The sequence below is a fragment of the Delphinapterus leucas genome, chromosome 19 (genome assembly GCF_059928025.1).
Source record: "Delphinapterus leucas isolate spDelLeu-1000000601 "Yukka" chromosome 19, BTC_Dleu_Yukka2, whole genome shotgun sequence".
Classification (NCBI taxonomy): Eukaryota; Metazoa; Chordata; class Mammalia; order Artiodactyla; family Monodontidae; genus Delphinapterus; species Delphinapterus leucas.
The window spans coordinates 64589488-64661122 of NC_143147.1; positions in this window are offsets into that span (position 1 = coordinate 64589488).

Sequence of the window (71635 nt, forward strand, 5' to 3'; positions counted from 1 at the left end):
CCCGCATACCAAAAAAAAAAAAAAGTATAAAATAAAACATTCCCCATGTAGAAATAAATTCAAATTATATTGTAAAGGAAAGCTGTACCCTGCTATAACTATTGTTAGTCATTTGATATATAGTCTCTAGAACTTTATATATAATATGTATTTACCTATGCATATACATGTGCATACCTATATACATGTATGTATAGATATTACACATATGATAACGTATATAGGTATGTGTATATATATGAATTTTAACACTAAAGAGAAAGTAATGAGATTAAAATATATGTATACATGTTATTATTCAGAGTATTTTATGAGCACATCATCTGGCTGCTTTTCATAGTAAACATTGTTTAATTTTTTTTCTGAAAACAAGCAATTTATGTTCAGTGCAGACCACTGAACCGCCCTTTTCCCCTCGGCTCTCACCTCTACATGCCAGGTTCATGGGAATGCCTGTGACCATCCACTCAAGAGCTTCCTTCTGATTGAGGAAGTAAGGTAGGCACAGGCCAGAGGGGCCTGACAGTAAATGACCCTGGTAGCCCTCAATCCGTATCACCCTAGGCGGGGGCTGCAGCCCGTATTCTATCCCAGGGGCTTCTCCGACTTCTACGAGCAGCAGAATAGCCTTTGTGTTTTGGGGGGTTTTCCTGGCCGTGCCACAGCACGCAGGATCTTAGTTCCCTGACCAGGGATTGAACCCGTGCCCCCTGCAGTGGAAGCACAGAGTCCTAACCACTGGACCGCCAGGGAACTCCCAGGGCCTTTGTGTTTTTACCTGGTTCCCCAGGTGAGTTCCTGCTATGGACTGAATTGTGTCCCCCCCAACCCCCAAATACAAACGTTGAAGCGCTAATCCCCAGTGTGACTATATTTGGAGATAGGACCTTTAAAGTGGTAATTAAGGTTAAATGAGATCATATTTTCTAGCAAATAAATGACTTGCACTGGAATCCTTAAGTGGTAGGCAGAATGCTGGCCCCCCAAAGAACCCACTTCCTAATCCCTAAAACCTGTGAATATTTTATCCTCATGGTAACAGGGACTCTGCAGATGTGAATGAGGTAAGGATCTGGAGGTGGAGAGTTTAGCCTGGGTTACCCAGGTGGGTCCAAAGTAATCACAGGGTCTTCACAGGAAGGAGGCAGGAGGCTCAGAGAAGATGTGATGAAGAGGGGACAGAGACAGGATTGCTGGCTGGAAGGGAACCACAGCCCAGGAAGGCAGGGAGCCTCTGGAACCTGGAAAAGGTAAGGAGCAGATTCTTCCCTAGACCCTCCTGAAAGGCAAGCTCTGTGGATTCCTTGATTTTAGCTGCACGAGACTCATTTGGAGCTTCTGATCTCTAAAACCCTAAAAGACTTGTGTTGTTTTACGCCCCCAAATTTGTGGCAACTTGTTCAGCAACCATAGGAAACTCACACGCCTTCTTATCTCAGGGCCAGCTTTTGGAGGACCCCATCCCAAGATGCAGAATTTCAGTTAATTCCCTTCTGTTCAGTATGGCATCTCCAACTGTGCCTGGCCTCCCGCCATGGGAGCTTTTCTACATACCTTACTTATATGGTCAGAAAGACATTCTTTTTCTTTTAAAAAGTAAGTAAAATGATTATAATAGGGGGCACAAGGGACTGTATTCGTTCACTCCACAAATACTTTGCTGAAGGCTGTGTGTTTAGGGGCACATCAGTGAACAAAACAAAGATTTCTTCCTTCTTAGAGCTTCTGTCCTAGACATTCTGTTTCGGGGAGACAGATAGTAGTAAACGTAAGAAGCAAATCAGGTAGGAAGTTAGCGGGCATCCACGGCAATGGAAAAACAGTAAAAGTACAGCAGAGGAGGGCGATTGGGGGTGGGGAGGTGGGGGAGAGGACCTGACTGCACGTGTAAATAGTGTGCTCGGTGTCAGCCTCATTTGATTCGTTCCTGTAGTAATCATTTATTTCACACTTGCTTGGTGTCAGTTTCTAAGAACTTTACGAATATTACATCATTTCATCTTCCGAATAGCCCTATGAAGGAATGCCATTATTATCTCCATTTTACAGATGAGAAAACTGAGGCACAGAGAGGTGAAATAACGTTGGCAGCATGGGCAAGTGGCAGAAAAGGGATGTGAGCCAAGGTGGCGTGGTTCCAGTCTATCCTCTTATCCTCTATACCAGGGGTCCCCAACCCCCCGTACTGGTCCACAGCCTGTTAGGAACCAGGTCGCACAGCAGGAGGTGAGCAGTGGGCAAGCGAGCGAAGCTTCATCTGCTTCTCCCCATCGCTCCTCATAGCTCGCATTACTGCCTGAACCATCCCCCCATAGAAAAATTGTCTTCCATGAAACCGGTCCCTGGTACCAAAAAGTTTGGGGACCGCTGCTCTATACAACAGTGCCTGATATTTGAGTAAAACCAGCCGTGCAGGTCTCAGTGAGAAAAGCATTCCCGGGAAAAGGAGCAGCCAGTGCAAAGGTCCTGAGGCAGGAGCATGCCTGGGTTATTTGGCCATCCTGGCAAGGCAGCCAGTGTGGCTGGCAGGGATGAGCAGGGGGATGGTGGTCAGAGCTGTCACTCAGGCCACAGTGAGGACTTGAAGTTTGCTCTGGGGAGAGGGGAGATGTGTGGGATGTAAAGCAGTGGGTGGCTTGCTCCAGCTGCTGGGTTGAGTTGTAGGCTGCCAGGGGCAGGGATGGATCAGGAAAACCAGCTAGAGATGCCAGTGGCTCTGCCAGGATGGCGGCAGTAGGGATGGAGAGGACCAGTGGTGGGATCGTGGACAATCTGAAGTAGAACCGACAGGATTTTCCAATGCGTGGGAAGTGGAACGTGGGAGAAAGAGAAGCAACCCTGATAGCTCAGAGCCGCGGCCTGAGGAACTGGCTAGAAGACAGCGTTGCTTCTCCGCGGAGACACAGGGAATGTCTGTTTTCTAACAAGTGTGGCAACTCCCTCTGAAGACAAAATCTCAGCATAACATGTTAGAATGATAATAACTGTCTTACTAGGGAGGTGTTATGTCCAAGCGAGAGGGCTTTCAAAGGAGTCTGGGATAGAAATAATAATAATGATTGCTTGATGCTTTCCATATCCAACAGGGCGGAAGGCCTCTGAGCGTGTCAAGAGGAACATCAAAGAACGCAAAGGGCTCAAGGCCAAGACCCAGTTAGCCTCCTAACAGTCAGCCTCGGGAGCTAGAAGGAAACCTCTCCTAATTGTCCCCTGGTTGGGAGCTGGGCAAATGGTACCATAGGACCCCAAGCTCAAACCCAGCTTCCACTGTTAGCCACATCTTGCTTCTGCCCACAACCCATCCACGTGACTGCATGGGAATTGTTCCAGCAGTCAAGCCTCTGAGCTGCCACTGTCAGGGAAAGGGGTGGGAATTGTCAATGATTTTTAAATTGGTTACACACAGCATTACTTCTTTCTTTGCAAAGGGGGTGGGAAGGAGGAGACATCTTCAAGTTGAACTCTGAGCAGAAGAGACTTTTTATGCCTAAGACACTTAAAACTCCCCTCCCATCACCACCAAGCTCCAAGAATTCTGACTGTGGCAGAAAAAACACAGCCAGTGAAGACAGTCCAAAATAGGACAAAAATACAACACTCAGAGTAGAGAGACAGCTGTAAGATCTCACTGTCACTGCCAACGTTTACAGAACATGCGGCAGGGGAGGCAGAGCCTGTCGAGGAAATTAACCCCCTAAGGAAATGAGTACTCACGCATCAGACACTTTGAGTCCATAAACGGGGACGAAGACTTACTAACAAAGGCTTCAATGCAGGGACAGAAGGTCCAGTTCAGACCTTGTACAATAGAATAATATGGGGGTCTCAAGGGAGGACCTCACGTTGCCAGCCCAGCACAGCTCAGTTGGCTGTGGTTATTTCCCCCGTTGGCTGTGGTTATCTATATGAGTACATAGAATAAACTTTCCTTGCAGGGTATAGCAATCCATGATCATTATGATCTGAATGTGTCCTCCCTAAATTCATTTGTTGCAATCCTAACCCCCAAGGTGATGGTATTAGGAGGTGGGGCTTGTGGGAGGTGATTAGCTCATGAGGGTGGAGCCCTCGTGTACGGGATTAGTGCCTTTTATATAAAAGAGACTCCACAGAGCTCCCTTGCCACCTTCTGCTGTGTGAGGTCGGAGAGAGAAGCCTGGGACCCAAAAGAGGGCCCTCACCGGACCATGTGGCCGCCCTAAGCTCAGACTTTCAGCCTCCAGAACCGTGAGCAATAAATGTCTGTTGTTGATAAGCCACCCAGTCTGTGGCATTGGATTAGAGCAGCTTGAATGGACCAAGACTGTGGACTTCAACCATCACTTTCACCAACTCCAAGAATCTCCAGGTCAAAGAACCCCGCTAGGTACCAATATCCATTCCTTCAGGCAGTCACGTGATGAACATTTACTGAACTTTTCCTATGTCCCGAGCACAGCAAAGTTCACAGCGATGAGACGTCAAGCCAGGTATTTCCTCTGACGGTGCCTACAAGTCTAGCTGATGGAAGGGACCATTTTTGACAAATTGAGTCAAGGTGCTGGTGTCCAGAATGTGATACCTGAATAAGTGACCATCTCTGACACAGATGTCTCAACGGGGCATGATGCGTGTTACCCAGGACCGTCCCTCCCGGCTTCCCCCATTTGGGGTAACTCTATTCTTTCTCTAGAGGAGGGGCTTGGGTGAAGGGTGGGGAAGCAGTTTCCCCACTTCTTGGCTGGATCCTGCTATAATCTCTTGCTTCCCCCTTACTGCTCCCCGTTTGTGCTCGTGAGGACAGTGTGAGTTTTGGGGAGGGGTGGGAATCTTGAAAGCTTTCTGTTTATCAATCTGTGAACAAGTATCTATCTATGGCTTACTTTGTGCCAGGCCTGTGCTAAGCACTGTCATATAATAAGCTCTCAGTAAATATTTGTAAACCTTGTAAAGGGATGTAAACCTTGTGAGCCTACCTGGGCAGAAAGCCAGCTTCCATCTCCAAGTGTTTCCAGACATCTTCCCTTGAAGCGGTGTCTTGGGAGAGAGGGCAGTGGGGCACCCAGGACAGGAAGGGATGAGACCCCAGGTTCTCTGCACTATGTCCTCACACTGGGCGTTTGCCAGGCTTGCTGTGGCAGTGATGTCTCGCCCTCCCTGTCAGTTTCCCATCCCTCCAGGAAAAGCACACTCCAGCCAAGGGTCTTTGTAAGTATCATCTCTCAGCTCCAGGCTTCACCCCTAAGCCTGACTCCTTGCCAGCACTCGGGCCTCAAGTGTCTGCTCGAGGGAATTTGATCTGCATGTGTGACCGGCCTGTCACATGGGTCCCAAGTCTCATGCTTTAGAGCTGATGGATCACATCTTGCTGGATAGGTGCCCCCACCTGGGCAGACGCATATCCGTGCAGTCACACTCAGTTATAAATATCTATAGAGTACAATACCAAATAATTGTGGGGCATATTTCACCCTGCCTGTTGAACACATTGCAAGAAAGGAATTGATCCCTGCTGTTTCATTTATTAGATGGTGTAATACCACAAAAATCGTTTCCACAATATCCCAAACTAAATCATTTATTCTTGACAAAAATCCAATAAAGAGCTCAATCCTGCTCCATAGGCAGATAAAGCAGAGATTAATGGGTCTGCCTAGATCAAAAAATGCCGGGAAAATGAAAGCAAGATAGAGAGAGAAGGCCCCATCTTCCTCACTTCCCCAAGGCTGCCCGGGCTCAGAGTTTTATTACAAAAAGCCGCCTAAGTATTACAGGCTAATCCGTAAATCCCAGCCTAGTAAAGTATGTGACAGATTTGTAAATTGTGCCCTTTACAAATCTGATTGAACTTTTTCTTTTTGCTGGGAGTTTTGCCTTTCTCCTGTTTCTCTTCTCACCTTTCCCACCACTCTGGGTCCCCAGCAGCCCGGGCTCTCATCCCTGGCGAGCTCAGCCCCCTCTGTGACCCCTCTCTGACTTGACTCCCGGAAGGTGGAGGTTTTGGGGGGCACAAGAGGCTGAAAACTCTATCAGTCTCTTCTCATTCTCTGTCTACGGGGATATCAGATTCAGGTGTGGTCAGGGTGAGGGCCAGACGTGGCGGGTACCAGGGGCTTGGGGCATACTTGCAGCCAAGTGTTGGCCCAGTAAAAGACTGCAGGGGCGGGGCTTATACATCATTTCTAGCGGAGAAAGGAGGGGATCAAGCTGGTGGTCCTCAGAGCCACAGATGAGCTGTCTGGTAGACACTTTGCCAGCAGCTCTCATCCTGCCCGTGGACTTGAGCCTTACACAACCTTAAACCCCCATGGCAGGTGGGTGGGTCTCCAAGGCCCATCAAAGTACCCATCCCACACTCTGTGTGCACCCCATCTAGGACGACCAGCCATCTCCGTTCTCCCGGGACCGGGGGGCTTTCTCAGATGCAGGGCTTTCAGTGTTAAAACAGAAAAAAGCCCCAGGCCCACTGGGATCAGTCACCTCCTTTGCACCCTCTGCCAGAAAGTTCTGGTCTGTCTGCCCCGACAAGAGCTAATTGCTCAGGCCAGCTTTCCTGTTTCTTTGCCTTAAACCACTCCCTCACAGGGTCTGGGCCCAGCATTCGTCACTTACTGCCTGTGCACACTGGCAAGTTCCATAGCTTTCCTCTGCTTCAGTTTCCCCATATGAAACACGGGGATAGAACTACCTACTTCGTAGCACGGTTGTGCGAATTAGAGCGATAATGCAAGTGAAGTGCTGAACGGTCGCCGGAAGAGTTAGCCCATGGCAACGTCATCACTGTCATCGTCAGGACCGTCATTTGAACACATCTCTTTAAGCAAAAGGCCATGAAAAAAGGAAGAGACTGGTGAAGGGCCCCTCCTGGAAGAAGTGACATCCTTCCCTCACCCGCTCACAGCAAATGCAGCCCCTCCACCCTCCATCTGAGCACTGGCTGAAGCCCAGATGTTAAGTCTTTAAAGAAGCCACTAATGCAAGCAGCTGCGATGCAGATGGTGGGCTGGGACCAGGGCCTTCTGCTTGGCGCTGTAGGCCTCGCATAGTTTTGATGCCGTGGGGCCGCATCCCAGCAACCCAGGAAAATGACTGCTTCCTCTCCTTGAAGGTTTCCAAAGGCAGAGGAAAGAGGGAGTTGGGATGGTCGCCCTGGCAACTTTACTCACGCCCCTCCCCACACTTCGCCCGGAAACTGGGCTGGAGAGGGGGCGGCTCCCGGGTGGGGGCGTGGGGGCAGCAGTCTGGAAGGGCATTTTGCAGGACAAAACAGTAAACTCCTGAGAACAAGAGTGCCCCTCCCTGAGTCCCAGCTCATCCCCATAGAAGTCCCTGGATGCAATTGTCCCGAAAATTCCAGAGTGACGGCTGCTGGGAAGTTCTTTCTTCTGTTCCACCCGCATCCTTTCAAAGGAGAAAAGGATGCCTTTGGAGCAAGAAGTGAAAGGCTCAGCCCAGCTGCTGACCCCTGCCGACCGGGTGCTTTTACCAGGTCACAGGACCCTAGTGACATTGCATCTTGCTCGGGTCCTAAGATGGACCTCCTGCAGTCCCCGGGATGCGTGAGAAAACAGAGATGCAGGGGAAGGACTGGGTTAGGTTCAGAAGAGATGAGAGCCTCTTGGCGGGTCCCACGAGAACCACAGATAATCCAAGCTCTTGTGGGGAACAGAAAATAAGAGCAGAAGCTGTAATGAGGCAGGTGATCCAGGCGGTCTAAGAACAACTTGTGGATTGGGCTTTTGCTTTCCAGGCACATTCTAGAAGAAGCGGGGCTCCCGTCTGCTGGGTTTGTAAAACCAGGAGAGCGGACCACGTGACCTCAGGCTGCTCCCACGGAGCTGAGATGCTGCCCTTTTGTCCCTGGGAACGGCCAGTCTGCGTGTACTCCCCTCCTCCCTCATTAACCTTTACGCCCCCCCCACCCCGTTTCCTGCCGAGGCTTAATCCTATTACCTGCATTCCAGGTATTCAGTCTGGCAACCCAGAGACCCACTCAGCCGTGCCTTTCCCATGCCCCCCGTCTCCGCAGGGAGAGCTCAGAGAATGGCCTCCTGCAGTGGCCGCCCTGGATGGTGTCTCCCCAGTGGTGTCTCCTGCCCTTCTGGCTCCTGACCTCAAGATGCAATGATGCAAGTTATATCGTTGAGGTGGTGGTGGTGCCAGTGGTGAGGAAAGCAAATGATGAGCAGTGGGGTGCAGGGGCGGCACCCTGAGTTGTGTGCGTGTGCGTCTGTGCACGTGTGTGTGTGGTTGGGAAGGGGGAGCCCACTACCCTTGTGGAACCGGAGGTTAACCAATCAATGCAGACATCCTCTTTTGTGGGCTCAAGTTTTAGGAGTATTTGAAAATTACCGCGTGGAGATACATCTCCTTTTCTGGCATTCAGGAGGGGTGGCATGAAAGGGGGGGTACAGAAGTATTGGAGGATGGGTTCCCCATTCCCTTGATGTGACGTGATGTCTACCCCTCCACCCACCACTCAAAAGGCCCAAGTTGTCAAGACATGGGATTGGGTCGGTGCAGGGGGGGCGGGGGGGGAGGTCTCAGTAGGTGGCACAGCCTGGGGTCTGGGTGCAGGAGTCCCCTTTGTCACAACCTGGTCCCCATTTGCAGCCCCTGCTGCTGCCCATTGGGGCCCATAGAATGACCACCCAAGCTCCATTGAGATCACATGGATCTGGTTCCCTCGTGGAGGATTTTAAAGGAAAGGAAGGCAGTTTGCAAGCCCCAGGGGCACAAGAAGCAAGGCTGCCATCACACCAAAGCTCTTCTGCGTGGGGCTCGGCAGCTTGGTCTCCATGAACCCCTGTCATCCTCCCGCAAGTCCTATTGTCAGAACCCCAGAGATGCAGGCAGCTGGGCCGCAGGCAGCGCCCGTAGGACCACGGGACGTGAGGGCGGAGGCACCGGCTGCACCAAACCCAGCCGAGTCAGGGGGAGCGTGGCAGTAACGCCTCACTTACTGGACTCCAGCCCCACAGTTGCTGTTTCTGCTCAATATTTCATTTTTGTTGCACCTGCCCAGGCAGCAGAGCTGCAGGCATTTTTGATAAATGGATTGAAAGGTTTGTCTAGTTTTGTTGAAGCTTCTGTAAGTGCCTCTGTATCTTCCACTGAAATTATATTTCTCAACTTTCTACGGTGATTTCTCTCCCCCAACGACTCCTCTCTCCCTGTCTGCTGGCTCTCATGTACTCTCTCCCTTCTCCCTCTCTCAGGCACACACACACACACACACACACACACACACACACACACATGCACAATATGCAAAGATGCATATACACACACACTCACAAACTTACTTGCACACATGATGACTGCAGGCACCGACATACGAGGAACCAGAGAATGAATCTTCCCATTGATAAGGAAGCACACAAAACAGCCATGCACACGGGCACACACCCTCATGTGCACAAATGCAGATCCCGTGAAATCCCCAGGCTGCCTTTTCTGAGCCCATCTGGTCTCTGTGTTGTGAATGGGCGACCCCGAGGGAGGGCTGCAGAGATCAGAGGCTCACTCAGAGCAAGCGTGGAGAGGAGTGGGTAGACACTAAGAGGAAGGAGCCCAGTGATCCCTGCCCCCGCCCCCAGGGAGGCTTCGAGAAGCCCCCCCACCCCACCAGCTGTCTGTCTCTTCCAGCCTTCCTACTTCCATACCCGCCTGCCCAGCCCTGGCAGCACCCCCCAGACCAGCTGGAGGCTTCCTCCCAACCACGTCTGAAAGAGCTCAGGAGCTGCTGCACCTAGCCGCCAGCCTTTTCCATAAATAACTTGCCAGGCCTGGCTCCTTGCCCTCCTGGTGATGTCATTGGCCGTTGGCCCAGCCGGTGAGGTCACAGGCTTCCCTTCCCGCTGCGCTCCCTCCGTCCCTCCCTCCCAGGTGGAGCGCGAGACCCTCATCACAGAGCCTGTCTGTGCGCTCATCTTGCTCCAACCCAGCCAGGCAGCTGATGTAGGTTCTCCGCCATCTGGGACCGGCTGCGTGGTGGTGCCAGACGCAGCCTTCCCCCTCCTTGTCGCCAATGACAGCCTCCCCACTTTCCATCTCCTCTCGTCACGATGTAGATTCCAGGTGACAGCAGACTCACCAGCTACCAGGGCCGTGGTGAATGGCTGGCACCTCGGTGGATCCTGATTCAGCTCCAAATCCCGGGCACCCCACCGACGAGCTGTGTGACATCAGGCAAGCGGCTTAACCTCTCTGTGCCCCCTTTTTCTCATCTTTAAAGTGGAGATAATAATAAATAATAGGACCTATATCTCAAGGGTGCTTGCGAGCCTTACCTGGGCTCATGCGTGTAAAACACAGTGCCTCGCACTTTAGAAAGCAGTGAATAAACTGATTCTGTGATCACATCTCTATGTCCGGAGACGGTAGGAAGTGCCCGTGTGTTGGGGAGAAGGGGGACTCTAGCTTTGGGTCTTTTCAAATATGTGATGGGCAGAAGCATGGGTGATCTCTCCACCACCGTGGAAGCTGCCGCTTTCCCGGCTGGACGTCTCCCAGGCTCCTTACTCTAGGCTAATGGCTTCCTCGGCTCCATCCTAGAATCATGGCCTTGGTCCTGGCATTGGGAAGAGCTCGGCTATTAGAGGCACTTCAGGAGTAGGTTCTGTAGGGGGCGCTCTGAGACCCCACCCCTCCTGCTGTCCAACTCCCACCCCACCCCGCAATCACCTCCAGCTGCTTCCCTCCCTGGTCAGCACGAAAGGAATCAACACAAACCAGCACCATAAGACAACTTGACCAGCAAGCAGCCCTTGGCCATTGTTTCCAGATGTGTGTGTTTGGAGAGCCACAGGGAAATGGACCGTCTCTGGATCCAACAGAGGAGAAGTTTCGCTCAGTGATTTTTCTATTCCAGCACCGTCTGATAGGGTAGCCATAGGCCACACGTGGCTAGTGAGCCTTTGACATTGGGCTAGGGATGTGCTGCAAGTGTCAATTACACACCAGATTTCCATCACTTAGTATAAAATAGAGAATGCAAACTAGCTCATGAATAATTCCTTTATTGTTATTACATGCTGACATGATACTATGACAGTATTTTACCTATGTTGGGTTAAATAAAACATGCTATTAAAATTAATCTCACCTGGTTGTTTGTTGTTTACTTTTTCCGTGTGGCTAGTGGAAAATTTTAAACTGCATTGTTCTCCCCATCCTGAGGATTCTGACTTGGTTAGCGTTGTGCCTTCAGAAGTGGGGGACTGCTGGATTCAGCTAAAATATTCCCCCATATTTAGTGTTCCCGTGGACAGGGCAGCTGAGCTGATAGACTTGTCTGCCCACCACCCAGGACCCTGAGCTCAGCCTTACACATTTAAGAGGGTCTCCCCAAAGTTGGCCAAGACACCCCAGGACACCAAGCCTCCAGTGCCAGGCAGCCCCCTCTAGTCTTGCTGTCGCACCTCCATGGTTTTGCTCATCCTGGAGCCCCTGCCGAGAAGTTTTGCCCCTTATCTCCACCCATGTGGGTCTTATTTCATCCTTTAAAATCTAGGTCAGAAGTCACCTCCTCCACGAAGCCCTCCCAGACTGCTTCAATGAATCACTCTGGGCACTCATAGAACCTTAGATAGAAAACCCTACGTGCCACGTCCATTCATATAAATCCTCAGAACAATCTTAGGCGATAGCTACTCTGGTTACGCCTATTTTCTATGTCAGGAAACTGAGGCACAGAGAGATTAGCGTCTTGTCCCAGACGGCAGAGTTTATAGTACAGGAAGTAGAATTAAAACCCCCAGGGTCTGGTTCCCTGGCTACACTCTATCTAACATGCCTGATGGCCCCCATCACTGCAAGCATAATTCCTGGTACCCCAAAAGACAGAGGGTCTTGAGAGCAAGAACCCCAGTTTATCCATCACTATAATCCCCATGGCAACAAGCCAGGTCCTGACGCGCACTAGGTGCTCGATAAATGTGGGCTGAATGAGATCAGCCCTAAGTTTACCCACCTTTAAAGCCCTTGCCTAACTTGCTTTGAAACAGGGCTCCAGCGCCCACACCTTCCAGGACCAGCCCACAGCCTCCCACCCCTCACCCTACCCTCCTCTGCTCCTCCTTGGCCCGGCTGCCTCTTCCCTGCTCCCCCAGGGTCTTCTCTGCCTGTTTAAAACTCAGTGACTGTTGCGTGACCTCTGTCAGCCAGGAATTAATTCCCCAGGTTACCACTGCATAAAAACTAAACTCTCTTTTCATGGTCTCTACACAGCTTTGCCCTTTCCTTTTATGCAGGTCCCTCTGTACTTCTTGGGAATAAATAAATACAGTGTAACTTTTCTCAGCCTTGATCGGCTGGAGCCTTCGGGGCTGGGTGGAGTCTGGAGCTGCCTGGAACCCCAGCCTCAGGTGGAAGGAAGTTGGGGAGGGGGCGCATCAGGATCACCCTGTGCCCTTGAGCCTCATGCATTTCGTCCTGGCCCCCTGGGTCTTCACCCACCAGGCATGGCTCCCTTTTTGGTCCTCAGCTGCCCCCTCCTGCCACACGCTCCCTTGAGAAGCAGCCTGGGCCCCTCTCTGTACCCCTCCTCGCATCTTACCAACCGACCCCTCGACTGTGAAGTGATTTGGAGCAGCTAAGAAGGAATGCCTGCTACATTTCAGTTGTGGGTAAAGACCCAGTGCTGATAGAGGCCAGGCCAATGATGCAGGGTCTGTGGCCACCCTGGGGAATGAGGGTCCCTCCCCATGTTCAAGCCGGGAGTCAACAGTCCCAGCACAAGCTCCCTCTTGCTGGTGCTGGCCCACCTGGGCTCCCCAGGCAGACACTGACTTGGCTCATATGCCTGCTAGCTTGGAGCCAAAGGCCTGTAGTCCCTGATGATGTTTTCCACTGGACAAACAGACACCATCTCTGTTTTCCTGGTTCCCATGGAAAGATCTATGTGAGGGTCCAATGCTCTGTTGGAAGAGGGAATGGGAACGATCCTGTCAACCCCATTTTGCAAAGCAACATCCCTGTCGACCACTGTCTTTTTAAAAAAAAATTTTCCTCTACAGGAAATGATTACCACCAAAAAGTAAGGGCCTCTTTCCCCTTCCTTTCTAGCTTTCTTCTATCTGAATCCAAAGGCAAAAAGCCACCTTGATGGTTTGCCTAATACACACACCCACCTCGAACTGATTAACGAGGAACTCTCTGGTTTTCCATACATCCTTCCGAACTAAAAATTTCTAGATCTCCAGCCTAGATCCCTTGGGCTGTCTGGGTTGGATCCAGTGACCGCCTAGGGACAGATAATCATTTCCTTGCTCGGGAATTGTGGGGAGAAGGTATGTAGAGTGTGGACCCTGGGTACAGAGACCAGATTTAGCAAGTAAAACTACAGAACGCCTAGTTAAATGAAACAACAAAACAATGAGTAGGTTTTGGGCATAAGAATGCCCTGTGCAATAATTGGGACATACTTACATTACACATTTTTCCGTTGTTTATCTGAAATTCCAGTGTATCGGGGCATCCTGTCTTTTCTGGCCAGTCCAGCCCTGGGCTGCAGGTTCAGCTTCCAGACTGGTTGGGGCATCTGTGGATTGTCTGCCTCTGGAGGAAGGTTGAGCCCTTAACTACTCCCACCCGTGACTGGATGAAGTCTTTGCAGGAAGACGGGGTGAGCCTCGTGCCCCAGGACTGGCTCTTCAGGGTGGTCCAGCTCTGCCCTCCCAACAGAGGAATGAAGCCCACCCCACCCCCCTTTCTGGCCTCCAGAACTTCCAAGCCTTTCCTCGCTCACCCTTGCCTGCTAAAAAGGACCTGTCCCCACCCTGAATCCAGGTCTTCCTTCTCAGCGGCCTTGGTGGGCTCAGATCTCCTGTGATGAGTTAGTTGCCTTGTGCGTGTTTGGCTCGCGGGATAGCAGGGTTCGAGGCGGGTCGTGTCATTTTCCAGCGTGCCTTTGATGTCCACTGCACTCTTCCTGCCGCTGTGTCCATTGGCGGAGAAACTCACAGTTAGGGCGTTTCTACATCCGGGACTTCCCGAAAGCTACACCTCTGTCTCGCTCCTCGCCACCCTCCACAAGAAAAGTTCCTGGAGATGCGAGCATCTCTCTCCGAGATAATTGCTTAATTAGGGGAAAATTAAATTGCAGCAGCGGCAGCCACTGTGCCATTCCGACTATAAAAGCCTCTAAACCCAGCTGCCTTCCGAAGGAGCTCGCTGCCCACACAACACCCACTCCTGCTCTCCTGGAGCTGGATGTCACCGACGCTGTCGGGGCCATTTGCACACTGGCTGAGCTCTGCGAGACTCAGGCAAGCTGATGGTTTTATCAAAGGCCGAGAGCTGACACGCTCTTCTGTCCAGGGTCAGAGAGTAAATCCTGCAGGTATGATGAGCCATATGGTCCCTGTTGCAACCATTCAAGTCAGCGTCGGAGCACGGAAGCAGTGCATAAATGAACGGGCATAGCCGTGTTCCAACACCACTTCATAAAAACAGGTGGCGGGGCGGATTTGGCCCATGGGCCAGTCTGCTGCCAAAGGCTAAGTGTTGGGGACACAGCTGGTGTGACTAGCTGAGGCGGCTCTTGGTGCCACGGGGCAAGGATCTCTGTCTGCAAGCATCCCACACCCACACCAGCCCAGGGAGCGCTGAGCATGATTTGGCAGCTGTGCCTCGGCAGAGCTGCAAATATGGGTTTTGAGAGGGGACAGCCCCCATCTCCAGTCTTAGCTGTGTGAACTTGACTCAGACGCTAAACTCTGAGTTTCCATTTTCTCATCCCCAAATTGATAATGATAATCATTTTTCCTCCCGGGGGATGGTACACGTGAAGCTGTGTTAGGTCTGGCGTAAGTGCTGAGCGGGTGTCAGCTTCTAGGGGTGAATATAATAGAGTGAGTTTGGCCTTGGCGTTTTGACTCTCAGAGGGGAGTCCTTGCAGGAAGGCTTTAGGACTTTTGTCCCCTTTACTCCCAAACGTATCATAATCCTATCTTCCCTTCTGATCATGCTTCTGGGGGCCTGCTCTGCTCTTCCAAGGTTTCAAAGAGATGGACTTCCCTGGCGGTCCAGTGGTTAGGACTCCGCGCTTCCACTGCAGGGGGCGCAGGTTTGATCCCTGGTCGGGGAACTAAGATCCCGCATGCCACGCGGCGTGGCCAAAAAAAATAATAAAATAAATATGTCAAAGAGAATCGAGTGGAAAAGCACAGGGGTGGGTTCTGCCGAATGGCAGCACCACTGGACCCCCTGCCAATAGAGGCAGAAGGTGTCCTGGGCGAGCTGACCGCCATCCCCTGACCGCTGCCCTTGCTTTGCTGACCTGCCCTGACGGCCCCCCACCTGCAAAGGGTGTTGTCCCTGCCGGAACGGCCGCCCAACAGGCTGCCCACAGGGGGCGCTGGAGAGCAAGCACTTGGGCCCTGCTCCTTCCAGCACCCACATCCTCCTGCGCTCTGTTTCATTCTCCCCTCTCTCTGGGCTGCTTCCTGCCCTCCAAGTGTCCTCCAGACAGGGTCACCCAGCCAGAGACACTCCCCTATCTCCCTGGGGTCCCAAACAGCCTCCTTTACAGTTGCCGTGGGCTGGGGAGAAACCTTGGACGGTGAAACATCACTGGGCTTTAGAGCCCAGACGTCCCTGCTAAGGTGGGTACCGGGAGAGATGGTGTGCACCCGCATAAGGGCCGCTGCTAAACCTGGCACAGATGGGGGCAGAGAGGGAACGGAGACCCCAGTGGTGAACACGAGCGGGAGAGTGAAGCAGAACAGAGCGTGAGGCGACTTGGGGCCATGGGATCAGAAAGTCTGAAAGCAAGAACAATTCCAGGACCTGAGATCCTGGGGGTCCAAATGCTAAAAAATGAGTAGGTTCAGCAGATGGAGATCTTGCAGCCGACCCCAGAGAAGACACTGCACTGCCCTGGGGTGCTTCTGGGGAAAAAAAAAATACAAACCGTCATAATAATAAGGGAAGAGAGGATTATGACTGTTCTCTCTTGCAGAACCGTTTTAACCAGGAATAACAGGGCTGAGATTGAGACAGGCAGAACCCTGGCTTGGAGCGATACTTAGGCATATTATTGGCTGGCCAGCATATACACAGACACCAGTCCGCTGGGGAGTCCATTCCAACGTGAGCTGAGAAACTGTGCTTCAAACTGTAACTAAGGGATGTCCAAATACCGGCTTCCCTTCAATCGCAGTTAAATATTTCATGTACGTGAAATAAACTGTCGAGTGGGTCACAGGCAAGAACGCAATGGAGGAGGACGGATCAGGACTCAGGTGTAGGGACATGGCCTTGGGGACAGAGGCCCGAGAACCAGGAAGTGGGTAGAGGTGTCTGCCTGGGCTCCCTTAGCTGATAACTCATGGCCACGCCTTCCTGAGGTCTGTCTGCTCCCCCGCTCTCCCTAGCAGCCCTCTTCTCTGCTCCCGGGCTACTGCAAAATGGGAGGGACCTTCTGCTGCTCTGACCCCTCCCAGGAGACGCTCCCTCCTGCGTCAGTCAGGCCAGCTCCCGGATCTGAGGCTTTGGGGCTATAGGTCTGAGCAGGGCCCCTGTCACTGGGGATCTGGCCTTGGATGGAGGCTGTGTGCTTTGATGCTCTTGGGTCTGGGATGCAAACCAGGACCCGGCAACAGGGCATTTTCACTGGGCTGGTGCCTCACCGTACACAGTGAGTCAGATTTTCTCCCACCTAGTCTGCTTGATTCACTGCCCTTGCATCCTCCTGACCTTCAAATCCAGGCCCATCTGAAGCTGCCACTGCCTCCCAGACCTGAAGTCTAACTGAAGGCGGGGGAGGTGAATGAGGCCCCAGCTCAGTAACCTGAGCTGGAACTCTGACCTCAGCCCCAATATCTGGCTTCTCGCCTTGTTTCCCAAGGAACTAAGCCTTGCATCCCACTTCCGATTTCCCTGCTCTGTGCTTCTTGGCCTTTGTCCATCACCTTCAGCAAACCCAGGACCATATCACGATTCTGCTACCCACTCCCCAACCTGCTGGACCAGGAACTCTGGGGGCGTGGCCCGGCATCCGCCTTTCAACAAGCCCCCAGGTGATTCCCATGGGCTCAGGGTTGGGAACCCCCGTGTCTAGCACATCCTCCCTGCAGCTTCCAGAGCGTTCTTTCTGAAACCCAGGCCACGTCCTCTCATTTCCAGCACCAATGTATAAACTCTCCTGTACCTTCAGAATTAATTTTCAATTAACTTGTTAAGCACAGCATTCAAGGCCTCTCACCATCTTCCCCAAACTTTCCTTTCCAGCCTCCCCCGCCCCCTACACCCAGCCCTTAACAGAAGTTAAGCCTCTGCTTCAACCTGCAAACTGAACAATCCCCACGTAGGTAGTTTTAGTAGTTGTAGTAATTTTTCCAGTGGGGCCTTCTAGGGCATATTTTCACCTGTCAGCGGACTCCACCTTTAGGTGCATTTGGCGAATAAATGGAGCCCAGGCACGACACAATGGGGCTCTTGCGGGTGGCTCAGGCCCAGGTTGGGAGCCCCAATGCATTTACGGTGAGGAAGCTCTGGGGTGGCACTGTCCCTTCAGAACTTGGTCCGGACCCTGCTGAGCCCTGAAGCCCCTCCCAAGGGCACCACGCCCTGGCAGTCCCTCCTGTGTCCTTCAAAGCCCAGCGTCCAGGATCCTTGGGGAAGGGAATGTGCCGTCCTCTCTCCATGACCTCCTGCGGCTCAGCTGTGTCACATTACATCTCCATCATGGTTAAGCACACCCACGCCAAACCCAGGACGATCCACAGGAAAACAGAGCCAGCCTGGGTCCCTACTGGAAGTGAGGGCAGTCTGCCTGGCCTCAGAGTCCATGTCACAGGCCCTGCGGAGACACGCGGGGCCCCATTCTATGCTGTGATGGAGACCAGCTCAGTCCTCACTCCCCAAATCTCCCACTCAGGTCGCCTAGCAACCTAGACAGGCAGCCAGCCTGACCAATCACCTGCGGCTGCCGACATCCACCTGCTTCCCGAGGCTGAAGAAGCCTGAAACTAAGCGCCTCCCCCACCCCCGTCCCCCACCCCTTCAAGGCCCCTCAAGAGGCAAGCATGGCGTTTCTCACCTCTCTCTCCGCTCCCCACCCGAGACCCATTCTGCGGCTTAATCTGTGACATTTAACATAAATAGTTTTCTATTCCCAGCTGACCTTTAATGGCTTTTGTCATCAGTTGTGGCTCCTGGCAGCCGTACAAGAGCTGCTGCCTCAGTCTCTTCCAGCGGAAGCCTCGAAGAGGCCGCACGGCTTTCGCCGTGTGAAGCCGGGGCGCCCCCGGAGATGTCTGCCCAGACCTGGGCCTGCCGCTCTCCGCCCGGAAATATCGTGCCGTGTTTCAATTAGAATTAGTGGGGAAGTCAGTTATTAAGTGGTTTAGTGATTATGGTAATGGAGACCCTCCACATTAGCTGGTGCAGGCCTCTCGTGCTCTCTTCTCTTGGCCACTTTTGAACCCCCCAATCCCTCGCCGATGCTCAGTTGCAAGTGGGGCAGGAATGGGAGACAGGAGGCCAGACAAGGTGGGTATTGCGTCCCACCCCTCCCCTCTGCACCCCTCCCCCAACGGGCACCATCCCCAGGAAGTGACATGCTGTAATGGCATTAAATAAAACTTCCACCCGAAATCACAAGTCACAACCTCAGGCCACCAGAAGCAGAAGCCATTGTCAAAGCCACCGTCACCACCACCCCGCTCAGCATCTTTCTTCCTGCTCACAGGTGATGCGCTATCATCACAGAAAGGGTCCTACGGGACTTCTTCTGCAGAGGCCTGCGGACACTAAGGGTTCAGAGGAGGGCCAAACACCCTTAGGCTGGAGAGCAGGAGAGCCAGGCTCTAGTCTCACCCTTCCAGGTTAGCTTCGGTAAGTCACATGACTTCTCAGAGCCCCAGCCCCTCCCTGTGTAATGAATTTTTTTTTTTTTTTTTTGCGGTACGCGGGCCTCTCACTGTTGTGGCCTCTCCCGTTGCGGAGCACAGGCTCCGGACACGCAGGCCCAGCCGCTCCGCGGCATGTGGGATCTTCCCGGACCGGGGCACGAACCCGCATCCCCTGCATCGGCAGGCGGACTCTCAACCACTGCGCCACCAGGGAAGCCCTGGGTCAGGGGTTTCTGACTGTTACCCTGCTCCAGCACACCTGAAGGGTGTGGCATTCCCTGATCAGGGGTGATGGTCTGCTATGGACTGAGTTGTGTCCCCCCAAATTCACGTTGAACTCCTAACCCCTAATGTGATAGTATTTGGAGATGGGGCCTTTGGGAGGGGGTTGGGGGATTAGTGCCCTTATGAGAAGAGATACCAGATCTCTCTTCCCCCAAACTGCTCCCCACCCCGACTCAGGGCTGCACGAAGAAGAGGCCGTGTGAGCACACAGTAAGAGGGTGGCCACCTGCAAAGCAAGAGAAGAGGCCTCAGTAGGAAACCACCTTGCTGACACCTTGGTCTTGATTCCTCCAGGGCTGCGGGAATAAGTGTCTATCATTTAAGCCCCCCAGTCCATGGTATTTTGTGATGGTAGCCTGAGCTGACTAAGCTAGAATCCAATGCAGCAGAAATTCTCCACCTCAGGCAGGCATATATCAGGGTCTGGAGTGGGGAGGTCCTGCTACCCTGGTCCCTCTCCCCCGATGCCTGGTCTTCTCTGTCTGGGGGAGATGCTCTCAGAGTTGACTTCCAGGCTTGCTTTCAAACATTCTTTCCCAGCCATCTCTTCCTCCTGCGTTACCCAGGCTAGAACGCGGACAGCAGGTCAACAGCCACCTGTGCTATCAACAACTGAGCTCGTAATCCTGGTTCCAGCCCTTTCCATCCATGGGACCTGCAGCGAGTCACCACCGAGCCACCAAGTGCCAGTTTCCTTATCTGATGACGTCTGGTGAGGATGAATGAGCTCTCGCAAGAGATGCGCTCCACACAGGGCTTACGAGATGTAAGTGCTCAAGAATGGGTCTGTATTACCGCTGTTATGATTCCAAAGACCATGGTGGGGCGTGCAGGTAGAAAACCGAAAAGCACACAGTGGCTTCTTTTTCCTTGAGATCTGGTGGGTATTTAAGGAGGGAGAGAAAAAGAGAGGCAGGAACCCAACAGGACATGAGAAGGGGCAGAATGAAGCGAAGACAGCTAGGAAGGAAAAGTGAGAAGGGAAATCAAACGATGAGAGAAAAAGAGAAAGAGAGAGAATGAACAGAAGGAAAGTTTCCTGCTCACGAAGGGCTGTGCGTGGCGGGGTCGGGAGGCCATGGAGGGAGAGGTGCTTAATGGGTTTTCTTCTGCTCAGCTGTGCCAGCAGAAAAGAAAATGAATCCGAGGAGCCCTGACAAGGCCACCAAGATGCAGTGCTGACGCACAGCTACTGAAGGCAGCTGCGGCAGGCCTGGGCCCCTTGGAAAATATCTTCCTGACCACCAGCTCGGTACTCTAATCACCTCCACGCAGCGGCCCTCATTCTTGGGGGAGGGGTTGCTGGAGAGCCACTTGGTTTGATTTCCTTAATCTTTTGACACTGCCTGTCGCAGAGGAGAGTATAACTGGGATGCCCTGTACCCTCCCAGCAGCTCAAGCCGCTCACGCCTCGCGAGATGAGAGCCGGTGATACCCCAGCTGCCAGAATGAGCCGGCCTTTTAATTGGCTTATTTGCTTCTCTCGGAGTCTGTCTTGTTTTTCTAGGGATGAAGCTAATCCCTGGACCTCTGTGGGGATTGCCTCTCTCAAAAGGGACCAGGGGCCCTGCCGTGATGCTGCTTTGGGGGTGGAGTGGCGGCGACACCATCAGTGGCCCAAAGCCCCAGCTGCAGCACTGTCTACCCACCAGTGGCCCGAGAGTGTGCCCACGTGCTCCTTGGAGCTCCTCTTGGCCACAAAGACTTGGCCACTCGTAGGTCTGAACTCCCATCCCGGGAACCTGCCGCTTGCTATAAAGAACTAACTGTGGAGCGAGGTTCTACTTTTTTGTGGGGAAGGTAGGGCTCAGCCTCTTGTTTTCCACAAGCCCCTTGGGCTGGCCAAAGGGATGCGGCAGGGAGGGTGTCATCTGGGCAGAGCATTTTACAAAGGAAGTTCCCCAAAGCAGGGCTGGGACTAGGGCGAGGCGAGTGAGGTATCCAGGATGAAAAATTTAAGGCAGCCTCACACTCGGGGCTCCTGCAACTACAGGGTTGGCACCTGAAGGTGGTCAAGGCCTTCAGTTTGCATGCTGGGTGGGCTTCCCTGGTGGTGCAGTGGTTGAGAGCCCACCTGCCGATGCAGGGGATGCGGGTTCGTGCCCCGGTCCGGGAAGATCCCACATGCCACGGAGCGGCTGGGCCCGTGAGCCTTGGCCGCTGAGCCTGCACGTCCAGAGCCTGTGCTCTGCAACAGGAGAGGCCACAGCGGTGAGAGGCCTGCGTACCACAAAAAAAAAAAAAAAAATTTGCACGCTGGGCACCTCCCTCTTCTCCAGAGTCCTGGCCCTGCCCTAAAGAAGCCAAATGGGGTGATCTCTACTTCCTTCTTTTGAGAAGTGTTCCAGAACTGAGCCACGGACATGAGGGAAGCTGTCTGGGAAAGGGAGGGGGCAGACTCCCTACACGTCTTCTGCAATGCACCCCCCAGGTTCCCCACCAGGTTCCCAGGGGTCATGGCCACTGTCCCTGCCCGGTGCAGAGTCAGGGAGGATTCTGAGAAGAGGAAAGGATGCACGGTGGTGAATTTCCTTTCCCTAGGAATTATTCGCTGCATTATTCACAAAGCATCGTAGTGCACATGGATGGTGCCCCTGGCGCTGGGCAGTGACAGATTCTGTGGTCATGGGGGGTATTCCCAGGCAGAGCACACAGGCCTCCATGTCCCTTCCATGGACCTCAGCCTCTGGAGGCTGAGGGTGAGTCTCGCCAGCGCGGTGCCCTCCAGGCTTCCTGCGGGCGGTGCCCTGCTGCCACACCCGGTGGTAGGTCACTGGAAGTTTATGTACCCTTCCTGCTTCTCGCTCACCCTCTAGGGCTGTGCTCGTCATCTGTACAGCTCTTTAGCAATTTGCAAAGCAGTTTTCACCTCCCCTTCAATTAGACCTTCACAGTGCCCTTGACATTCTTTCATTAGCCCCATTTAAAATGATGAACTTGGGGCTTCCCTGGTGGCGCAGTGGTTGAGAGTCTGCCTGCCGATGCAGGGGACACGGGTTCGTGACCCGGTCCGGGAAGACCCACATGCCGTGGAGCGGCTGGGCCCGTGAGCCGCAACTACTGAGCCTGCGCGTCCGGAGCCTGTGCTCCGCAACAGGAGAGGCCGCAACAGTGAGAGGCCCGCGTACCGCAAAAAAGAAAAAAAAAAAATGATGAACTTGCTCAGGGACCGAGTAAGCTGGCCCAGGCTGCACGGCCCGGAACGGGGGCTCAGGCCTAGAATCCCTGTCTCCTCCTCAGGACAAGTGCTGCTCCGCCTTTGCCAGGCGTCTTGGACTAAATGCCCGGCAGACGTGCCCAGTGAGTTTCAGGGGCAAGAGCAGCGAGCCACGGGCGCTTTGTCCATGCGCCGAGAGGAAGAATCAGTGAAACACAGGCCTGCATCCTGCAGGAAACTTGCTGAGAAGCTCAAGGAGACCAACAGCAGGTGTGCAGGCCGCGAGGGGCCAGGAAGCGAGTCTGCTGGTTTCCCGGTGCCTCTCCGGCTGCAGAGCTGCGATCTCTCTGATTTCACTTACAGTCAGCTCCTACCCGCCTGAATGTCTCCTTCCTGGAGAAAGCTCACCGATGGACACACCCGTTCCTCAGTCTCCACGGACACGGGGCTGGCATTGCTTCGAGCTCCATGTTCTGCGCTTTCTAACCTGGTCCGGTCCATGGGACAGAGAGAACTCTCCAGCTCTTTCTCCCTGGTTGGCCTCCGGTTCTGACGGCCAGGTGCCTAGAGCATCCAGCAGGATGGGCTCATCTGAAACTGCTTGAGAAGCCACAGGGGATGTCTCTCCATCCGAGCTGGCGAAGTGAGCGTGGGCCCCCGCGTGTGCCAGACTCGTCAGGATAAATGCCACCTGTGGGTGCTTGGGCTCCAGGGCAGAAGGGCCTCTGAGCTGTGCTGAGATGACTCTTGCTTCTGCTGCCAGCTACAGCCGTATCCATCTCAGGGTGCAGGGGGGCCCATCCATCCCTGGTCCTCGGGCCTGGTTCTTTAAGCCCACCTGGGTTTACTTCTCCACTCCACTACTTACTGGTTGACCTGAAACCAGTGACACAACTTCTCTGAGTGTAGGTGTCCTCTTTTGTTAAGTGGGAAAAATGATGGGACCTCCCACCTCACCAGCTGTCATGTGGATCAGACGAATAATTGATGGATGGAAAAGTACTGTGCATCTGTTAAGTGCCTCACAAAAGTGGCTGCTGTCAACGTCATTACTGTGTATTAGAAGGCGTGGGCTGGACAGCACCAGTCCCCTCTGCCAGGGACCCACCTTTCTGCCTCCCCCCACCTTCAGGATCCCACCAATGACCAAGTTGCCGGTCACAATGCTGAGATCCATTGCTATTGCTATGGGTTGAATTGTGTCACCCCCAAATTTGTACGTTGAAGTCCTAACCCCCAGGTCCTCAGAATGTGACTGCATTTGGAGATACGACCTTTGAAGAGGTAATTAAGTTAAAACAAGTTCATATGGGTGGACCCTAATCCAGTAAGACTGAGGTCCTGGGGTCCTTTTCAGAAGAGGAAATGTGGACACACACACAGGGGCAGCAAGAAGGTGGCCACCTACATGCCGAGAAGAGACGTCTCGGGAGAAGCCAACCCTGCCGTCACCTTGATCTCAGTCATTCGGCCTCCAGAATTGTGAGAAAATTAATTTCTGCTGTTTAAGCCACCCAGTCTGGGGTACTCTGTTACGGCAGCCCTAGGAAACTAATATGGCTATTACCACCGTGCTTTCGGGGAACGCTCATTCTGTAGGGCATCCACTGGGTGTTGCGTCAAAACGCGGCTCATTGTCAAACACGTTTGGGAACCACTGGGTTAAGCAAAACTACGTGGATTTCTTGTTTACCGCCAGACTCCTTGCAGCTCTGACCATGCTCGCAGCTGCCGTGACTCGCTGTCAACAGGGGGCAGGGTAGGTGGCATTTCCTCACTTTCTGGACTTACTTGGGCATGAAACGCTTCCACTGCAAAGCAGCCAGGAGATTTGTGTTCTGGAGAGCATCCTTTCTGGCATCCAGGAGATTTCTGGCTCCAAGGATCGTTCTGCATCAAGGACTTGCTTTCTGCCCCCTCTCCCCCTCCCCCTCCCCACCTGTTGGGGGTCAGTCGGGGGACGGTCCAGGAGCTTGGACTAGCGGGGGTGGGGCAGTGGGGTGGGGGACTCTGGTCCCGCGCCCTCTGCCTGCTACCGAGAGGGTCGCTCTTGCTTATCAGACAGGCAGCAGGGCCTGCCAGAGCTCTGTTTATGGTCCTCTCATGTGTGAGATCTCGCCCATTAGGGAGAAGCTGTCAATGTAAAACAGATTTCGAGACATACTTTCTACTCTGGGATTATAAATAACCCCTCCGACCATTAGAGCCAGGGCATTTTTTAAAAATCCAATTTGTTTCCCACCTCGAAAACCATTTGCTTTGTTTCCTGCCTTCTGTGTTAGGAAGGGAGGCTGCAGCCTGGAACCTTCCAGAACCCTGGCTCCAAAAACCTTGCCCACCCAGAAAGAGGGCAAGCCCCTCATCTGAAACCTGCATTTTGCCTGCAATTATCTGTTATCCATTTCCCATAGTGCAGCTGTGTATTTCTGAGGGAAGCTGTCCTCTTTATAATCAGACAGAGCTGGGCAGAGCCCTGTGGATCAGGCCAGCGTCCCCAAGGAACAATGGGAGTGACCCAGGGGGCAAGAGTGCGACCACGGAGGGGTGGGTGGGGACATTCCCTTCTCTCAGCAGGGAGATTTGGGAAGGTGCTGATTTGGGTTTGGCAATCCTAAAGCCAGGCATAAATCCAAGAGTTAAAGAAAGGAAAACTATTAAGTAGGCAAAAGGGCATGAAAAATCTCCCTTTCTGGGCTTCCCTGGAGGTGCAGTGGTTGAGAATCTGCCTGCCGATTCAGGGGACACGGGTTCGTGCCCCGGTCCGGGAGGATCCCACATGCCGCGGAGCAGCTGGGCCCATAAGCCACGGCCGCTGAGCCTGTGCGTCCGGAGCCTGTGTTCCGCAACGGGAGAGGCCACAACAGTGAGAGGCCCGCGTACGGCAAAAAAAAAATCTCCCTTTCTGGCTCTCTCCTCACCAGCCACTCAAGCCGGGGCTTCTAGAAGAAGCAATGTATCCTCCACCTCCCTAGCTTCATGAGGCCTCATTGCTCTGCAGTAAAACCTGACGTGAGAGATTCATCTCTCTGCCAGGAACATGTGCCCTGGTCCACCTCCCATCAGCCCACCACAGGGACAGACGTTGTTCATCTTCCTTCTGGCTCAGCTTGCAGCCTCCAAAGCACGGGTGAGGGGCACCTTGCCTGACTCTGGGATCAGATGAGGCACAGATGTCCCTCCCCAAAGCTGGCACCCTCCAAAGTCACAGTTTGTCCACTGTCTCAGGCCAGGCTGGAGTGACCAGTATCTTCTCAGCAGGCAGGACAGCTCCCCCGGGAGGATGGAACTGCGGGGGTCCAGGCCAGCCTCTGCTCCGTCCCTCCCCAAACCCTGCTTCCTGCCCACCTGGCCCTGCGCCGTGCTCAGGAAATAGCAGTGAGCCAGACACCCTCCCTGCCCTGGAGAAGGTCAGTGTCCTGGAGGGAGAAGGATGCAGAAACAGCTGTTTTCAAGACCTCTCAAGTAATAGGAGGGAGGACAGGAACGGCCAGGAGCCCGGAGGAGGACGGGACTGGCCACTGGAGGCACCTGGGAAGTGTCTGAAGAGGGTGCCTGAGCCGGGCCTTCACCCCAGCAGCAGAAAGGACGGGCTTCCCCTGTGGCACTTACGCTCCCCGAAATGACCTCATGTGTGTCCTGTGACTCAGTGGTTTGTCCTTCCATCCCCCTAAAATGCCTGAAACCTCCATGCTCATAAAATAAACTCAATGGAACCACAAGGCCTTTGTCTATTTGGTTCATCTGTGTGTCCCCAGGGCTTAGCTCGGCCTGGCACAGGGCAAGTCCTCAAAAAGATGCGTGGAATGCTTGGGAATTAAGGCAGAGGGAAGTAAGGCAGGTGGGAGGGGCAGGGTGAAATGGCTCTGGCAGAGTGCCAAGTCCACCACCCCCACCCCACCCCCCACTGTCCTACGGGAATCTCCTCCAGGCTTCCCACCCGTGCAGGTACCAGGATGGTGTTGCCAAGAGATCAATGACCCTGAATTGTTTCCCTTCACAACTCCAGGTGCACAGCTGCTGCCATGAGGGGCCCAGGTGAGGTCCCGGGCTCCGCCCTCCCTGCCAGCAGGAATGGGATGGAGGGTGGGAGCCGCTGGCTGCCCCTGCACCCTCTCCATCACCTGCGTGGTCCAGCCCAACATCTCGGGCACCTCTGGGCTCCCATTTCTGCCTCTATTAAGCCGTGGTCCCTTTTAGCTCTCATTTGTAAGTGGGCTTCAGCCCAAGCAAAAGATGCAGCAGGAATCCGGCCGGATTCCCAGACGCTTAATTGGAGCCGGGCTCTTCATTACCTGCACACCTGTTTCCCAGCACCATATGGTCTGAGGTAAATAGACTATAATTGTTTATCCAGATTCAATTCTGCAGTAAGGGAGGGAGTGGGTATGGGGGCCGCAGCCCCCAGCTCCCCCGCCATCCTTCCCGCTGCGGATCCCTCCCCTTCCCCAGGCTGCTGAAGGACAGAACCCCCTGGCACAAGGTGAAAGTGTTTGCAGCTGTGGGAGCAGAGCCACCTTCCACATCCAGGGCCCACTTTGGAGCAGCTTCTCCACCGACTCCAAGGAAAGGGCCCTGCCCGGCCGTGTTAGCTGTCGTGAGCTTGGCAGCCTTGCCTCTGCCCTTGCCATGAGGCTGGGCCGGCGGGCACCTCTCAAGGCCTGGGCTCATTTATCCCTTCCCCTTGGAAGCTGAAGGATGTCTGAGAGGCCTGGGCTTTGGGGCCTGGCAGGCCTGTGCTGGATCTTAGCCTGCCAACCTCTTAACTCGGTGGCCTTGAGCAGGCCTGAATATCTCAGAGCCCTGGCTCTACCTCTAGCAGAAATAAAGGAGCGACTTCTGCATCCCAGGGGTGTTACTAACGGATAGAGTGAACATTTAAGGGGTGCATCCACTGGTCGGGCATGCTGCCGGGAGCTTTAGACCTAGGACGTAGCAGCTCTTGGAGCAGGGACTTTGATTAGTCACCATTTACCGATGAACTCGTTGAGGCTTAGGTGGGTTAAATCGCTTACCCAGGGCCACCCAGCCAGAAACCAGGGGAGCTGGAATCCTACCCCAGCTCTGCTGACTCAGGAACCCAAGCTCTTGACCGCCACGCTAGATTCACATTAGGAGATAACACATAAAAGAGGCCTGGCCCGGAGCCGGGAGCACAGAAGGGGATCAGTAAATGCCCATCCCCTTCTCTCTGCCCTTCCTGCTGTGAGCGGATCTCTCCCCCACCCCAGCTCAGCCTGCTTAGCGCAGCATCCAGCTTCAGGCTGCTCACGTGCCCTCCCCCCAAGGTATCCCTGCCCCCTCCCCAATCCCCTTGTCTTTGCTCCCAGGGCCAGCCTGCCAGGGAGAGATGGTCCTTCCCCAAGGCATGGCTAATCCCTGGTTGCTGGCAATGCAGGAAGGGCAGACAAAGGAGAAAGATGGTTAGCAGTGTCGCAGACAGAGGTAGGCTTCTGACCTTGGAAGAAGTCCAAAGGCTTGATCTTAAGAAAGACCCAGGGCCCCTGAGCATTTTCAGGGCTCTGGATGAAAAGAGGGCCCCATGCAGGAAGCAGAGCGCTCAGCACCTGGCAGGGAATCAGAGCCGCCAAAGAGCCAGACACTACAACCCCCTGGGGCCTCATTTCCAGGCTCAGGAAAAGGACTCCTTCTCACCATGTCGCTACCTGGGTCCTTTCCCTTCCCCGCCGAGAGCTCCCCAGCCTGCGCCAACCCCCCAAGCGGCTCCAGGAGGATGGATGGTTTCCCCAAACCCAAGAGAAGGGATGCCATGTCCTCTTAATCTGCACTGAATTGGTCTTTAATATGAAGAAGGGCTGCCAGGCCTTTCAGCCCTGATGGATCCTTTCTGCAGCAGAGACACCGGCTCCTACCTGGAGCCTGCCCGGGCCAGGCAGGCAGCCTCGTGGTGGGCTTGGATTAGGCTTTACACTGCCCCCCGCCCCCCAGCCCTGCCAGTTGGCAGCAGCTGCCCCTGGGCCCAGGCCTTGGATCGGGCCCTGCAGGAGGCTCGGAGGAAGGATGGGGCCCGACTCCAGTCCTCCGAGACGCTTTCATCCCTCTGGAGAGATAGATGTCAATTTCCCCACTCCACGCACATGCTTTTCAGACCTTAAAGACAATCCCCCAAGTCAGGCATATGGCTGCCAGAAGCCCGCAAACCAGAGAGGCAGAAGAGAAAGCAGAGAAGGGATGCTGGAGGCGGTGAGGTAATCATGGAAGACTTCCTGCAGGAGGTGCCCCCAGGGGGCTGGAGATGTCTGATTCCCGGAGGCTCCCTGATTGCTCTCTGGAAGCCAGGGGCTGAGGCAGGAGCAAGAATTCTGTGAAGGAGAAAAAATATGCCAGAAAAAAAGAAAAGAGCTTTTCCTAGCAAGTTTTCCATCTGCCCATGGGGGATGCCCTTTGAAGAAAAGCCTCAAGCCATGAGCGGCAATGGCAGACTCTCACGTCTCCAGGAATGAGAAGGAGTTTTAAAAGATATTTATGCTTCTGCATAAATTGGCCCCTCAGGGGATGCCGTGTGGTTCTGCCTTGGCCTGGTGAGTATGGGGATATTTTCAACCCCAGGCATCAGGAGAGAGGCTGTCAGAGTAGCCGGTCAGGGGCATGCCCTGCCCTCTGCGTGGAAAGGGTGCACAGTGTCCCGGAAGCGGGGAGTCCCTCACCCACCCCTGGGACTGTGAACCTCAGAGGAAATTCTTGTAACTCGAAATATTCCAAACAGGAAGTGGAGTCCTGGGTGCCGGTGCGGGAAGGGGTGGAAGGGAAGGGAAATTGACACGCGCTGGGCCCTCGCTCCGTGGCAGGCAGAGGACCAGGCGCTCTGTGGACAATACCTCATTCAATCCTCAAAAACAATCCTGCAGGGCTGTATTGCCCCCATTTCACAGGTGAGGAAACCAAGGCTCAGAGAGAATAAGTCACTTGCCCAGGCTTACGCATCCAGAGGCGCCAGAACTGGCGCTTGAACCCGAACCACCTTCTGCGCCTCTCCTTGAATATGCTCCGCTTGGGGCAGGATCCAGGCAGGGGGAGCAGCTGGACAGGGTCCCTGGTCCTCCCCGCACTGGCCCGCACGATATCGGGCCAGGATCAATCTATAGAGATGCAGGGACAGTCAGGGTGAGCGGGGAGTGAGGGGAGGAAGAAGGCCCCTCGCCCGGCCTTGTCCTTCAATCAAAACACCTGTTTCCAGACCCCACGGCCCATCCGTCAGCCACTGCCACGGCCCTGCCATCTCCTGGCCGCCCACTGGACCAGCACCCGTGAGTCCCCAGCTGGGGCTTATCTCAGCCCAGGCAGGGGCGCCAAGGTCAAAGGGCTGGGAGCTCAAGCCCCTGGGAGCTCGGAATCAGAGGACAAGAGCTCTAGCTTCCTCGATCCTTGGGTGGAATAACTTTGGGGTGACCCTCACCCTGTCCCCACTTCCCCAGTGGAGCTGAATGCCCGTTGCCCGTGGCAGTGACCTGCCCAACAGCGCAGCATCCTGTATTGGCTTCCTTCCCTTCCTGGTCCCAGGATCACCTCCCCACACACACTCCTTGCACGTAGCACCCTGCCTCAGACCGGCTCCCTGGGGGACCCCTACTAAGATCTCCCCTGTGTGTCCTTCCTCCAGCCTGCACACCCCCCAACCCCAGCCTCCTGGCCACCCGACTCCCATTTATCAGGAGAAAGACAATTGGTTTTCTCCTTGAGGAGAAATAACTAATAATCAGATCACAAGGGACCAAAGACACAGGCATCAAATATTACACAGACCTGAGCTAGATCTGTATCTCTCTATCTGTCGCACCGTGCTTTATCGTTCCGGCTGCGGCCGTCCGGCCCTCTCATTGATGAAGTGCGTTATAAGTGCTAAGTAATAATAATACCGTAAAATGCCTGAGTGCTCAAGCATGGGCTTTGAGCTCCAGATAAAATGCCAGACAGATAGATTAGCAGGCGGAGGAAATGCTCTGGGAGCCGCCTCCCCACAGCTCCCCGGGCCTAATAGATAGGTCCAATCAGACCACTTCAATTACTACTCGGGGACTAATAGCCAAGAGTCTGATTAGATGCCTTGCTCGGGCGCCTGTGCTGTGCAGAGCTGGTGACAGTGGGCGGTGGAGAGGCAGGGGCAGGGCGAGGCTGGGAGATGTGCTATCCCATGGGGCGGGGGCTGGAGGGGGGCGCGGCATGCAACCTGAGCTGATCTGGGAATCATCCACCTGTAGCCCCCCATCTGGTCCTTACTGAGGTGCTCAAGGCTGCAGCAGGGCCAGCATCCTTTTCCACGGTCCTTGGTCCCCTCCTCTCCTCGGGGCTCCAGGGAAAAAGGCAGGAAACTTTTCAACCTCTTAGAAACTTTCCATCAAGGGAGATAGGAGTTTCTGTCACCTCTAATGAAGAGAAAAGGAAGGGGCTGGACAGGGTCAGGGAGAACCAGAAGTACGGGCCATTTGCTTGTCCCGGGAGGACAATTTAGGAGAAGGAGGTGGCTTTGTCTCCATGGAGAGCCATCAGAGCTGAACCCAGGTGGAGGGGCACCCAGGTAGTGAGCTCAGAGGTAAGCCGGGCAGAGAGGATGTCTGCCAGCCAGGTCAGAGGTCAGAGAAGGGCCCCGTGGGGTGTGGGCTCCAGAGGCAGGACTTGGGCAGGGGCCGCGGGGTATGGGCGGGAGGGAGAGGTTCTGAGCCTCAGGGACAGAGTGACAGGTGGTAATGCCCTGGAGGTTCCAGCAGGCCCAGTGCCTGGGTTCCAGCTCCTCCAACCACCACTCCCTCTGTCCCGCCTTCTCCCCTGCAGGAAACGTCAGAATGACCACGGCTGCACGTGTCTGAGAAACAAGTGGGAACTGATCATGTATTTTGCTGAACCAAAGACCCTTTTTCCATATGGGGCCAATGACCCTCAGAAAAATGTCTGACTCAAGGTACATATTAAAAAAAGGAAGGAACGAGAGAGGGGGAAGAGGGAAGAGGGGGAAGAGGGAAGAAGGAAGAGGAGAAGGAGGCAGCAAAAACCGTTTACACAAAATTTATATTTGAGAGAGAAAATAAGAAAATGTTTGATTCCTTCCTAGTCCTTCAGAGAACAGAACTGGGAATGTTGCTGAACACATACTTTTTTAATAAATGAGAAACAGAGAATTGAAAAGCTCAAGGACTAGTATTGGAACGCTCTCAGCTGGGTTCCTTGATCCTACTGGACGGGCCAGGAGGAGATGCAAGCCGGAGGCGAGGGGGAAGGGCGTCCGGCAGACGCCGTCAGGGAGCACCAGGCCCCACGGGCAATGGAGCCAGAGAAACGCACCCCGTGTCCTCCCGTTCGGGAGGAGCATGGAACACGCCCCAGAAGGAAACTGAACTTCTACATTCGAGTGACTCGTGAGCCAGAGATGAACTGACAGGAAACAGAAGCAGCAGGGGCAGGGGATGTGGCGGTGCGGGGCTATGGACCAGGGGAGGGGAGGGGCCCAGATGGGAGAGGAAGCCAAGGGCGGGAGCAACCAGAACTGGGTTGGTGAAGGCTGAGGGTACAAGTGGAGGACGGGCAGCTGGAGGAGGCGCCGTCTAGGAAAGAGACCAGCAGAGCTGTACAGCTGGTTCCTCGCGATGGACACGAAAAGCCATGAAGGAAAGGCTCTCCTTATTCCAGAGGGTCTGAGAGAGGAGAAGCGAGATCCCGTGGGGTGGGCCCAGCACACCCTGCCTGGTGGGGTGAAACTGGGCAGGGTTCAAGCTCTGGCATCGCACAATGGTTTTCCAGCTCGTGCAGGTCCTGACAAAGTCCAGATTCCCCACCCATCCTCTTCCGGGCTTTTATTCTAATAGCAGGAGGAGCCACACTTGCATCCTGCTAGTAGGAGCAGGCTTTCCACCTCTCCCCACCTGCTCCACTCTTTTCTTTCCATCCACCTGTTGCAGCCCACCGGCCCGGTCAGCTGTCAGGACGCTGGGCTCGATGATGTAGTCGTTTGCTCAGGCTGTCCTGACAAAGCACCACAGGCCGGCAGCCTAAACAACAGAAATGAATTTTCTCACAGTCTGGAAGCTGGACGTCCAAGATCAAGGTGTTGGCAGGGTTGGTTTTTCCGAGGCCTCTGTCCTTGGCTTGCAGACAGCCGTCTTCTCCCTGTGTCTTCACGTGGTCTTCCTGCTGTAAGTGTCTATGACCTAATCTCCTCTTTCCACAAGGACCCCAGTCATATGGACTAGGGCCCACCCTCATGACCTCATTTTAAATTAATCACCTCTCTAAAGACCCTGTCTCCAAATCCGGTCACATTCTGAGTCGCCGGGGGATAGGGCTTCAACCCTCTCTTTAATGTGAATTTGGGGGGACACAGCTGAGCCCATAACAATGCACGATAAAGGAGGCACACAGCCAGGGTTTTAGGGCCTGACGGCCACACTGAAGTCTGTTGGGGACCCTCCTTTCATCCCCCCAGTGGCGGCGCTGCCCGTCACCAGGGCAGAAAGCAGGCAGCCCCTCACTCAAGGAGCCCCAGCTTCCGGCTCGTTCTCTTTTTTCTCCCTCTGCTTGGGCAGGGCCTGCCATGTGTGTCATCTTATGTCTCAGGCAGCAATTGGGACAGAGGCCCCAGAAGGGGGACTGGGCTGCTGTCATCAATGCTCTCCTCTGCCTTCTCGAGTGATTTTCCAGCACTGCCGTTTGCAAGTGGAAGACAAGGAATTTTAACCTGGACTTGTCTGACTAGCCGGCTCTTTCTTTCCCGCCTCACGACGCCAACCTGTCTCTGCCATTAGATTCCTAAGCTGGAGGGTGGCAGTCGTCACAGGCTAGCAGTCGTCACACTGAGGCTGGAGATCGGTCGTCTAGGATGTCAGGGCACGTTCGGAAGAGCCGACCCAGAAGTCAAGAATCTGGGCTGATGGAGATGTTCGGATGAGCAGGCCGGTCTCCCAAATCTGGACAGAAAGGCTAATTTAATCAAAATTGCAATTGTGGGAGCAGTGGGGTGTGCACCCCAAGCTCATCTGAGTGGGTTTCCCTCTAATGGTGCCGGGATGGAGTCTGCTCGGGGCCTGGCAGAGAATACCAAACCCTGCTTGCAGCGGGATCGTTCTAGACGAGGGACTTGGAGGTGAGACCAGGACATCTCAAATGCACCTGCCGAGAAGATGCTAACTCTCCTTCAGGGATTAGCCCAGGTGAGAACAGGGAACAAGGAGCACGGGCAGGATGCAGACAGGTTACTCAGCCTCGACCCGGCGCTGCCATTGCCCTTGGAAGCCGTGCGTTGTTCGGATGACCGGGACCAAAGCTCTTAACAGGAGCTGGGGTGTGACTGGGGTCGGCCAGGGTCTCTCGCCTCCTCTGGAAGGGTTCCCAGGGCGCTGCTGGCTGGGGGAGGGCTCTCAGGGGCCCATTTCCATCCAGTGTAATGGTCGTGACAAGAGGACAGGCGCCAGATGGCCTGGGTTTACTGTGTGACCTTGGGACTCAGTTTACTTGTGGCTTAGTTTTCTCATCTGTAAAATGGGGCAAGGACAGCACCACGTCACTGAGAGGATCAAATGGGTCCATACATGAAAAACCCTTACACGGTGCCTGGCCGGAGGCAGGACCACTGCGCGTTAACTATTAGCTTGTACGGCAGGATGGGTGTTGTTTCATTCTCTGAGCAGCTGGTAGAAGATGCCTCTTAGAGAGAGACCTGCCTTCGTAAGGCCACTCGAGGTAGAAGCTGGATCTTGGGAGCCTGGTGGGGGAACAGTCGCCTTGCAGGGCCAGAGGAGGAGTTTGCTGGTTGCAAGGATAGAGGATAAAAGGAAGAGCCAGGATCAGAGAGAGGGTGGGGTGACCCAGGAAGCATGGAAGCCCGGGAGGTTCCCCCTGCATCCCTCAAGTCTTACAGAACTCACAAAATTCCTAAAGCCAGTGGATTGGGTTTTATACTCATTTCTGCCCAGATAATGTCCCCAGGGGTGGCTGCAGGCACAACGTTGAGGGTCTGAGCCAAGTTTTCTGAAATCTCCGAGGGGCAGAGGGTGACGTATTCACCACGGGGCATCAAAGGGTCTGGATGAATCAGCCGGAGGCCAGAAAGTGAGCCAGGCAACAAAGGTGGCTTCCCATGGACACGTCCGCAAGGGGAAGGCTAACATCTCAATAACACGGAGTAGACTCCAGCGCCGAGGTCTCGGCCTCTTGGGCAACAGCACGGCCCACGTAATTCTCCTCGAATCGCAAATGGAAAAGGCAATTGAATGTCAGAGACGGTCTGAGTCTCGGCTCAGACCCAGACAGGTAACTTCTATGGAATTCCGGTGCGAGAGCCCCCAGGTTCGGGGACAGGCTGGGGAGGCCAGTGGCAGCGAGCTCCTCCCCAGTCTGCCGGGAGATTGAATCCAGCCTGATTGTCTCCCCGGGCCCATAATGGAATTTCATCAGGGATCCCTGGGACTGGAGAGCTAATTTGCAGCCTTCTGCCACCAGCGGCTCCAGATGAAGAATGCAGAGTATGTGCTGAGGTGTCGGAAACCGTGCCTGGTCACCATCCATCATCCTGTCAAAGCATCATCTCGGAGAGCCCTGCTTCAAGCAGAATCAGGTGGAGGACTTTCCTCCCGAGAATATCGAACTGCAGCAAAGCCAGGTTAGGGAGTCTTTGCTCCCTCAGTCCCTTCATTACAGGTGAAGGAGTTTAGGGTTTTCCCAAGCCATCCCGACAGACAGCATCCCCTCCCTCCAGGTTCTCAGAGCCTGGGTGGCAAGAGTCATCAACCCTCATTTGGTTCTAGAAGCCTCTAAATATCACTGTGGGTTTCTGTCTTAGCAGGTTGGATATAGAGACTGGAATGATAGAAATTCTTTGCACACAGAGAGCATTTATAAAATTCATCCACATGCCTTATCCTTACGGCCACCCTATTAGGGAGGTATTGTTATTTGCCAATTGACAGATGAACTGAATGAGGCTCAGAGAAGTTGAGTGACTTCTCCACGTCACACAGAGAGTCGGGGGAAGGTGGGGCTTGAATCCAGCTCTTTTGACTTCAAGTCCTGCACTCTCCACTCGCTACGTGACAGCTAATCTTTCCTCCTAGACTCTTCCTCCCTCCCAGCCTCTCTCTGCCGTCTGTCCTGCCAGACCTAGTCCCCAGACACGGAGTGAGGGGTCGGCCATCCCAGTGGTAGAAGGGCAGAGATCTTCAGCCCATCTGCCCTCCCTACTCTGAGTCACATCCGGCTGGGATGAGGGCGACAGGAGCCATTTCAGGGTGGGGGGTAGGCGGTGGTCAAGTGATTCTCTTTGATCTGATAGATCCAGGAGGTCAGGCCACACAGTTCACTTCCTGGTGAACATGCAGGGAGACACAGGGGCTGGGACCTGGCACCCAGGGAAACTGTGACTCATCCATTTGAAAATGGCACCAGCCACCCCAATAGGAATCCTTCTGATGGAGTGATGGGATGCACCGAGTTTCATGCTTGCTTATTCCAGTGACATGGGGCATCATTTCGAAACCCAAATGGTACCATGGACCCCAAAATGAGGGAAAAGAGGAGGGAATAGGGAAACAGGAGCAAACCTGCCTCCAGCGTCACTGAGCGAGAGAGGCTACCAGACACATCACTCCCACCCGTGGACCTTTGATTGAGGAGCGCTCATCTCATATAATCTGTAGGGGCCAAAGGGGAAATGGTAGGCAGAATAAGAGCCCCCCAAAGATACCCACGTCCTAATCCCTGGAGCCTGTGAATGTTCCCTTACACAGCCAAAAAAAAGGTGGGGCGGGGAGACTTTGTAGATGTGACTAAATTTCCCTTCTTGAGAGGAGGATATAAGCCTGGATTGTCTGGGTGAGCCCTAAATGCAATCATAAGACTCGTTTAAAGGGAGGCAGACAGAGATTTGACCACAGACGGAACAGGAGGCTGCAACGCGACCACAGGGGGAGAGATCGGAGTGGTGCAGCCCCAAGGCAAGGATGTGGGCAGCCACCGGGAGGCAAGGAACAGATCCCTCGCTGGAGCCTCCAGAGGGAACGTGGTCCTACTGACACGTTGACTTTGGCTCACTGCAGCTGACTTTGAACTTCCGGCCTCCAGAACTGTAAGAGAGTACATTTCTATTGTATTAAGCTGCCCTGTTTGTCACAGTTTATTACAGCAGCCCCAGGGATCATGGGGCGGGGAGTGTGGCTGGCACATCTGCTTCATGCGGAAGCCCTCCTTGGACTCAGGGTCTTGTGGATCTTTCCCTTCACACACTCAGAGGTCAGGAGGCCCTTCTCTCCGAGGCAGGCCTCGGCCCCTGGTGGGGATGGTGACTGGAGGGGCACGCGGCAGGGAGAGGAAGCAGCGGGGAGCCGTTCAGCTGAAGCAGGTGTGCAGGTTGCATGGGGAGGAAAGAGAAAAGGCGGTGGGAATAGGAGTGCGTCAGGGGGAGGTTTCCGGGGACTCAGCTGGACCGTGGAGGGGGCGGCCTGGGGCCACTGGAGGAGAGTTAAAATAGAGGGCGGGACCAGCTAGGAGTGAGAATAAGGAGCCCGCATGGTGACACCGCGTGGAAGAGAAAAGTTCACCTGCGGAGGAGGAGATGGGCAGATAGAAACTGAGCAGCCTCCAGAGGTGCTTGGCAACAGGGGCAATGGTGGAGTCTGAGCGGGTTGAGCAATGGAAGCACAGGGAAGCCGGTCATTCATTCACTCACTCGTTCATCCATCCAGTAAAACACCCGTGGAGCTCTGACTCTGAAAGTCATTGGGCTGAACTCTGGAGACACGCAGCTTGAGAGGTCCGATAGGGAGGTGGCGACAGGGCCCTGAGGTCTAGGAAGCAATGAGGGGTGGACGCTGATGCTATCAGTAAGCACATGGTAGCGGAGAGAGTGGATGTCTGAGGTTATCCGGGGGAGAGTGGAGCTACGAGAAGAGCACAGGGCTCGGGCAGACCCCCAAGGAAATGCCATTTAAGGACTAGCGTGAAAAGATGCCTTTTCCCAAAGGAGAGGTCAGTGAATGAATGAACTAGGGTTGTATCTCAGGACCAATGGAAGGAGAGAATAAAATCCAACAAAAGGGCTTCCCTGGTGGCGCAGTGGTTGAGAGTCCGCCTGCCGATGCAGGGGACGCGGGTTCGTGCCCCGGTCTGGGAAGATCCCACATGCCGCGGAGCGGCTGGGCCCGTGAGCCATGGCTGCTGAGCCTGCGCGTCCGGAGCCTGTGCTCCGCAACGGGAGAGGCCGCAACAGTAAGGGGCCCGTGTACCGCAAAATGGAGGGGGAAAAAATAAAATCCAACAAAAACCCCTTGCACCCCCAGACTGGCCATGTGCAGTGCTGTGCTCTGCGGGGGACCCCAGGGGCATAATCGCAGCATCCGCCCACAAGGCTAGGAGAGAAAAAGCAGCGTCTCAATGCTGCATGGTGCACGATTAATTAACAAATGAACTGCGCAGGCTAAAATCGCAAAAAATTTCAGAGGACAGAGAAAGCGCTTAGGGCTTCAATTGTCAGGGATGGATTTGCTGAAAGGTAAGATTTGACCTGGGTTTTGAAGAAGGTGGGGTAGAATTAGTGCAGGAAAAATGTAGGCTGGGGGCTGGTCAGGATCTGCCAGGCCACGGGAAGTGTGGGAAAAGACCAGAGTTCAGGGTGCACTTGGGGTTGGGGGCGTGGAGTGGGTGCTCAGGGGTCGGGCCTCAGAGGCCTTGGTAGAATGGGGTACGTGAGGGGCCTGTGTGTCTGGCCAACACTCTTGGACTTGGTCCTACCAGTGGTTTGGGGCAAATAGAAAATTTTTCAATAGGAAGTGATGTAGCGAGGCAGGACCCATCAGAAATCCATGGCAATCGATGGATGGGGAGGTGATGAACTGAGCTGTATGCAAATGGAATGCTGGCCTTGGGAATGCAAAAGAAGAGGGTGGACCGAAAGAAGGCCCTGGAGGAAAAGTGGATGGAGAGAAAGGCTAGAGGTGCCGGCTGGGATTCTCCTCCTCTCTCTACAGCTAAGACCCTGTCATGGAGAGCCCCACAGATCACCCACTCCTGTCCCACGGGGGCACTTTGTCTGCTTTTATCTTACTTTATTTTGTTTTAACTTATCTTGGATTTTTGCCCTGATGTAGACCAGCAGGGCTGGCTCAGAGCTCTGCTCAGTAGCAGGCATCCAGGATGGTCCTCAGGGGCCCGCATGAAGAGTGCCAGCACCCAGGGCCGGGCGGTGCCCATCCCCACCCTCTCCAGGTGATCCCAGAGGAAACACCTCCCTTCAGAGACCTCGGGGCACAAGGCTTCCACTCCTTAACACCTTCTGCAGTAGACATACTGGAGCAGGAATGGGAAGAAAGAAATTCATTCGCAGTTCCTCTCCCCAGCTCAGAGCAATATTTTGCCCACAACCCTATTTTCCAATCTCTCCTCTATTTACAGCTGTGTGTGTGGACAGAATGTGGAGTGTGAGAGCTTGTCGGCCCTGGGATCAGAGGTTTAGGAGAGCTGTCTCCGACCCGAGGACCCACAAATCCACAGGGGCTGCCCCCAGGGCCATTCCCAGGAGCCCACTTGAGAGGGTCCCTGGCGGTGATCCGGTCACCTCCCTTGTATTCACCCAAGGTTCCCCTTGATTCTCTCCACATCCTGCATCTCCACCAACCCAACCCCAATCACTGACTGCACTGCTTGACTGCCAGGACCAATTTGCCTTCCTTCATTAAATTGTTTTTCCCTATGGGGATATTCGTTATCCACTGCTGCATTTTTAAAATGCCCCAAAACTTAATGGTTAAACCAACACATTTATCACGTCAAAGTTTCTCCGGGTCAGGGCATGGCTTACCTGGATCCTCACCTCTAGGTCTCACAAGGCTGCAGTCCAGGTCTTGGCCAGGGCTGGGGTCTCATCCGCAGGCTCCCCTGGAACAGGTTCCACCTCCAAGCTCACTTTGTGCTTGCTGGTAGGGTTCAGTTTCTGGTGGGCTGTTGGGCTGAGGGCTTTACTCACCCGGTACCTCAGCTGTCTTCCAGGGCTGCGGAGTCCTTTGCTAGGCTGTCTGTGCCTGGTCGGGCTGCCAGGGGAGGGGAGGAGCCTTCTGGGGGCCCAGGTTTGGAAGTGGCAGCATCCCTTCTGCCCAGGTTCCAGAGGCTAGAACTCAGTCACCTGGCCCACCTGTCCGGTGGTGGAGACATGGGGGAAGCCCAGAAATGTGGGGTGAGAAGGTGAACAGTCCTCCAACCTCTGCCCCGTGCAGGAACTCACTCAACAGAGCGTGATAGTTAATTTTATGTGTCAGCTTGACTGGGCCATGGTGGGCCCTCTGATGGCTGCATAGACAGTATTTCTGGGTGTGTCTGGGAGGGTATTTGGGGAAAAGATTAGCGTTTAAACTGTTGAACTGAGTAAAGCACACGGATGGATCCCCTCCAATCGCCCGAAGGCCCAAGCAGAACGTAAAGGCAGAGGAAGGGAAGATTTGTGCTCTGCCTGACTGTTTGAGCTGGGACATCCATCTTCCCCTGCCCTCAGAGCTCCCGGCGGTCACGGGCTTGCAGACCCAGAGTGGAACTGACGCCACCTGGAATTGACAGCTGTCCCGCTGTCAGGCCTTCAGGCTACACCGCTGGCTTTGCTGGGGTCTCCAGCTTGCAGACGGCAGGTCACGGGATGTTCCACCATCAGCCTGCACAAGCAGTGTGCCAGTTCCTCATGATACACGTCATTTGTATTTAATGACCTACATATCCTGTATAATGCAGATGTTATATGTAATATTAGGTATGCTTTTGGTTACATATCCTATTGGTTATGATATATGTGGTTTTATATATTTGTGTGTATATACAGTATATATATATATAAATAGTATACATGTATATATGTGTGTACATATTGTAGCATATATGTATATATAAGTAGTATGTATGTATAGATGTGTAGTATATATGTATACGTGTAATAGCTATGTGTATATATAGTATGTATATATGTGGGTATATAAATAGCATGTATGGATATATGTGGGTATATAGTATAGATGTGTACATATAGTATGTGTGTGTGTGTGTGTGTGTGGAGATATATAAGCAGTATATATGTATGTATGTGTGCATTGGTTCCGCTTCTCTGGAGAGCCCTAATACATAGAGTAAGAGGAGTGGGGACAGCCAGACCCTTCCCAGCCCAGGTCCTCCTCCCTCCTGCCCTCCGTCTCCTGGCCTCACCTAAGATGTCCTTCCCCAGCACCTCCACCCCCCCCAGCTGCACCCCCCTGACCTCCTCCTGCCAAGACTGTCGACTGCAGATGCAGGATCTCAGGTTCTGAGAAATGGCCTCTCTCACAGCCACCGCCGCTTCCCCACCACCACACACGCCCTCACCCTGGCGAAGCCTCTGCAGGCCGACTCTGTCTCACTGTCTCACTAGCAAAACGAATGCAGCACCAGGCTTGGAGTCCAAATTCCAACTTCAGGTCTGGCTGCTGCCCCTCTCTCTCCAGCTTCTAGGTCTTGCTCTATTAAATGGGGGGCGGGAAAGTGAGGGTGGAGATTTAAGCTAAATGATGTCTAGACTCCCTCCTTGTGTTTCTCACCTTAACTGACTCAAGCTTTGATCTTTCACCAGATGTTCTTAGGCAGCTACTTCCTGAGTGCCCCGTGCCCCTCCCCCGCCCCACTCACAGGCTCCTGAGTTCCCACGCATGCGTCTGTCACTTGCACGTTTGCCATAGACGCCCACCCTCCCTGCCACCCAAACAGGGAAGCTGCCATTCGGTGAGACAGGGGCTGGGTGGGACATCCACCACCCACGGCTACACAGTGACCACTGGACCCACGCTGCCCAGCAGAACTTCCCACGATGATGGAACCGTTCTATAATCTGCACGGCCCAGTATGGTAGCCGCTAGCCACCTGTGCCTGTGTAGCACTGAGATGCACCTTCTGGGACTGAGCCACTAAAATGCTTCATTGTACTTTGTTTCCACTGATTTGCATTTAACTTTAATAGCTACGGGTGACTAGTGGCTGCCGCCTGCCTTGGATAACACAGCGCCCGAAAGCAGGGGCCAGAGCTTAGCCGTCTGACTTGCGCCTGAGGTTCTCTCTCTTGGGTTCTGGAACCTCCGTGGAAGCTCAACACAGTCGGGGGAACAGAAACGTCCGCAGGCTGAAAGTGACCATAGCAGTGCTTCGCAAACATGAACGTTGAAACAACCCATTAAAAAGCAGATTCTAGGGCTTCCCTGGTGGTGCAGTGGTTAAGAATCTGCCTGCCAAGGCAGGGGACACGGGTTCGAGCCCTGGTCCGGGAAGATCCCACATGCCGTGGAGCAACGAAGCCCGTGAGCCACAACTGCTGAGCCTGCGTGCCTAGAGCCCGTGCTCCGCAATGAGAAGCCTGTGCCCCGCAACGAAGAGTAGCCCCTGCTCGCCACAACTAGAGAAAGCCCACGCGCAGCAACGAAGACCCAACGCGGCCAAAAATGATAGATAAATAAAAGTAAATAAATTTATTTTTTTAAAAAAAAAGCTGATTCTGATGCATAGCCTGGGGTCAGCCTGAGGTCTGCATTTCTAACAAGGTTTCCAGGTGATGACAGTGGACCCCACCTTGGGTAGCAGAGCACTGAGGTCTCCGTCTTTCTGGCAGGCAAATAGCACCCATTCCATCACCCCACCTGCCTAAACCGCTATCTTCTGCTTTTTCCCATGTCTCCCTTTTGAAGAAGAGAAGCCCCAAACACTCAGTGTCCCTCCCCTGGAGGCCTGGACCCAGGCGGAAATAACAGGAGAGGGACCTCCAGGTCCCACACCCCTGGCTTCACTCAGATTTGCAGCGTCAGCCGGGCTGTTTAATAACAGTGCAGCGTGGCCTCACCAGCTCAGCCTCAGCCAGGCAGTCCCACAGGATCTCTGTCTTACTTATACTCCTGGCCGCAGGAAGGAGTGTTCACAAAAGAGCTCTAGAGACTTCCATGGAAACGCTTATTTGAAACTGCCCAGCTCAGGGTTATAGGCTCCAGAAATCACTGGCCCAGCTGCTGGATTGAGTCCAGTGGTCCAAGATATAAATCCCAGATTATCCTTCCTACAACACGCCAAGTGGCGATCTCTGCATGTCAACAATTTATCTCAGCCTCACCAGCCCCCGTGCGGTGGGTACTGCTATCAGCTCCTCTTAACAAATGCAGAAGCCGAGGCACAGAGAGGTTGAGCATCTGGTCTGAAGTCACACAGCAGAGCCCAGGATCCAACCCACACAACTTGGCCCTAGAGGAGACCCGCCTACCTGCTACATTGTACCTCTCCTGTTAAATGAAGATCTCCATGGTAACAGCCTTACCTGCCGCCCAGGAAGTTGGGGAAGATCCCAGGACACATGACATGAAAAGCCTGGTGGTGTCGAAGCACTAGGGAAATGTCGGCTACTGCTGGGTGGGGCTTGTTAGGGTCTGTAGGTTAGATGTTCCCAGGGAACAAGTGGACACCCTGACCCCCTCACACACACCCATTGACCCCCATCTGATGCCCTCGTGAGGCTGCACCCCAGTGCTCTCTCTGAACAAACCCTTCAGTGTCTTCCTATCTGCACGTGTGCATCTTCCTTCCTCTGTCCCATGGGCACAGGTTTCTGGACACACCTCCATCCAAGAACTACTCTCTGACCCGTCCAGGTTAACACTGTCCCAGTTAATGGGCACGGATGGTTCGTTGGGCCACCCAGCACCCACTCCCATTCTCAGGTCTTGGGCAACATCACCTTTCCCCCATCCTGTTTCCTGCGGGGTTGATCCCACCTCCAGTTCCAGGAAGTGGCAATCAGTAGATACAGGCTTTGTTCCTGGATCACCATGTAACTCAATTCAGGCCAGAGAGAATCAGGCTTGGAACCTGGCTTTTATTGGTTGAGGAGGAAAAACTCACTCTTTTCCCCAAGGCAGGGAGCTGGGAGCCGTCACCTTGCTTCAATTCCCTGAGAAATGGGGACAGGCCAAAATGACATCATCCTGATGGCAGCATCCAGGCACCTGGATCCAGCCAGGCATGGATATTTTAGTGAAAGGAATCAGGAAGAGATATCCCCTCCCTTTTGGTTTCTCTTAAGCCGTTTTGAGGAGGGTTTCCTTTCACCTCTGATCAAGATGCCTGATAGAACCTTTCTCTCTCTCTCCCTGCTTTTCCACCAGCCCCCCTCCCAACCCCACGCACAGTCCCCAGCCCACATCTGCTGACCTGGGCTCCGTGGAGGGAGGCCTGAGCAGGCAGGGTTTGCCGTAGTTCGATGGGCACTGAAGGTGCGGGGCCCAGGGAGCTGCCCGCTGCCCTCCTGCTGTTCACTTGGCCGGACTCAGCCACTCACTACCAGAGGTGGTTGCACTTCTCTGGAAAAAAAAAAAAAAAACAGGGTGCATGCCCTCTGCATGGAGGCACGCTGCCCACCTGGCCAGCCCCCTTGCACTCAACGTCCTGGCCCTGGGGCGTCCGGTCAGAGAGCAGTGACCCCAGGGACCCTGGGCACCAAGCAGGTTGGTTCTTGCTCCTTGCTGGGACCTTAATGAAGGTAGAGCTGCCTTATCGATCCGGCGCCAGGACATCTACCAAAACCCCTCAGACTGGGAGTCAGTAGCCGGCTGCATTCCGTGCCCACGTGGTCAGGAGCACAAAGAACTGCAATGCTGCTGTGTGTGCCAAGGCCCACCTGCTTCCCCTTAGCCTGGAAAATGAATAACAGCCCCAGGTGAGGAAGGACGCATGGGAACCCATCCTCCCAGCAGCTTTCTTAACTTCTTCAGGGCTGAAAACCCACTGGTCTGGAAGCTTGTCTATCCTTACTCTGCCCGAGGGTGACAGAATCGGGGAGCCCCCAAAGCAGACAGAAGCCTTCAGTCCTAGTGTGCTACTTACCAGCTGAGGGACCTTCCTAATTAACCTCTCTGTCCTCAGTGCAGGACTTCCAGCGGGGAGGAGGGAGGTGATGCAGGGGAAGGGGAGGGAAGGCAGCCAGAGGAGCGGGTCACCACACCAGCTCCCACGTGGGCAACTGGAACTTCCTCCCGTGGGGATCTCCAGGACACCCGTAGGAGGAACGCTGCCGAGTCAGCCCAGCCCAGGGGCAAGGCGGCTGGGGCACTTCTACACTCCCTCCCCTCAGCCACTGTTGAGGGTTGCTTTGGAGGTGAGAGTTCATGCTCTCACTTGTGGCAAAACAAACTTTCAGGGCTTCAGAAAAAAACCATAAGCAAAGAGATGGAGCTCCCAGCAGGTAGAAGGCAACAGGAGACCCCCGAAGAGATGAGGCCAAGGGGTCCGGTGGGCACCTGCTACTTCACCTCGTTTTCTGCCCTTGTGGGCCTGTCCTGTTCCAAGGGAGATCTGTATCCACCCTTTTGCTCAATCCCAGTAGCCTCTGCACCCCTACTACGCCCTTCTTCCTGCTGCCACCTGGACCACAGAAGGCCATAATACGCTTCTAGAAACATCTTGAAAGTCCTTAAGTCCGGGACCCAAACGCAAGTGCCCCTGGGACTGGAGACACTTAGGAGTGGTTACGAATGGGCCGCTGTCTCCTTGGCTTTCTGGTGGTAGATGTTGCTGTCACGCGATCTGAGAAGTCCAGATGCGTTTGCTCAGGAAACAGAGCCAATGCCTCCCAGGATCAGGAATGAAAGAGCAGAGACCCAGCAGCTGGTCCACAAAAGAGGCTGGTGCAAGGCGTGCCAGGTGGGCTGGGTATTTCTACGGAAAAGGAGCCTGAGCTGCAGCACGAGGCAAAGAGGAAGCAGCACCTATAGGCGCCTGGGCCCCGAGGTGGTGTTGGATGGCCTGGCCTCTGAGCCCAGGGCTGGGAAGGTCGCCTCGGGCTCTGGGCTGGAGCACACTGAGCCGGGGTTCACAGTGGACAAGGGCTGGGGGGGACCGGGCATGAGAGCAGGTACTTTCTTGTTTGCTGTGGCATTTGCAACCCAGAGAACAGTGCAAAAGACGCCTCAACCAGGGAAGGCAGGAGGATGCAGGGGATTGACGAAAAAGACAGTGTGACCCATCATAGCCCTGGGTAAGGGGCCATGAGGTAGGGGTGGCATGTGGGGAGCCCCTGGGACAGAGCTGTGGGTTAGAAGTGACATTCCCCCCAAGGTTCTTGCCCAGCTTTCTCCACCTTAGTAATCGGCAACTCTGCCCCCATCCCACCCACAGTTCTTAAGCGAAAACCAGAGAATCATCCTCCACGCCCCTCTTTCCCCTCTACCCCTCACCCTGAACGCTCTACCTTCAAAATACACTTAGAGTCTGGTCACTTCCTCTGTTGGCACCATGGTCCAAGCTGCCACCATCATCGTCCCTGTACAAAATAGATGCCCACGCCCACCCTCTCTCCCCCTTCTCGGGTTTAGGCTGTCTATCTTCGCTGGACACACGCATATTCCTGTGTGTGTGTCTTCCTGGCTATGGTCACCGTCTCTCTCTTTCTTCCCCATAGAATGGAGGCTCCCTTAATCCTTGGACTTTGCCTCCTTTGGCCTTTTATGCTTCCCCGTGCCTAGAACAGTGCCCGGCACATGGGCAATAACTATTAGTTGAATTAATTTCAGCTGAAGACTCAAGACCCCATAGACGTCACTCTGTCATGGATTCATGTCGTCCCCTTGCTCGAGGGAAGGACTTCCTAATCTTTTCCCCCTCGTGGAAGGAGGAAGAAGCAACCCTAACAGATACACGCACCCCAACATTCATAGCATCACTATTTACAATAGCCAAGACATGAAGCAACTTATATGTCCATCAACAGAGGAATGGATAAAGCAGATGTGGTGTATATACAACAGAATATTACTCAGCCATAAAAAAGAATGAAATAATGCCATTTGCAGCAACATGGATGGACCTAGAGATTATCATACTAAGTGAGTCAGACAAAGACAAATACCATATGATATCGCTTATACATGGAATCTTTAAAAAATGATACAAATGAACTTATTTACAAAACAGATATAGATTCACAGACATAGAGAACAAACTTATGGTTACCAAAGGGGAAAGGGCAAGGAGGGATAAATTAAGAGCTTGGGATTAACGTATACACACTACTATATATAAAATAGATAAACAACAAGGACCTTCTGTAGAGCACAGGGAACTATACTCAGTATTTTGTAATAATCTATAAGGGAAAAGAATCTGAAAAAGAATATATATATAATGAATCGCCTGAAACTAACACAACATTGTAAATAAACTATACTTCAATAAAAAATAAACAAAACTTTAAATGTCTTTCCCAACCGAAAAAAAAAAAAGAAGCAATGCTCGACGGTGATAAGCAACGCAAGGGTGGAGACACTGTCGCTCACTGTTTCTGTCTCATCCCCATGGGGACTAGCGTAGAGAAGATGCTCTGGACACTTCTGTTGAATTGAGTTACCAACATCCCTTCTCAGAGCCCAGGCCTGCTTCTTCCACCTCTGTGTTCTCTTTCCTCCCAGAGTTTCCTTCTAAGTTAATGCGTATGACACTGACTTAGAGCATGACTCCTGGGGTCTACCTGGTATCTCTAGGTCCACGTGTCTGACACATGGCAGCTGCTCAGTATTGCCAAATGATGAATGAATGAATGAATGAGTGAATGAATGTGTGGGTGAAGGAGAGAAAAAGCAGGATGGTGGACCCCAGACCAGTGTAAAAGCCTCCTAGAACCAGCTGGGCACACTCTACCCCCCAAAGCTGGGTAGGATTAGATGATCCAGGGGAAAGACACGCCCCTGCCCGGGTAACAGGAGAGGCAGACGCCCACATGAAGGATGCAGGTGGGTACTTCCAACAGCCTCATCAGAGCACAGGCGTGACTGAGGGCAGCTGCTCAGAAACAAGAACATCCCGGGACATCAGCAGGTGACAGGCACACCAGAGCCATCCAGAAAGGCTTCCTGAGCCCTGGCAGGTCCAGTGCAGGCAGAGCCCTCACTCTGCTCAATTGCGATCTGTGTTTATGGGCCCATAATCAAATGGAAACTGAAAGTTTCTCATGAGAATCATCTGTCACAATTGTGTGGTGTCCAGACCCCGAGCCAGGAGACTGGGTTATAAATACTGAGCTCTCTCCAGCTCTGCTCTCTCTCCGGGGGCTCGTGGGTCATTTTTCAGCCCAGCACTAATCCAAGGAACTCGATCTTCCATCAAACACTGTGTCTAACAGGCTGGGTATTTGGGATCCTGATCGTCCCCAGTGGATCAGAGGTAAGAGCGGTCACAGGAGATGAATCCATGAGCCAGGCTCACCTCTGCCCGGGCAGACCAGCTCCCATGGCTCCCTGCGTCCTGGATGCAACCCGACGGCTGCCTAGCTCTGAAACAGACATCCTCAGGCGCCCACGAAAGCACCTGTCCCAGAACCATCTTTTTGAAAATGGTCTTCCTTATGACAAAGGGTACTTGATGCAGTAAACGTGGAAAGCCAAAAAGCGCAAGGAAAAGAAAAACTGCCCGTAAATCCATCACCTGGAGAAAAACTCCACAGTATTTTTGATACATAGATTTTCCAGACTTCTTTCTCTTCCCCCCAACGTTTTTTCTTTATTAAAATACTTAATATTGTCATACTGTTTTCCAGCTAGCTCTCCTGCCAAGCTCACTAAAGGCTGTATTGCGACCTTCTGCCCCATCCCTATCCTTCCTACAGCATGGTTTTTAATCTCCACATTAATTTTCTCAGTCTCTTTTACTGAACATTGGTTTGCTTCCAATCCGCCGATAGTATAAAAGATGCCGTGAAGAACATATAGATCTTTGTACAAATCAGGTTATTTCCTTAAGATAAATTCATAAGAGTGAAATTGTGCCAAATTAAATTCTTAAAGATGTACATTTTCTAAGTCTTTTGATACCTTCTACACTCTCTCTTACTATGTGTCTTTAGGACTAGCCAAATATTTCTGGAATAACTTTGACCGGTAACCACTCCAGGATAATAACGGAGCACGGAAAGTGAGTTACCGTCCATCACAGACATGGCGGAATAATTCATCTCTCTGCTTACACTGGCTCTTTTCAGAATCACCGTTTATCTCCGTTGGCTACAGAAGAGCTGAAGGCAAGGCTGTGGTGGAGAAGAGTGATTCCTCTTAGAAAATTAACTCTGAGCCTCCAAACTCCTCTTCTAACTTGGTTGGAGCTTTAGAATGTATTTAAAAGGTAACATCAGACCTGCCCTTTGCTCTCTAAGACTATGACCTGAACATGATTTCTTAACTGGATGATCTGGGGAGAGACCAGCCCGGGCAAAGGTGACGGGGAGATGAATTGGCTTTGCTGGGGAAGATCCCATAGAAGGGTTAAGAAGAACAATTAGGTGAGCACCGGTCTGGAATTCCCTGGGACCAAAGAGAACCCAGAAGCCTCTTTTCCGTTGCTGAGCTGTGTGTCAGCTTGTGTACACATGTTGGTGATTGAAAGCTTAGGGTCTGCGTGGGTGGCCCATTTCAATGCACCTAAAAAGTCAGGGCTGGGGAGGGAAGCAAAGCAAGTTTGGTTCAAAGCAAAAAGAACTTTTTCAGTTCTTAGGCTTTCAGGCCAGAGAGACCCGTGCCCCCAGTCCCAGCTCTCGCTTCACTGTGCAATCTGGGGCCGGTTACTAAACTTTTCTGATCCTTGTTTGCTCATCTGTACAACTGGGGAAAAGATGCTTGCCTCACTTCTTAATGCTGTTGTAGGGCTAAACAAAATGCCTAATAAATGTGGAAATGTCTGACATGCTCCTTCCACTTAATAGAAGCTCATGCAACATTATTTGCCATTTTTTAAAATCTCCAAATCTGGGGCTGCCATTCCCAGGAGGGCTCTGAACCCTGTACTGTGGCCCCGGCTCCAGCCTGCCTGCTCCAATCACTTTGGAAACAGTCAGATCTGCTACAAGAGCCTAAATGTTAATGATCCTTCCAGGAATCCACCTTAAGTAAATAATCCTGCATTTGCTAGAAGATTGTTCTTGACAGAATTGTTTATAATACCTGAGAACTCGCTTCAATATAAATATGAAGATACAGCCAACCAAACAAAATATAGAGCATCCACGTCATAAAACACGATTTGATATAAATTTTGTTCAATCTTTGACGTAAAAAGTGGTAATCCCATTTTGGGTACTGATTTGTATTTCTTTATTTAATGAATTGCTGGACATTTAAAAAATTTGTTTCTTGGTTCATTGTGTCTCTTTTCAGACGCACTGCTTGCCCATGTCCTGTGTACCTCTTAATGTTTGGTTATTTTAATTTTTTTTCTCTTATGGTTGCCTTAGCTCTTTGGACATTAATAAATCGACTTCTTGTCCTCTGATTTGTACTGTAAGTATTTTTCCCTGTTCATCCCTTGTGTTTTGACCTCAATGTGTCCCTTGTTTCCTTTTTCTCACCCTAAAGTTTAGTTTTTCTGTGCTAGATTAATCAATCTTATTCTAAATGGCTTCCAGATCTTGGGTCCCACTTTGAAAGCTGGTTTCCAATGCCAAGGTTGTAAATCTATTTACCCACATTTCATCCATAACTTTCATTGTTTCATTTTTTTCTTTAACGTTGAAATCCTTGCTCCATCTTGAATGTATTTTGGTGTAAATAGTTAGGTGGGAATCAGCTTTATGTTTTTTTTTTCCAAAAGGTTAGCTAGTTATCCCAATACCATTTATAGGATAATCCTCCTTTCAGACACATTCTTTAAACAAATCCTCTTTCAAGGGGGTCACAGAAGCCTTTGAGAATCTGACGGGAGCTATGACCCTTCTCCTTAGGAAAAGAAAATGTACATATAATACACACTAAATTTCACAAACAATTTCCGTGGAGCCCACGGACCTATCAAAGCACATTCACTGACTCCCAAGGGGTCTGTAATCACTTAAAATCCCTTACTTTAGATGGAAGAAACAGTGCTTACGTGGTGAAGGCCCCTCAGCTGAACCTCAGGGCTGTGAGACAACCCAGGATGCCACCAGCCCATGTCCTTGGCATTCAGAACATTTCATGTTCTCTCCTTCTGGCTCAGAGCATCCATCAGATACCATAAAAGCCTCCCTCCTGAGCCCACGGTGGAGACAAGGAGAGGCTTCACGTGACTCGGTTTCCCTTGATTTGACTTAAAGGCTCAACCCCTTTCAGACTCTTTTTTTTTTTACCCCAAATCTGCCTACCCTTCCCAAGGCCTGCTCTGTGGGGTCATGCATGTCCTTTCTCACATACGCTCACCCTTAATTCTCCCTCACCCTCACTAGCAAGCCCATGGGATTCCTCTGTCGACCAGAAGCGGTCACTGCTTCCATGTGCCCCTAAACTTCCTGGGCAATGGGACTTGCCTCCAGCTCAACTCCATCCGAGCAGCAGAGAATCTACTCTTCCACACCACACCAACTGCCATGTTACCTCCAGAGAGACGCGGCTCTGGATTTCGTCGAGAAAGGATGGCCGAGGGGTTCCACGCCAACAATGTTCTCACCTTACCAAACCATTGCCCTTTACTAGGTTGTGGTCACAGTCTGCGGATGGAGCTTGGCCATTCTCATGGCTATTAAAAAGCATGTTTAAATAATATTATGGGATCATCTTTTATGCCATCAAGATTGTCGCTTAGAACAGGCAGGGGAAGTGAGGCCAGCTTGTCCTCTCTCCAACACCTTCGTCATTCCAAGAGACGCCCAAAATCCAAGAAGGATTGAAACCAGCTTCTTGTCTTCTGCTGGAGGGACAGGCCTGGGTGAAGGTGTGTAAATAAATGGGAGAATGTCAACAATCCCAATGCCCGTGCCTGTGGCAGGCATAACTAATGGAGCCCCTATCTTTTTCCCCCCGAGTCCAAATGCAGCCTCACATCCTTTTCAACAAGCACTCCCAGAGTCACCACCAGTTTATTCATGCTAGAATTTGCTATGAAACTATTTGCTATCCGAGGTCCAGATTAACCTTTCAGAGGCTGCAAACAATTGTGGAAAAATGGTTTTCCAACCACTAATCTGGGCATAAAGCACAGAGAAGCACATAGTAATCGGTACAAAACACTGTGAAGTACTGAGACATTGGACTTAAGTATGCAATGCCAGGCTAAATCATAGCGGATTTCATGTGAGATTCTGGTATTGATGATAAGATGAGTCAAAAGACCAAAAAAATTGGGAAACCAAGCTGAAAAATCAAAGAAATTATACATACAAATGTATTCTATCTACAAATTGAGAAAAAAAAAAACCAGTCATTATCCTATTTTACCAGAACAAGCCTCTCATTTCAGCCTGCAGTCCCCAAAATTGTTCAGAGCAGAGACCAGAAACCACAGCATTGAGGAAAGAGCATGGAATTTGAACTCAGGGGGTGGGATTCTGGTCCAAGTCCTGCTAGGAATAATATGAGACCTTGGGCAAGAGGCTTACCGTCTCTGTGTCTCAGTTTCCTCATCTGTGAAATGGAGACTATAATGTCTACTTTGATTGGCTATTGTGAAACTTAAGAGCAACAACGTACACAGAAGTGCTGTCTGAGTCCTGAGTTGCTGCTTCCTGGCTGAGATGCGGACGCGACCCTGAGCTGAAGCAGAGAAGACGGGTGACCTCCTAGTGCAAATGAGAGATCCCTGGGGTCATGCGGCCAAGGATGGTTGGAGCACCTGCCCCTGTCCTCACTTTCCCGGTGGAAGACAGGAGCACAGTCTTGCACACCCCTCAGGGACAGGATGGGTCTGCTCAGAAAGGGTCCCATCCATCTCCTTAACCTTAACACCTTTGCAAGTTTTCTCTTTCTTCTCCTTCCTTTACATCAACAGAACAAGCAGGCATGGGGGCCACTAGGAGGTGAGGACCCAAGAGAATCACAGATGCCTCGAAAATAGAAAGAGAAACCTTTTTGGAGGAGTAGAGGGAGCCTGTGGACCACCGTTCACACATGTCCCACATGGCTCATGTTCCAGCCTCCCTTACAGCTAGCTTGAGCACATGCATCACCTGTGACCAGTGGGACCTGAGGGAAAACTTTGGGGGCTTCTGGAAAAGGTTTTACTCCCTAATCTAATGACATGGAGGAGTAGAAACTGCGGTTGGATATGGCTGGGTGTGAGGTCAAGATGTTCAGAGCTATGGCAGCCACTTTGCAACCATGAGGGCACAAAGGGTCATGCTGAGAAGGGCAGAGCACAAAGATGGAAAAAACCTGGGCCTGTGATCACATGGCTGCATCATGACACAACTCTGGAACCACTTTGCCTGCAGACTGTATGTTAAGTGAAGAAAATAAATAACTGGCTTTTAGGTCACATACAGTTGGGTCTTCTGTGACGCTGTTGCCAGTATCTCTGCTGATATGTTAATGAGGTAGGACTGGCCTGGGCAAGTGGACTATTTGGTGGTGATGGTAGTGGTTCACCACTGTATCCCCAGGACCCTGCAGAATGCCTGACATGTAGTAGGTGTTCACGAAATACTTGTTGAATGAATCAGTAAAGATCAGAGGGACCTATGCCATGGGAGTGAATGCCTGCCGTCACCTCACCCTCTTCTCTTACCCTCTCCTGGCAGCTCTGAGAAACTGCATCTCCCTGTGGGAGGACCAGGTCAGGGACTGCCAGAGCATCTTCGGGGGCGAGCACAGGAAGGCCAGGCTGCTTCGCACGTACAGGAGACTCATAAAGACAGCTTTTTACCCCCTTCAAATGGTGATGTTCCAGTAATAAAGAATTTAATAACCCGCGGTGCCGATGTGGGGAGAAAACTCATTTGTTTAACAGGTAGCAGTTTGGCTTTGTCATGTTCATTTAGTTTTTAATGACACACAGTTGTGCCAATATTGAGTTTAGCTTATAGGGACTCAAAATTTTACTGTCTAGATGGATTCAGGATGTAACGATTTTTTTAATCTCACCTGCTCTGAAGACACTCTCCACTGCCCCTCACCCCCCGCCCCGGCCTGGGAGGGGCCTGGCGGGCTAGGGGCAGAGGTGCTGGTCCAGAATGGATACCCTCCTTGTCTCATCCAGGATGCCCTGCCTTTTCCACGTTCTGCCAGCCTCACCTTTCGCCCTCATCAGACAGGAGCGAGGCTGCTGCTGGGGGCGGCGATGTGTTTTTCATCTTGGAAAGCAGAGCAAGACCGTGTCAGGAAATGGGAGTTAGCTTTCCAAGCACACGCTTAGCAAGGAGGTGCATGTGCGCGCGCAAGCACGTGTGTGTCAGCCCACTCACACTCAAGCCCAAAGCGTGCATTCCAAACAGGGACAGGGCCCTGCTGGTTATTCTGCAAGGAACTTCAAATGTCATTTGGAGCCACCGGGCTGGGGCACCTCTCTTTAAACATTACCTAGGATTGTGTTTTTGCTTTTCTCCGTCACCGGGGACAGTATCAAAATAGCAAAAGGGATCACGGCGAGGAGACAAACCTACTCTGTGTTTTCCAAACAGTCAATTTAAGCCTAAAGACATACAGCAGACCCTTGGTATTCGTGGGTTTGACACTTGTCACCTCAATTGTGTGTAGCTTCAGTTTCCCAAGAACAGCAATAAGGAAGAGGCTGGAAAAACAACGGCCAATATCTACTCAGCACAGACTGTGCGCCAGGCACCTAGCAGATCGCCATTGACAGGAATGATCTTGTTTAATCTCCACGTCGCCCCTTTAGGGTTGGGAGGCAGGTATTTTTATCTCCGTTTTAGAGGAAATGTCTGCTTACAGAGGTCGAGTGCAGGGACCAAGGTCACGGAGAGTAAATGACGTCAAAGCCGGGTGCCCTGCTGCTTACTGCGTTTTCAGTGGTACTGAGTTTGAGTCTCAACGCAGTGCTGTTTCCAACACTGCGAACCAGTCTTCGCCTGGTGGGTGAGCCTCCCTGGCCAGGCAGCGGCTGCACCTTTGGGTGAGTGAGCGGGTGGGCAGGGTCACGGCCAGTCCACGGCCACACACATAGCATTGGTTTCTCTGCTGTACCTTCTCACAGCCAGACTCTCCCCAGGGAGCCCCGGCACATTTGCTCAGTGGCTGTCTTCCCTAACCCTTGTGTTGCCATAAAAAAAACAAGGCAGGCATTAGGGAGAAAAGAGACAGCTCTGTATATAGCACATTATGGTAATGAATCATATTAAATATAATTTCATGTCGTTGGCCTATTTAATCTATTTATGTAAGTTTTAGCGAATGCTTTATTCATGATGGGAAAGTCTTTGAGAATTGATTCTTAGATTCACAGAATTTGAAAGGACCTATAAATCATCCATACGAGGCCTGTCCCCAGAGAGGTGAAGTGACCTACCCAAGGTAGTGCGATTAAATTTGAAGTGGTGGCCTTTTCTAGGAAAGGTAGGCTTCGGGCCCCTTAACAGGAAAGCGACCCGAGTGAGAACTTGGGTCCTGCTGGATAATTGGGGTTTGCACACGTCATTTCAATGGAGGGCACTCACCGTGTTCATTCACCAGCCCGGGCGCCGCCCACAGATGCTGCTTCCAGGCTCGGCTGTGGCCGGATTCCCATCACGCTCCTTCTGAAGGTCCAGACCCTTAGCGTGGCACCCAAGGGTTGCCCTGAGGCTCTGGACACTGTGTTCCTCTCTGGCTTCCCTTGCTCGGCATCCTGCAGCATCACTGGCCTTCTTTCAGTATCTCATTCCTGCCACAGGGACTTTGCTCGGGCCAGAACTCTCCTCTTCTCATCCCCCATGAAATCCCTCCTTCCTTTAGCTCTCAATCAATCAGCCCTTCCTCTGGCAGATTCCCTGCTCTCACTGGGCCAATGCACCCTCAGAGTTTCTCAATGTAGCACTGACCTCAAGCATAATTTCATGTCAGTTTGGAAGAAACTTTAATATCTGTGTCTCCTATTGGACTGTAAATTCCACAAGAGCATGGCCCAGTCACCGACTGCTATGTAACAAACTACCCGCCGATTCAGTGGTTTAAAACAACCATTGCATTTTGCTCATAATTTTGTGGGTCAGGAATTTGGAGGAAGATCAGCCCGGCAGCTCCCATGTGAATCTCTTATGCAGTTGCAATCATATGTCGGCCGGGGCTGTGGTCATCTGAAGGCTCAACTGGGCTAGATATCCAAGATGGCAGGCGCATTCACACACCTCGCACTTGATAGCTGCTGGAAGCTCAGGTGAGCTACTGACCGGAGCATCTTCACCTGGCCTCCCTAGCATGGCAGTCTCAGGGCACCAAACATACAGCCCCCAAAGAGAGGTGTATGGCTTTTTCTGATCCAGCCTTGGAAGCCACTCAGTGTCACATGACTTTAGCTGCACTCTACCAGTTACAAGGGAGTCACCGAGACCAGCTCAGATTCAAGGAGAGCAGCGTGGACCCCACCTCTTGAGGTGGGAGTGGTAAGATGACACAGCAGAAGAGCTTATGGGATGGGATATATTTTTGCAGCCATCTTTGATAAATGCAGTCTGCCACACAGCCAGAACAGTGCCATTTCCCCTCTTCCATGGAATCCCTAGTACCAAGCACAAGAATTAAAAGACGATTTGATGAATAAGTGCATAGACAGATGGATGAATAAATATATATAGTGCTATGGTCTGAAAGTTCGTGTCCCTCCAGAATTCATATACTGAAAATCTAACGCCCAAGGTGATGGTGTTAGGGGGTGGGGCCTTTGGGAGGTGATTAGGTCATGAGGGCAGAACCCTCATGAATGGGATTAGTGCCCTGATAAAAGAGGGTCCAGAGAGATCCCTGGTCTTTTCTACCAGGTGAAAATGCCATAAGTCTGCAACCTGGGAGAGGGCCCTCACCTGACCATGCTGGCAGCCTGACCTTGGGCTTCCAGCCTCCAGAACTGTAAGAAATGTTTCTGTTTAAGTCGTTCAGTGTGTGGTATTTTGTTATAGCAGCCCAAATGGACTGACATATAGATACACGAAATCAGGAAGAAAAAGAAGGAAGGAAGGAAGGAAGACTCCAAAAGGGTAGTTAAGGAAGGAGGTCTACTTGAGCACAAGAGCGTAGAGACGCCTGGGGCTCTGAAGGAGCGCTAACTCTTTGGCAATCTACTTCCCATGTTCTTGTTTAAGAGGAGGCTTTTCTGCAGCCCCACCTGACACATCCAGGGATGACTCCTTGTCAGCTGGGGGTTTGAACCCAGAAAGGTAAACTCGTTTCAATATCATTCAGTGCAAAATAAAACGAGGACAACAGATATACTGTTAAAAAAAACAAACCAAAAAAACAAGAACCCAAACAGTCTGCTAGTGCCTTTCAAGGCCCAGAAGAAATATAATTTAATTATCTACGTGTCCTGATTTTGCACCTGTCACCGTTGAGAGGCAATGAGATTTGATGCTGTGTCACACAGCCAGGCGCTTGGAGCCGAGACAGCGTCTGTGTTCCTAAGGCCAGCGGTTCAATAGCGTGGGCTTCTTTGATTTACTCACCTTGGTGGGTGGCAGGTTAATAAAACCTCAGTCAGCTTGGTAGCTCGCCCACCCTGGTCCTCAGGACGCGCTGGAGCTCACGCGGACATCCGGGAGGTCAGTCGGGGGTCAGGCAGTGTCTCTCCTTGAAGGACAGTGGGCCTCTGCCGGGCCTGCCTCATCGTCACCAGCATCCCACAGGCTCCTGGCCGTCGTGAGTTCCTGTGTGGCCCCCGGGGACAGGTTCTGACCAGTGTGCTGCCCAGCCAGTCCTCTCTGGTTAGTGGGACAACAGGAGTCCGCTGAGCCTGCTTGTCCCATGGGTCAGGAGCCCCATGGCCCTTGCTCAAGCAGGCCTGACCTCCACTTTCAGCACCTTCCACAGCGCCCGAGTCCACTCTCCCCCCATAGCACGGAGTGACCTGGACAGAAAATTATATTGACAGACCCTTACCGAATATAATTACCCACCGGGAACCTTCCTGACTCCATTAACCAGAGTGGAACTCAGGTGTGAGTCTGTGGGACACCCCCTCCCCAACGTTCAGGAAGATGCCCTGTCGACAGTCAAGTGTTATTCTTTAAAAAGGGCCCCAGTCTGGAAAAGGGAATGTAAAATCACACGTCCCCCTTTCTCATATATGTTTTACCTACTTTAATAGATGTTATGTAATTAAATAGGTCTTATCTGCTGACTATTAATATTATTAGATCCTTAAACTATTATGTCATCCCCGCTATATAATCTTATGAGGGGCCTAGCATCATCTTTCACAGATAGACGAAGATACTGAGGGTCAGAGAGGCTAAATGACAAATTGCGGTTACCACAGCTGGTGAACGGCCAGAATGAGACGGAAGCCCACGCCTGTGATTCAGAAGCTGGGTCTCCTCTCTCTTTGCACGGTGGTCTCCTGCCGAGAGGGCTTGTCCCTCCTCCTGGGGACGGGTGTGTCATCCTGCGGTTCAGAGGTCTGCCAGGCACTTCCCTGGAGTGAATGGAGCAGATTCAGGGGTCCACGTGTACACCCAGCCCAACACCCACGCTGGGGTCGGGGGCCTCCGAATTCTGTTTCTCAGGTCTCAGAGGGAAGTAGTCCTTGACATTTCCAGAGCCCACCCTGAGACAGGAGTGATCTGGGAGAGGAAGGGTCTCCAGCCTGAGGTTTTAGAGCCCGACGTTATCTGCTGACACGTGGGGGATGGGGGCTGCCTAGTGCGGGGACTATTTATTCCAGATGATTTCTGAGCATCCACACCCTGCATCCTCGTAACTGCTCTGTGAGGTAGGTACTGTCATTGTCATATTTTATAGATGAGCAAACTGAACTTGCTCAGGGCCACATGGCGAGGGGTGGTACAGCCGGGATCGCCACTCCCTGGGGTGCCCTTCCCCACAGTCACCCCTACTCTCCAACACGGTGGTTGATGAGATGGAGGTCACACCTCACGTCTGCTCGGGCTGGTACAACAAAGTACCGCAGACTGGGGGGCTTGAACAACAGAAATTCATTGTCTCACAGTTCTGGAGGCTAGAAGTCTAAGATCAAGGTGTCGGCAGGGTTGGTTCCTTCGGAGGCTTCTCTCCCTGGCCCTTAGATGCTGTCTTCCTTGCTGGGCCCTCAAGTGGTCCTTCTTCCGTGCACTCACATCCCTGGAGTCTCTCCTCGCATCCAAATTTCCTCTTCTGGTAAAGACATCTCTCGGATTGGATTAGGGCCCACGCTAAAGGCCTCATTTTAACTCAGTCCCCTCTACACAGGTCCTATCTCTAAATACAGTCACACATTCTGCAGCCCTGGGGCTTCGAGGGCCAAGGGATGTGGGCCTCCTGCTGCTGGCCTTACCCCACCCCAGCCCTGGGCCCCCAGGCCGGTGAGAGCCCCAGTCATATGCCTGCCACACTGTCCATGAATAACATCTGTGGGCTTCCGTCTCCACGGGCTCTGCAGATGGAGCTTGGCTCGTGGGGAGCTCAGGTTATCACACCTTCTCATCACATGGGCAGAGGGTGCTGGCAAGTGGGGAACCCGGGCTGTTTAGGGGGGTCTACTTCTCAGCTTCCGGGCAGGGGCAGAATGTTCAGTAAACGGGTTATTCATCCAAAAAAGTGGACCTAGCGCCTCCCCAGCAAGGGGAGTGCAGCTCCAAGACAGCAGTTGTTACAAGCCCTCCTGTCTGGGCAGGGCGCAGCAAAGGGTGAAAAAAACAAACCAAGAAACAAAGGAAACAGGTTGCACATTTTCAGAAGCCAGAAGGAGATCACTGGCTCTAAAGCCGACTTCTCCCTGGGTCCCACAGGACGCTGGAGAGCCCCCGGCAGCCCTGTCCCCTTTGACTCTGGTCACCGCCTCACTCGCTTCCTGACGAGCATCAATGAAAGAGGTGCTGAGTCTTTCCACGCCCTGGATTGGAAGCAAAGGGCGTGTGGAAATCAAGAAATCAATTTCCAACCTTGGGGACAATTTCCAACTCCTAGGAGACCTTCCTTCTCCCCAGAAATTGCGAGTGCAAAGGAGATAGGGGGTGCTGAGCCCTCGGCAAGACCTTGGCCCAGCGAAGAGGCCAGTGGGTTTGGCAATCAACTCCTTACCTTCAAATACCCAAGAGCCTCAGGATCCATGGTCCCTCAACTCCAGGATGTGATGTGTGTGTGTGTGTGTGTGTGTGTGTGTGCGTGTGCGACTGTGTGTGCACGATATATGTGTGACTTGTGTTCGTGTATGTGTCTCTGTGTGCATGCACTGTGACTGTGTATATGTATGTACGATTGTGTGAGTGCCCGTGTGTGCGTGTGTGCATACAGGTATTTGTGATCTTGTGTGCGTGTGTGGCTGTGTGTGCAGGCACTGGTGATTCTGTGTATGATTGTATGTGCATATGTGATCATGTGTGCGTGCATGTGATTGTGTGTGCGTGCATACGTGGCTGTGTGCATTGTGTGTGATTGTATGTTCATGTATGTGTGTGGGTGGCTGTAGGCAGGGGCGGGTGATGGGGCGGATGGGGGTCAGGCTGGTGAATCCTGAGATGCACAGCTCCCCCAGAGCATGGCGGGCAGGGCTTCGGGCCTGGGTGCACACCCCGACCATGGAAACCTACTGCTTGAGCTCCAGAGCCAGTGGGACGTTGTCTCAGGGCAGGTCTCTGACAGCACAGCCTGTGAGGGGGATTCTTGTGAAATGACTCGTGAAGACGGTGATCTCAGGAGGCGTGTGTAAAAGGCGGTGACGGAAGTGGGATGGGGGGTGGAGAGGCAAAGACAGTCAGCGGGGTGCGGGGGTCCTAGCCCCAGCTGATCCCATGGGGAGCTCTGGCATGTGAATTGCACCACAGAGAGCGGCTCTGGGCTGCCCTGAAGGGGGTCTAGGGGAGAACAAGCCGCCAGAGAGGCTCAGGTGTGAGCCCTTCACATCAAGCACCTGCACCTGGTGGCACGCCTGATAAGGAGACGCAGGTGCAAAGCCCGCGGGATCGGCGAGAGACGCTCTCGGGCTCCCGGCTGCAGGAGGCCGTCCGAGCATCCAGGCTGCAGCACCAGGTCCCTCGGGCCATGATCTGAGGGCAGCGAGGAGCTGCTGGAGAACGGCGGGGGGAGTCTTCACGCTCTGGGGGTCAGGTTCCCCCAGCAGCCAGCCCCCTCCTTCTTAGAAGGGCTCTCCCCCAGCCCAGACCTGCTCTTGGAGCCACACATAATCACAGGCTTACGTGACTTCAGACTTCACCCTCACTCCACATCCCTCCCGGAGGCCGGGCTCAGAGGCTGCCTGGGGGTCTCGCAGGTGGTCAGCCAGAGGGAGAGGTGAGGGGTCGTGCTATGGAGCATCTCTCTTCACACAGGGGCAGAGCAGCTGCCGCAGGTCGGGGCTTCGTATCTGCTGGTCCCTCAGACACAGGGGGCCCCGTCCGCTGGGCACCAGGGACCAGGCTTGTCCAGGCTCCACGCAGAGGGTGCCCTCCTGCGTATCCACCTCCAGAAACAGAGACAGGAGGAGCCCCGTCTTCCTCTGGCCGCCTCTTTACCACGATCATCTCCAGTATTTATTGTTATCTGCTCCGTGCTGACAGCACGGCCCGCACCAAACAAGGCGCACAGGAGACAAAGCCCCACCCCTAGGGGTTTACCGTCCAGCCAGGCCAAGTGGCAGCACTGACAGCAAACGCTTGTGAGACCCACGTGAAATCTCCCAGGTGGGCCCGCGGTGTTCTTTCCACAAGCTCCGCGGGAAGAGGGACGAGAAATCCCACCCCAACAGCCAGCGCTCTCTCCGCGCCATCTCGAACCCGGAGCAAGAGAGAGTAGGCGAACGTCACTCCCAAGGACAGGTGGGGAAGTGGGGTCACGGGAGGTGCAAGAGTGTCATAACCAGCTGTGGCCCTCGAAGGACAGTCCTGTGCAGCACCACCATCCGCCAAGGACAGAACGAGACAAGAAGCTACGGGAGGAGGGGACGCGGGCCAGGCCCAAGGGAGGACTTCCAGTGGGCTTGGAACCACACAGAAAAGGCTGCCAATCCTACCACCCACGACTCACCAGCCAGGTAAGAATTGCGCCTCCATTTGCGTTTTCCATGTTGGAATGAGGGTAAACTCTAGGGTGAACAGACAATGAACGGATTAACGAGATCGTGATGAGCGATAGAATAAGAGTGTTTCCAGACACTATGGCCACCCCATACCCACTACTTCCCAGGCTTGTCAAAGGGGGGAAATCAGACAATAACTCGTACGGAATAAATGCTCCCCAAGTGTCAGACGCTGCTCTGATGGCTCTCTGTGGCTGAGGTCCTTTGCTTCTCACGAGAAGCCTAGGAGGCAGGGGCTATTTTGCCCTTAGGGATGGATGAGGAAACTGAAGCATAAAGATGCTGAGTCATTCAACCAGGATGACGCAGCTCGTAAGCGGAGGAAAGGAGGACTGGCGAAGGCAGTGAGGTTTCAGGACGTAGCCTATGGATCCTTGTGTTGGGACTAAATGAGGCCACCTCTATAGGGGCATAACCAGTGCCCCCCACACTGTGACGTGCTGGTGCGGGCTGTCCTGGAAGCCCACGACAGATGGACTGAGGATGCTGTGATCCAGGGGGCTCCTGGCCCTCGGGGTCTCTGGCCCGCCTAAAATCACTGGATATGATCTCTTGTGCAGCTGACTGAAGAGCAGGTGTTGGGACAGCGTTACTTCTCAGTCGACTTTCGGTCCTGTGTGTGTGTGTGTGTGTGTGTGTGTGTGTGTGTGGTTTTGGACGTATCATTTTTATCACGGTGGAGGGTGAGCTAAGACTTGAAGCAACCAGACTGTATGTGATGGTCCCCCGGCTTATGCTTCCCAACTGTTGTTGAGATGCGATCGGGCCCCAGCCAAGGCGAGGAGACAGGTCAGTACAGGACCCAGAGGTGCGTTGCACTCCTGGCCCTTTGTATCCCCCGGTTTCACAACGTACAAAAATAGGCAAGCTCGAGACAGCTCAGATGCCTGTGGCTCAGACAGTCGCAGCCGAGACAGAGAAGGGGAGGGAGCGAGGCAGAACACGAGGGAAAGGAGAAAGAAAGGAAAATCCACCACTTAAGGTCAAAGCAGTGAGAATAACACGAAAACACTGCCAACGGAGTGGAAGCAAGAGGTCTTCGAGGTGGGAAATGTGACAACAGAACTGTTGTTGCCTCTGGGCTGGTGTCACGGCCAGTTACCCTGAAGACTGGGATGCTTAGCTAGAGGGTTTGGTGTGGGAGGCTGGCTGGGCTCCAGGTCTCAGATGGAAGGTGCCAGGGCCCTCCTAAGGAGGAGGGGTAGGCTACTGGCCATCGTGGCCTCAGGACCACAGAGGATGCTGGCACACTGGGGCCCCTCGATTCTTGAAGGCTGACGGCGTAGAGCTTTGATGGATGGCGTTGATGGGACGGCATACGCAAATGTATGCAAATGAGGCCCCAGAGAACCGGCGCAGTTTTACTTTATTTGTTTATTTAGTTGAGACAGAAGAAATATCTGCTCATTATAAACGAATCAGAAAAGAGGGATACACACAAAGGACATCAATACCCCTTCATAGCCCAGCACTCAGAGAAAAACAAAAGCCATTGCTAACATTTTGGTGTATATTCTTTCAGACAGTTTTCTGCCCATACAAATATAGTTGAGGTTTTTTTCCTAACTAAAATAGGTTCTTATTTTACATACTGTTTTGAAACCTACTTTTTTGCATTGAAAATATAAATGTGCTCGTGGCACTGTAATTCAAGAAACTCCTATTGTTGGAAATACAGATTGTGTTAGGCTCCATGACCCAATGGCAGAAGACAGGCGGAACGTTCCGAGATGTAGGGGAACCCTGTCCTTTAGGAAATTGGGTGTGTGGCAGGGACTGGGGTGCACAGAAGCTCAGACTATAGGGTTGTGGAAATAGAATTATTTTTAGTCTCTTGGGGGCTCAGGGAAAAATGCGCTGCCCCAAAATCAGGTCTGAAGACCAGAAGCAAGTAACCCAGAACTCCTTTTTGCCACCCTTGCAAATAACTCTGTGGGAGTCCCAGCCAGCTGGAGGTATTGGTTAGGCAGCTTCCCAGGGACAAAGAGAAAGGGGACATGGACCAGTAATTCACCCATCTCCTCTCTTAGCATCAAGAATTTGGCAACCCCAGCATGTAGAGCCCTACGTCAGCTCTAATGAAGGACAAACAGAAGCATTCGGATGGGAAGCACACTGAAGGGACAGAGAACATACTCACTGTGACATGAGGACAAGAAGTGTCCACATGAACTGTGTCCAAGTCGAAAGGGGCAGATAAAAGGGCTGTCCCATTAACTTTAGTTGAGCACCTACCATGTACAAAACCCCTCTGCATATAGTATCTCACTTAATCCCCGGAGCACAGCTGTGAGGAAGCTGCCCTTCTGCACATGGGGACCCCGAGGACCAGAGAGAGGGATTAACTTGCCCAGAGTCACACAGCTCACTCGAGGGCAGAGCTCATTGTGAAGTCAGGTCCTCTGGGACCCCTGAGGGGCCCCGTAGGAAGGAACGTACAGTCTACGAAGGGTGGGATGCAGGAGAAGAAGCTGCTGGGAGGGGGCAACTTGGGAGACCCGCTTTGCGAAAAGGAAGAGGCATAGAAGGTGAGAGAAAGATACGGGTGTTAGGAGAGGGAAGGGAACCGGGAGCACGAAGGCAGCAAACAAACCGTGTGGGAGGGAAGGCAGCGGGTCGGGGTGACGGTGGAGGGAGGTCTGAGGATGGAGTGAAGAGCGTGCGTCGTGAGTCTGGAAGGAGCAGAGTGCGAGGCTGTCCCGGGAGCCCCAAAGGGCAGAGGTCAGGCCGGGATCGGAAGGAAGTGAGAGGGAGCTGTGGTCCCCGCTCTCTCTGGAGGGACCCAGGAATCAGCCCTCAGAGCAAAGGCCGAGAGCGAGGCGCCTTCCAGAGCAGGCGGCTGGCTGTCCCACCCCGCCCCCAACTACAGCTCACGGCCCCAATTGATGGCTACTTTGGGCAAGATTTATTAGGCTTCTCCCTTGGCTTCATTTGTTTTGCTCCATATTTGCTGGTGGCTCTGGCCCGGCACTGATGGCCTGTTTGGGGTCCACGAGCCTCCCGTGTCCTCTCCGTGCCCGGAGGGGGCATCCAGGCTTTGCATGTGCCCACGTGGCAGGCTTTTTAATTATGCCGAGCCGGCAGAGCCAGGGCCCTGGGCAGAGCACAGAGCCGCCGCGAATATTTATCATTAGTGTGAGTTTTTTCCCTACTCATAACCCTGGCGAATGAGAAATTGGAATCCAGAGGACTGGGGTTGTTCATTGAAACATAACACCGAGAAAAGTTACAATGTGGGTGGAGCCGCAAGAGGGAAGAGAAATGCCAGTTGGCTTCCTCCCTTGGAGGGGATGGGATGTGCCCCGGGAAGCCCAGTAAGCGTCATGATTCTTTTTGAATTCTGGAAAATGGGGAATGGATTTGGGAGGATTTATGGGAGGCAGTGGACTCCCCAGGGAAGGTGAGGGTGGAGGAGACCAAGCTGGGGTCACGTCAGAAGGAGGCGTAAAGGCTGTTTTTTTGTGGGTTTTTTTGCGGTACGCGGGCCTCTCACTGTTGTGGCCTCTCCCGTTGCGGAGCCCAGGCTCCGGACGCGCAGGCTCAGCGGCCACGGCTCACGGGCCCAGCCGCTCCGCGGCACGTGGGATCCTCCCGAACCGGGGCACGAACCCGCGTCCCCTGTATCGGCAGGCGGACTCTCAACCACTGCGCCACCAGGGAAGCCCGAGGCTGTCTTTGAAGTCAGCTCCTGGTCATCCGCCACTATCCCCAAGCCTGTAGTAGGTGAAAGGGAAAAAAGAGAGAATAAGAATGTCGGTGAGGATACGGGGCCATGGCTTCCATCATATTCACGGCAGTGGTAGATGTTTTCTGGAAAGTGACTGGATAACAGGAATCAAAAAATCGTGGAAGTGTGCATTCCCTTCAACCCAGCAATTGTGCTTCTCCAAATGTATCCTCAGGAAATTAGAGACAAAGACAAACAGGGACTTGGGGATAAAAGTCTCCCAGGTCCTCCCCACGTATAGAGAAATGTCTGGAGCTGTGCTGTCCTATAAGCTAGGCACTAGCCACGTGGGCTGTTTATATTTAAATTAGCTGCTGTCACATCTCAGCTGCCCAAGAGCTACACGCGCTGAGCGGCTGCCATCTTGGACAACAGGCATAGACATTCCATCATCCCAGAAAGTTTTATTGGCTAGCTCTGGTCTGGAGACCCACCTTCAATCCCATTCTCCAGTTAGAAACCCAGAAGGATATTTTTGAGAATGTGAATATTGTCACATCATTGCCCTGCTGGGAACCCTTCAGTGTCTTCTCGTTGTGCTTAGAATGGGGTCCAAACCCTTCTCACGGGCTCCTCTCTGACCTCACATTAGGCCAATCTCTACCTTGTCAGAGTTCAGCAACACTGATCTCCAACATGTCTGGAACATGCAGACTCTGTACAACCCCAGGGCCTTTACACTGGCCATTCTCTGAACCCAGAGGCTCCTTCCTTCTTGTCTCAGGCCTGGAAGGGAGAGATGGGTACAAATCCGGGAAACAGGCCCAGGAGCATATAGAGTTGACCAGACCCTGGCAGGTAGGAGCCCCGTGTGCCTACCCACCACTCCCTCACTATGTCCACTGTAGGGGGGCGGGGGTCTCCTTCCGGGGTGGGGATCATCTTGGCCTTAATTCAACAAAGGAACGTTCAGACTCTGAACCAACTTTTGGTGCTTTCAGGACAATGACTGTAATGAGAGAGAAGGGTCCAGGACTGTGGCTCCCTCTGCCCACCAGCACATGTACCGCTTACTTCTCTGCCTCGTGGAGAATACACAAGTTGACAAACTGGGATTTCAGGGTCATTCTAGCCACGTATCCGTGATCATCATTGCAGGCAGTGCCAATGGACGTCAGTGATGGTTTCTATCGGCCTCTCTGGGCTTCAGGCTCCCTGGCCCCAAAACAAGCTGTGCTTCCCTCTGAGCTCACGGTGCTCAACCCCCATCCTGAGCCATCACTAACCACTCCCAAGCCTGTCTCCCCCACCAAGAAAAGGCAAGCCCCTCAAGAACAAGGGCCTATCTCGCTCATCTTTACAGTCCCAGGCCCAGCGGAAGGTGTGACACCCAATAAATGCTTGTTAAATGAAGGCCTACAGATTTAGCTTCACAGATCAGGCTGTGAGGTCCGGTCTCACCCATCTGAATGAGGCAGTCCTGCGAAAAGCTGTGAGGCATTTACAGCTGGGATGCTAAATCAAGTTGAGGTGTTCCTAATGATCTTAATGGGTATTTTTATTTGTAATTAACTAATTAATCTGATTTGAATGTTCTCTACCAATGTAGGCACCCCCTCATCATTATTTCATAGCTTTGATGAATCAAGTCTTACAGGATAACCGCAAGCGGCTCTGCTCAGCTGGGGTATTATTGTCATTGACTGTTTGTAGGCAAGTTTCCAGGTTCTACTACAGAAACCTAGGATTTTCCTTTTACTGAAGTATAGTTGACTTACAATATTGTGTTAGTTTCAGGTGTACAGCAAAGTGATTCAGTTTTATATATATATATATTCAATTATATATATATATATATATACACAATACATACTATATATTATTCTTTTTCAGATTCTTTTCCCATATAGGTTATTACAAAATATTGAGTATAGTTCCCTGTGCTATATAGTAAGTCCTTGCTGTTTATCTATTTTCTATATAGCAGTATATATATGTTACTCCCAAATTCTTAATTTATACCTACCCCCTACCTTTCCCCTTTGGTAACCATAACTTTGTTTTCTATGTCTGTGAGTCTCTTTCTGTTTTGTAAGTAAGTTCATTTGTATCATTTTTTTTAGATTCCACAAATAAGCAATATCATCTATTTGTCTTTCTCTGACTTACTTCACTCAGTATGATAATCTCTAGGTCCATCCATGTTGCTGCAAGTGGCATTATTTTGTTCTTTTTTATGGCTGAGTGATATTCCATTGTACATATGTACCACATCTTCTTTATCCATTCCTCTGTTGATGGGCATTTAGGTTGCTTCCATATCCTGGCTATTGTGAATGGTGATGCAATGAACATTGGGGTGCATGTGTCTTTTCAAATTATGGTTTTCTCAGGGTATATGTCCAGGAGTGGGATTGCAGGATCATATGGCAGCTCTATTTTCAGGTTTTTCAGGAACCTGCATACTGTTCTCCATAGCACAGACACCTAGGATTGACACGAATGTCTGTTAATAGCCATTAGACTACCCTAAGGGAAGGCTTCATTGGAATGAAGGAATTCAAATTCCAATGTCTGGAACTTCATTGAAAAGTCACTCTCCAGGGGGTAAGATGAAGACAAGGTCTATGCAGGGGATCCTGAGATAAACTACGTAAGTTCTTCCTGGGGTCTCTCTCCCATCTCCTTTATTCCTCATTCTCTCCACTCAGGATGAGGGCAAGCGCCCTCACCAATGCTGGGGACACTGGCATCCTTACTAGTGGGTCTCCCTGGCCCCAGTCCTCCTCCTGAAAAGCATCATACACGGCACAGCCAGATTCACATTCCCACGTCCCAGCTCCACTCGGGTCTCCAATCCTCTCTTCATCCTACTTTCCAGCCCCTGCCCATCTCCAGCCAAATCCCCTCTCCAGCCAAACTCTCCTTCCAGGTGTCAGCCCCATGCTGGACACCAGACATAGTAAACACACAGACCAGCCAAGCCCCAAAGGGAGCGCACAGTCTCCGGAGTAGACACACGTATAAAGAAGAGAGCACGGTTAGACCAGCACTGATGGCGGTGGGTACGGGGTGCAGACGCTTTACCTCTTTCCGATAAGGTGGCTTTGCAGCAGCCTCACTTAGCATAGTGCCTCCTCCTATTTCATTGGACATTAGCTGGGGCCTCCATGAACCTTGGGGACCTGGGAAAACTTAACCTGAGTCCTCAGTTCCTCTATCCTTGTGATTCAAAAAGCCCAGCCCATGATTGCTGTGCTGGGCTCCTGCCCCTCCCAGGCAGCCTGTCTGATTCCCATTAGATCAGACAAGGAATCTCCATGAAAAAACATCCACCTGGGGCTTCCCTGGTGGTGCAGTGGTTGAGGCTCCGCCTGCCGATGCAGAGGACAGGGGTTCGTGCCCCAGTCCGGGAAGATCCCACGTGCCGCGGAGTGGCTGGGCCCGTGAGCCATGGCCGCTGGGCCTGCGTGTCCGGAGCCTGTGCTCCGCAACGGGAGAGGCCACAACAGTGAAAGGCCCGCGTACCGCAAAAAAAACAAAAAACAAAAAAAACTCTCCCACAGGGCTTCCCTGGTGGCGCAGTGGTTGAGAGTCCGCCTGTCGATGCAGGGGACGCGGGTTCGTGTCCCGGTCCGGGAAGATCCCACATGCCGCGGAGCGGCTGGGCCTGTGAGCCATGGCCGCTGAGCCTGCGCGTCCGGAGCCTGTGCTCCGCAACGGGAGAGGCCACAACAGTGAGAGGCCCGCGTACCGCAAAAAAAAAAAAAAAAAAATCCCCCTGCATCAAGCATTTTGTGGGCAGAGGAGATTGCTGGGGGTTTGGGGAGGCCTGGGGACATCACCTGCCTCTGGTTTACTGGCTCATGTCCCCTCTCTCTGCTTTCTTCTCTCTAGAGCTGTGGCCACTTCCCTTCCTGGGTCTCAGCAAATTGGTTCTGCCCACACCCAGAGCCCCAGGTCCCCTCTTGAACCCTCCAGCACTTCCAATCAGGGCGTTCCTCCAAAGATAAGCACTTCACTACCTAAGAGGAATTCCAACACGACTAATATACAGAAGGTTTGGGGTTTGGTTTGTTACTGTTATCATCCCTATCTTATAGAGAAAGGAGAAACTGGCTCTCAGAGATGGTAAGCAACATGCCCAAAGTCACGCAGCTCATCCGAAGCAGAGTCCTCCCTAGTTACAGAGAATGAATAAAATAGGTCCCACCCTCTACTTCACATTCACAGCTGTATTCTCCCCCCACCACAACCTTGAAAAAAATGCTTAAAAGTCCAGCTTTGCCCACCCTCTCCTTCTTCTCACCTCCCACTCACTCCTCCAACCATGCAAACTGGCTTCAGCCCAAGTGCTCCAGAAAATTTCAACTAAGTTCAATTGTGACCTCTCAGTGTTACATCCCATGGGGATTTCTCAGCCCTCAATGACTCATCTTTCTAGCAACATTTGAGCCTGCTGACCATGAAACCCTCTGCAATTGCCCACCTCACTCCTCTCTCAGTGAACTCCAGTGCATCCTTCAGGTCTCTACTCAAGTGTCACTTCCTCAGGGAAGCCCTCCTTGACTACCCCTCGTAGGTCAAGTTCCACTGTATGCGTTCCCGTGCGTTCCATTCACAGCAGTATCCGGCACGTAGTAGGCACTCAATAAATATCTGTTAAATGAATAGAATGAATGGATGGATCTGTATTTACATCTTCCAGAGCCTTTCATTTACATGTTCACTAACACGTGTCTCCCCCACTTGATCGTGCGTGCCCGGAGAACAGGACCCACAGCTGGTTTTCCCTCTCGTATATCACCAGCGTGCGCCCCAGGGCCTGATACTTGGAGGAACCCCATCAATATGTGTTGCACGGATGAAGAACTGGGATCCATACCCGGGTTGCCGGTTCCAAAGCCCGTGCCCTCAACAACTGGTTGATTGACTGACTGTGGGTGACCCTAACGGTTGATATTAAATCAGCCTTCAGAAATTTCAATGTGCACAAGAATCACCTGGAGATCTTGTTACAATATAGTCTCTGATCAGCAGGTCTGGAGTGAGGCCTGAGATTCTGCATTTCTGGCCAGTTCCCAGAAGATGCTTGAGATACAGGTCCATGGATCCTCACCGGAGCGGCAGGGGCCAGTGAGGAGTGCTAATCTACACACAGAGGATTGTGGCTCTTCCCAGAATTGCGGCAAGGGATGCCAGGCAGGACAGTCTGCTATGAATCCATGAGGTGCCGAATATTGCCTGAATCACAATTAATTACATGTCTCTCAGATGCAGGTATCAGTATTCCTCACGCTGGCGAGGATGAATAAAGCATGTTCAAAGGATTACGGAATTCATAGTAACTTTTCATTGTTATGCATTTTCTCAACTGATAGATGCTAAACGTATGGGGGACGGTGGAAACAAGATCTAAGAGATCTTTGAACATTTAAAAAAAAAAAGGTCTTGGGCTTCCCTGGTGGCGCAGTGGTTGAGAATCTGCCTGCCAATGCAGGGGACACGGGTTCGAGCCCTGGTCCGGGAGGATCCCACATGCCGCAGAGCAAGTATGCCCGTGAGCCACAACTACTGAGCCTGCACGTCTGGAGCCTGTGCTCCGCAACAAGAGAGGCCGCCGTAGTGAGAGGCCCGTGCACCGCGATGAAGAGTGGCCCCCACTTGCCGCAACTAGAGAAAGCCCTCGTGCAGAAATGAAGACCCAACACAGCAAAAATTAATTAATTAATTAATAAACTTCTACCCCCAACATCTTAAAAAAAAAGGTCTTTAAGACCTGTCTGGAAGATTTGGTGACCTTGTGTCCTGCTCTCTTCAGGGGCTGGTTGGCAGGAAACAGGGGTTACCTAGAAGAGCTCCCTGAGGGAGGGAGGGAGGGAGGGAGGGAGGCATGGACACAGGCTCAGGACGTGGAGAGAGAGGCTGGAGGAGCAGCTTCTCCTGGAGCAGGGCAAAGGATGCTGTCACTTCAAGATGCTCTCCAGATTGGCACGGCAACAGTTGTTCATGTAAATAGCTGACCCATATTTAATTAACAAAAAGAAAACAAAGGGATGGGATGGAGGTGGAGAAGGGGGATAGACTGGGCTGGCTCCTCGTCTAGCATAGCAAGGAGTGGTGGGCCTCTGCCTGGGCAGTGGTTGCTGGTGGAAAACAAGACACTCGACATACCAGAGTTCTAAAGCAGGGAGCCCATTCCCTCTAGTGGGAGCAGAGCTTCCTTCAGGAGAGTAAAGCCAGGCAGGGCACCAGGCAGTGCAGGGGCTCAAGTAGCGAAAACACCAGCGATGCAATGGCATTGATGATTAACACCATCCAGGGCCAGGCACTCTGCCATGCTCTTTCCACGCGCCACCTTATTCAGTCCGGACAAGGACACCGAGGTACGCGCTAGTATTATCCCCGTTTTAAAGATGAGAACACTGAGGCTTGGAGGCGTTAAATGACTCGTCCAAGGTCACGTGGCTTGTATGTGGCTGTGGTAGTCTGTACACCAGACTGCCATCCTGGAATGGAGATAAGGGTAGGAGGGAGCCAGTTAGCAAAAACCCATAAGCAGTATATGATATACCAAGTGGTAGCACGTACCACGAATTAAGCACAGAAACTGAAGAAGGAAGCTAGGGGGTGATGTTGTATGAGATGACCAGGGAGAACCTCGCTGATAAAGTAACATTTGAGTAGATATTTGAAAATGAGGAAAGAGGCTGTGTGGATGCCTGGCGGGGAGGTTGGCATAACAGATGCGCAGTGAGAAGGTTTGTATGGGAT